The following is a 60,402-nucleotide window of genomic DNA, read 5'->3' on the forward strand; positions in this document are numbered from 1 at the left end:
AACTTTGCCATTTGCAACCACATGGATAGAAGTTGAGGGCATTATGCTAAATAAAATAAGGCAGACAGAAAAATACAAATACCGTATGATTTCACTTATAGGTAGAATTGAAGGAACCACCCCTCCCAAAAACAACAACAAAAATCAGTTAGTTCATGGATACAGAGAAGAGATTGATGGTTCTGTGAAAGGGGTTTGGAGATGCATGAAATAGGTGAAAGCAGTCTATAGGTATAAATTTCCAGTTACAAAATGAGCAAGTCAGGAAGATGTAATGCACAGCATAGTGACTTTAGTTAATACTGTATTGCATATTTGAAAGTAGATAGATTTGATCTTGAAAGTTCTCATCACAAGAAAAAAAGCTTTTAGAACTATGTATGGTGACAGATATTAGCTGAACTTAATTGTGATCATTTTGTAACATATACAGATATCAAATCATTACCTTGTACACCTGAAACTAATATACTGTAATGTCAGTTATATCTCAATTTAAAAAAAAAAGTGGAAGAGGAATACGGAAGAGAAAAAACAAGAGGATGTAGAATGAGGCCTCTACCTGACATTGCTGGATTTGAAGAAGCCCCAAGCCAAGGAATGAAGGAAGCCTCTAGGAGCTGGGAGAGGCAAGGATACTGATTCTCCTACTAGAGCCTCTGGATCAAGGGGACACCTTGATTTTATCCTAGCAAGATTCCTTTCAGATTTCTGACCTTGTCAACTGTAAGATCATAAATTTGTCTAAGACACAAAAACAAAACAAAACAAAACATAAAACACAACAAAGCACATCACCCGAAATTTCAGAAAGTATAAAAAACAGATCCTAAAAACTTCCTGAGAAGGCAAATAGTTTGTATTCAGGAATCAGAATGTTCTTTTGACTTCAGAGAAAAATAACTTTAGAAACTAGAAGACAATGGAGAAATACGGTTTTCAAAATTTTCGTGGAAAATTATTTCTAAACTAGAATTTCTATACCCAGCTAAATTGTCAGACAACTGTGGGTGGAAAAAAGACAAGGTGATATCTACAACATTAATCCCTCCTACAGCTGGAAGATAGGCTTCACTAGAATTGATAAACAAAAAGGAATAAATGGGACCCCAAAGAGGGGAATCCAACACAGAAAAGTGAAGGGAATTGTCAAGAGAACAGTGAAGGGAAATCCCAGGTTGACAGCTGTGCAGCAGGTCCAGAGACGGCTCTAGAAAAAAATGATGCTTGAATCTATTTTTTTAAAGCCTATTTATTATTATGAGAGAGTGCACATGTGCGTGCATGGTGGGGAAATGTGGAGAGAGAGAGACTCCCAAGTAGGTTCCATGCTGTAGGTGCAGAGCCTGAAGCAGAGCTCGATCCTACGGACTGTGAGATCACGACCTCAGCTGAAATCAAATCGATGCTCAACCGACTGAGCCACTTAGCTGCCTAGATGTTTGAAATTGTCGATGGGAGATTTGTGCTTCTGTCACAGTTGGTAATTTAGAAAGAAAGAAAGAAAAGAAAGAAAGAAAGAAAGAGAGAGAGAGAGAGAGAGAGAGAGAAAGAAAGAAAGAAAGAAAGAAAGAAAGAAACAAAGTCAAACAAGACATCAAAATCTACTTTCTACCCTACGTTGAATGTTCCCATTCTATTCATGGAAGAAGAGATGTAGGGAAAAGTTGTGATTTCCAGCACCGCTCAGCTGAACTTAGAATATGACAGGTGTCTGTGGATGAGGTACTGGGGCAGCGCACAGCATGATGCTGTTGGGCTGAGCAGCTGGGCTGAGGCACAAGCATCTGCAGCCACAGAAACCACCTGAAAGCATCCAATCTCATCTTCTTTGAGAAGCCAACTAGGGTTTGTCCCTGTCAGTAGTAGTAGAAGATAATAAGTAGATAGATAAGATAAAGATAAGTAGAAGTGTAATAAGATTACACTTATTGCCAAAGACTGTTTCAAATATGCTACCGGCATTTCTATTTCTTTTTTTAAAAAATTTTAAATTTACATCCAAGTTAGTTGGCATATAGTGCAATAATGATTTCAGGAGGAAGTTCCAGTGATTCATCCCCTACTTATAACACCCAGTGCTCATCCCAACAAGTGTCTTCCTTAGTGCCCCTTACCCATTTAGCCCATTTCCCCACCCACAACCCCTCCAGCAACCCTGTTTGTTCTCTATATCTAAGAGTCTCTTATGTTTTGTCTCCCTCCCTGTTTTTATATTATTTTTGCCTCCCTTTCCTTATGTTCATCCATTTTGTATCTAAATTCCACATAGGAGTGAAGTCATATGATATTTGTCTTTCTCTGACTTATTTCACTTAGCATAATACTCTCCAGTTCCATCCATGTAGTTGCAAATGGCAAGATTTCATTCTTTTTGGTTGCCGAGTAATACTCCATTGTATATATATATACCACATCTTCTTTATCTATTCACCAGTTAATGGACATTTGGGCTCTTTCCATACTTTGGCTATTGTCGATAGGGCTGCTATAAACATTGGGGTGCATGTGCCCCTATGAAACAGCACTCCTGTATCCTTTGGGTAAATTCTTAGCACTGCAATTGCTGGGTCACAGGGTAGTTCTGTTTTTTAATACTGTTTCCATACTGTTTTCCAGAGTGGCTGCACCGGTTTGCATTCCCACCAGCAGTGCAAAAGAGATCCTCTTTCTCTGCATCCTCGCCAACATCTGTTGTTGCCTGGGTTGTTAATGTTAGCATTCTGACGGGTGTGAGGTGGTATCTCATTGTGGTTTTGATTTGTATTTCCCGGATGATGAGTGATGTTGAGCATTTTTTCATGTGTCTGTTAGCCATCTGGATGTCTTCTTTGGAAAAGTGTCTATTCATGTCTTTTGTCCATTTCTTCACTGGATTGTTTTTTGGGGGTTGAGTTTGGTAAGTTCCTTAGAAATTTTAGAAATTTCTTTTTGCTTTTTGAAGTAAGCTCTGCACCCAGCATGGGGCTTGAGCTCATGACCCCGAGATCAAGAGTCCCATGCTCCACTGACTGAGCCCCCCAGCATTCCCGTTTCTCACAGCCCAAGAGGGATCATCATCCCTAGTTGATGGATAAGGAAGCTGAGGCTTTGAGTATAAGTAAATCCTACAAGAACACAGGGCTAGCAGATGGCAGCGTTGGATTTCAAACCCGGTTGGGTTCCAGACCCTGCATTCTCAGCTGCAACATTGTGTTGGGATAGCAGACGTGGAAAGCCACATGCTAAGGGCCTTTCTACCCACTTCAAAGCAGTGGCAGCTTCAGAATTTATAGATGGGATGGAGTGGAAGAGCGTAGGCACAGCAGTGTGCTCTGAAACCACGTGTGTGTAAAGGAGCACGCGTGGGGTAGGATAGCATGCTTTGAAAGTACGTTAGCATAGGGAGCACGCTATTCCCCAAAACTTTAGGTTTGCCTGGGTGATCCCAGGGGGTTTTAGGGGAGCAGAGCCTCTGCTGCAAAGCCTCATTTGGTTTTGGCCACCCCCGCCCCTCTTCCTGCCCCTCTCTTTATCTGCTTACTTGCTGGCTCGGATGTCAGAGCTGGCCAGGAGACAAGTCCGTAGCCACCTGTGCCCAGAACCCCAGGCTTTGCCCCCAGACCTGAAACGTGTTAAATGTAAACAAGTCGTCTTACTCAGCCTTCAACATTTATATGCATAGCACGACTGTCATGGAGAAAACCAAACCACCAAAATCGGCTGTATGGGGACTCTTTCGAAGGCACATCTACTCGGGAGGAATTGGCCGGGGTTCCAGGTTGCCAGCTGCTTTGAACTCTCTCTCCCTGGATGGTCAGCTTTGTGTCCCCGTCTAGCTGGCATGCCATGAAATCCTTTGCCAGGAACACTGTTTAATTGACTTCTTGTTGTCAACACACATAAATCTCTGGCTTTCCATACAAGCAGAGCCACACAGAGGGCCCCTCTGCCACCAACGTGTGGACCAGCACAGCAGCTCTCCACAATCTGCACGTGCAGCAGAAACCGCCTGGCCTCTGCAAAACAAATGCACATTCCAGGAATCTGGATACAGCAAGTCCTGGCACCACATGCCGAAACCTTCCAACATTTTCCATGGCACTTACGTTCCAGTTCAAATGTCTTACGAGAGTCCCTCAGTCCCCATGTGTTAACCCTGCTGCTGTGGACTGAATTGTGAGCCCTGAATTCTGATGCTGAAGCCCAAACTCTCCCAAACGTGACTGTGGAGAGGGAGCCTTTGGGAAGTCATTGGGGCTACACAGAATAACGAGGGCAGGACCACCGTGTGCGCTCATAGCAACATGGTGGCCTCCGACAAGCCCAGAAGAGAGGCCTTGGAATGAAACCTACCTTGTTGGCACCTTGGTCTTGGGACTTTCAGCCTCCAGAACTGTCAGAAAACGAATTTCTGCTGTTTAAACCACTCAATCTGGTATTTCGTTATGGCAGCCTAAGCAGACTAATACACCTGCCTTTCTTTTTAATTCCGCTGCCCACGACTGTGGTTTCAGCCACGTTGGCCTTTTGGGTTCTCCAGAACTAACCCCAGAACACTGTGATCACCCTTCTCTCAGCACACTCTGCTCCTCTGTCCCCGCTCTGTCCCCCCAATCCCACACTTGGAGGGCTGGCACTCATCTTAATTCTTAGCTTAAATGCCACTCCCAGTGGTGGCTGGCTGTCACAGTTTTTGGTGTCACCCATCTTATTTCGAACTCTTCTTCTCCTGGATTCTTAAGCCTATTTATGATCAATCACATAACGTCTCTTTGTTGCACATACTTTCTCCAATGCAGCTTTATTGCTTAAGGCCCCCGGGCAGCAAGCTTTCATGTAAGCTGGCTGATTTATCACACACCTCCGTCAAACTGGTACTTGTTTGACGCCACGTGAGGTGAAGGAAGCCACAGGAAATATAGGTGTGCCACTTCCGACAGCCACCGCCTTTCGTGCTGATGTCACACTGCAATTCAACAAGTCGGTGTAAATGTATAATACATGTAACAAGTTAGTGAAATAGGAGCTGGGCTTTGTTTTTCCAAACATGTTTCCAAAAGACTGTTTTATTTTAAAACACACACAGAGTTGGACACAGATGCCTTTTGAACCGTCACGGTGGAGAGAGTTACACTGATTGCTTACACCGGCTACCTCTTCCTCTCTGCCGAGCCCATGGCTCTCACGTCTCGTGAAGCACGAGCAGATGACTCTCTTCCTTCACATCACTGCTTGCTGGAATAAGAGTCCTCAGATGACAGCAATTATGTGACCACGTTTCGCATAACTGTTTGGCAATTATTAAAGTTTTGCAGTTGCCGGCTTTCCTAGGGGTATCTTACAACCTAAGGAAAAAAAACCAGCTCGTGAAATGACCTTGAGTTTGCCCATCCCCATACAGCTGTATAAGCCTGACACCTGTGTGGTTTCACAGGCTGACAAAGCCCCGACGGAGACACCTGCCTGTCCGCAGGGGAAGCAGCAGCCCCTCCCCTGCTCTACTCCCACCCCCGCCCCACTGGCCAGGCCCAGAGCCAGGATGAGAACCCAGTCTGCTTTCTGAACTTCCAGCCTCCTACGTTCTAGTACATCCACACCCACGTTACATTTGCCATCCGTGATTAAGAAATCCATTCTGTCATCCTCACTGAATGAGGGTTTTATTTAGGGTTTGTTTTGGTTATACGCACCTCTTACCAAACTCAAAAAGGTTGCATGTTCTGAGGTTGCAGACATAATATGATAGAAGACTGGGATTTCACCATTCATATTTTCTTCAGCAAGAAACTAGCATTCCCACCTTCGCTATTTATGTCAACCATTCCTTTGTCCGTCTACCCTTTCTCTTCAACCCTTCTCCGTCAGCCACACGCCCCGTCCTGGTTTTCCCTTCATCCTGGCAGACATCTGCCTAAAGCTCTTTCATGTAGGTTTGACAAATGTACTGAATTTCATGTAGGGGTACAAAACTGCTACTTGTGAGAATATCCACTCAACGATGTAGTGCTTATTCAATATAATCACCAGACAAGTATTTTTTTTTCAGATGCTAACACTCTCCCCTTCTAAAACTATCCCATCATTCCTATGAGAAACGTTTGCTATCTCCTCTGACCTTTAGATCTCTTTGCTTATATCCATACTCTCAACTCTCTTTGCATACCATAAACAAATGACCCTGCCTTTCTGGACTGGATTATTTGTTGATAAGCCAATGGCATCTGGAGAAGAGTAAGGCTGGATTATTCTCCCAAGGAGGTGCTATCGGCCCCAATTCTGAGTTCAGAAAGTCTATATGCTGTGAACACTGACCCCAACCCTTTACCGGGGAAAGAAGGGATCCAAGAGTAGACAGGGAGAAAATGAATCCAAGGACTCAGATGAGAGGTATTTTCTCCATGTCCGATAAGACTGGATGTGAAGGGTCCAGATCTCAGGCCCTGATTAATTATGCTAGAAGCTGATAATTTTTTTTTTAATGTGTATTTATTTTAGAGAGAGAGAGCATGAGCAGGGGAGGGACATAGAGAGGGAGACAGATGATCCAAAGTGGGCTCTATGTTCACAGCAGTGAGCCCAATGCGGGGCTTGAACTCACGAACCAGGAGATAATGACCTGAGCTGAAGTTGGACGCTCCACCGAGTCACCCAGGTGTCCCTGAGGCCGATAATTTTTTAACTTAATGAAAAAAATTTTAAGTAGGCTCCATGTGGGGCTTGAACTCATGAGCCCTGAGATTAAGATCTGAGCTGAGATCAAGAGTCGGACAATTAACCGAGCCACTCAGCTGCCCCATATAATTTCTTTTTAAGGTTTTGTTTTCAAGTAATCTCTATACCTAGTGTGGGGCTCAAACTCAAACTCTGAGATCAAGAGTTGCACGCTCCACCTACTGAGCCAGCCAGGCGTCCCTAGAAGCTGATAGTTGTTATGTTGTGAGGAGACTGCCCATTTTATGCTTGCTGTGTGTTCTCTGCACCTTGTCCTCACTTCCCTTTGGAAAAACCTAGGTAATATAGTTCTCTTTATATTAAAACTCTACTGTTGTTCATTTTGATGAAGTCTCTGGTGCCACAGTATACTTTCTTGTTTTACTGTATGGTGATAAATACAATGTGAAACCACATATGTCACTAAACTGTACTTACCAAGCACTTCTTCTAATTTTGTCGTGGCAGGTTCATTCACATTAAATACACTGTGACTATTTCTAGGGGAAGAAAATGCAAAAAACTCTTATCGCATAAACTTGGGTGGGGGGAAGTCAATGTTCATTATTTATACAGTAAGACTACTTTTCTTTTGTTTTCAAGTTTATTTTATTTTTTAGTAGTAATCTGTACACCCAGTGTGGGGCTCGAACCCACGACCCTGAGATCAAAAGTTGAATGTTCCACCGACTGAGCCAGCCAGCCGTCCGTAAGCTTGACCGCTCTTACCTCCATTCACTCAGAAGAGGAAACATCTAACGATCTGCACATACACGTATGTATTTAGGTGTTGCACGTGGGCATATACAAGTGTATACATGCACACACACTCTACTGTGCTCCCCCAAAATCTTTCTTATAATTAATCTATAAATTTCAATATTAGGTCAAAGCCAAACTGCTGGCCTAAAACACTTTTTTTGCTTTAGTATCATTTTTGTTCATATCCACATAAAATTTGCACAGTAACTCATACTGACGTGACCCATCAGCAGATGGGTGAGGGAGGTACGGTATAATGTTTACAGATCATCTATTTCTACGACTTTGTCTGGATTCGGGGCTCAACTGTCATTAGCCGTCGCCGCCCCTTCAGCACCCATGCGGTCCCAGGCAGTACTTACACTTTCTTCTTCTCTACCACACCTAGCCTCACAAAAGCTGCTAAGGCATTTTTCTGTACATCGGAAGACAATACGTCGTAACACTGCGAGGCACCTGGGACAGAGAAAGAAGTGAGTGGACCACTTCTTGTTTTCAACCACAGGAAATCACCACCCACAGGGGTGTGACTGACCTTGATCAAGAAGCTCACTGGTGAATTTTCTAACTCCATCCAAGTACTGTTTCTCAGTGAAGTAGTCTTCTTCTTCGTGCAAGAGGTATTTGCAAATTATCTGGTTTTAACAGAAAGAGAAAAACGCAGCCAAATACAATAGGACAGCCAGTAACGTGATAGTGCCCCTCATCACAGAAAGATACTTTCTGTAAGAGCAGAATAAATGCCCTCCAAGGTTTGGGCACAGAAAAGCCACAGAATTCTTGGGTCCCTCTTGAGCTCGTATCACTGCTTATAGTTAGAAAAAAGAGTTTGAAATAGTATTGACATTTATTAAAATACAATTTCTCACTTTGATGGGTTGCAAATTAAGTGAATCACCATCAGCTTAACAGACCTTACACTGCTTAGGAAGAGAGGACCAAAAGTTTTGCAACTGTTTTTTCTCTAAAAACACCTAATAGGCCCCAAATGCTGATGGCTTCTAGCACAGAAAGGTGCTTTGAGATAGAAGGAGCATTTATCATTTATCTACTAAGTGCCAGACTTTGTACAAGAACTATTTCGTAGGCCACAGAGCCACTCTGCCAGGAGGTCAGTCCCGGGCGCCTCTAACCGGTGCACAGAGCTCAGAAACAGAGCCCTCTTCTTGCAAATATGTACAGTCCCTTGAGAGCTTCCACTGCAAACTCCCCTTCTCCCTTTGAATCCTGGCACAGTTCCTGCTGGGCATATAGACCCTCCCCCCTCTCGAAGCACTCCTAGAGCTCTGACACACTCTTTCTGATACTTGCACCCCAACCTTTCCTTTCCCTTCCAACATCAGCCTTTAGTGATAGAAATAATTTCTGTATAGAAATTCTGATAGAAATGACTTTCTGTATCATTCAAATCTTGCATCTACTGCGCGCCTATGATGTATCAAACACCTTGCTACGTGCTACGAAAACAGCTGTTAAGATACAGCATGACAGTGCTTGGGTGTAAGTGTAGTTATGTGGCGTCATAAAGCTGCTACCCTCTGGGGTCTGAGACGGTGAATCACCTGAGAGGTGAATCTTTCACCCTATTGATCAATCTCCCTACTGTTCCACCATTCACCTGGGGGAGACACTTGCCCTTGGGGCCAGAAGGAAGTACAGGCTGGGGGGATCTTAGTTATACCGGATACAGGAGGATGAAGCAGAACTTCCTAAGAGTTACATACCTGATAAGATTCCACAAAAGGTTTAAAGAGGGCTATTAAAAATTCTAAGACAGGATTTCCTTTCGGGGTAACTAGGATGTCCCTTGTTGTCACTTGTATTGTCTCACTTTTACAGAGCAGGTAACAGCCTTCTTCAAAGTCCTGGGAAGGAAGAGGAGAAGACAGAGTGCATCCACTAATTTAGGTTAACGGGGACACTGAGAGAACACCAGTTAATTCCACAACCCTTCCAGAAGGTTCTGGTTGTTAGCAGCCAGAGAAGCGTGTGTGCTAACACACAAAATGCGGAACCTCAAACAGCAAACACACAGAAGATTCATAAGCCTTAGAAATCACGACCCGGGGCATGGATTTTCTCACTCTGCATGGCCACACTCCTTACATTTCAACAGGAAGGACATACAGCAGGTCCTCAAAATACGTGGGGTTATGCTTATGCTCAAAATCTGCTGCCCTCATTTTCAACTGAGGAAAACCTGTGCTCCCTGGCACAGCGTACAGAAACCTAACTACTTGCCATCCTGTTACACCGCCCGCCACGGCAAACCAGCGGGCCAGCAAACTACCGGGAATCTGGGAGCCCGATTCCTCATGAGCTGTCTATACCACTGGGTAACACTACTGCTCGCCAATCTCAAAGCAAGAGGCCCGACACATTCCAACAAGTTGTTAATGGGAAAATGTGTGGCAGTCGGTAAATTTTGTTTTAAGTTTATTTATTTATTTTGAGAGAGAGAGAGCCAGAGAGCCAGACAGAGTGAGTGGGGGAGGGGCAGAGAGAAAGGAGACGTAGAATTCCAAGCAGGCTCCATGCTTGCCAGCACGGAGCCCAACACAGGGTTCAAACTCACGAAACCGCAAGATCATCACCTGAGCCTAAACCAAGAGTTGGACGCTTAATGAACCAAACCACCCAGGTGCCCCTGCTGGTTGGTAAATTTTTAACAAAACGGTGTTGATTTATTTACAGTGGCTGCACTGAAGGTTGAAAGAAAGACTCCCTTCTCACCGAATAAGCCCTACATTACTGACTAAACTTGACCAAGAACCAAAACAGAGCTTGCTGAGCTGTGAGTGTCCAAGTGTCTCTTTAATTCTGCCAAATGAAGCCTTGGAGAAAGGGAGGTCACACTCGTGGATGCAAGCCTACCATTTCCAGAACTCACACTGCAAACACAGTTGGGCTCTTCGGCTGTAAGGATTTACCTTGACTGTGTTTCCTGGAAGGAAGATGAACTCATCTGAAAAAACACTGACCAGGAAGCGAAAGCAACTGTAGACATCCTCTGGAAATAAATTAATTACATCAAATTACAACACTGCTTTTGAAGGGAGTACCAAGAAGTCCTTGACTTTCCAAAATGCACTGCTTCAAAGGCATGTTATTCAAAGGCAGGGACAAGAATTAGGGCCCCCAAAGGAAGCTATAACCAATCCAAATTTTACGTACAGAACAAACTATAGTTTAGCAGTTTCAATATTGAATCTTAATCACAACTAGGCCTCAAACCAGTCAGTTTGGTGACGAACAAGATGCCACATTTCTTGGACGCTAGGGTCTTTCACTTTCCCCTGCCCATGGTTCCTTAGTAGAGAAGGAAAGCAATGACTTACTTCAGTCCCTTCTCTATTCATATTTCCTGCTGTCTTTACTGTATCTTTAGCACTAGAAGACATCAGCACACAGCAGAAAACACGGATTCTTCAGACACGTAGGTCTACCTCGCCCATCAACCACAGAGCCTTCTTCATTTTTCTGACACATGCTATGAACTTCTCATTAGAAGAATATACAGACGCATGGACAGGAAATGTTGCCTCCAATTTCAGGGTGTCCCCAACACTCTAGAAGACCATGCATGTGATCCTTGGTTGTGAATGAATTTCAATGTAAGAAACCTCAGATCAAGATTTGAGTTTCCTGGGTCTTGAACTAAATTGTCTGACTTCTCTCCAGGGCCATTTCCCCATCCACAAAATGAGGGCATGGACACAGGACCTGTGAGGTTCATTCCAATGTTAAAGGTCTGTGGTTGGCACCGATAATTCTATCTTTGGAGCTTTGAAAAACAAAAACAAGCACAGCAATGTGTGGGCCACACTCCAGACCCACTGAATCAGAACGGGGCTCGCCCTTAGTAATTCCAGCATAGCCTGGGTAGAAAACCCCTGACCTCAACTACAGGTTCCGGTGGACAAAAACGGTTTTATTCATTGTTTACACTCCTCATCGCCACTGGGACGCTACTGGGTATCTAGTAAGCACTCCTGCACTGCTGGATTGTTGTGCCCATGCTGACCGGGACAAGGACAGCCGTGCTCTAGTCCCAGAACCTTCCTTAGGTGATTAGGTACCTTTCTAGGCCTCACTTCCCTTACTTATAAATGGAGAGGTTCAGGTTAGATGATTTCTTAGGCCCCTTTCAACTCCCAAATGTTAAGTGGATGGCCATGTATTTAGGGAACAAGCCTAGCTTCTTCCGAGTACACAGGGCCCCTTCTTTGATGGTGTCTGGGACGCACACATGTGGCTGAGCGTGATAAGGCTTCAAATGCTGCTCCCTATATACGGAGCTGAACGGCCAGGTCTCTTCTAAAGTTCAAGACCACATTCCCGAAAGTTACCTTTCCGCAACCCGGGTGTCATGTGCAGTGCCATGGCTACTAAGGAAGGGCGGACAAAAATGTTGAGCAACTGGTTCCTGTAAGCTGAGCACATGAGGAGAGTGATATGCTGGAAGAGAAGCCCATGGACCACTTCTGAGTCTCCGGAGTCCACGTTCAGAACCACCTGGTCTTTGACAAGGCTGGCGATGTTGGAATGCAGAAGAAGGTTGGACTGGATAACTTCTTCAGCAGCTTCATTATCTACACACAAAGACAATGCGTTCAGGCAGCAAAGAAATGGGATGGGTTCCCTGATGGGAGTCTTAGGCTAGTGTATGCATCAACGCTAGGGACCTGACAGATTTACTTTCAAGCGCCAGGTTCTGGTTTTAGGCTCTACCAACTGAAGTAATGATACCCTACGTGAAAGATACCTATTTCTTTCTTTCTTTTTTAAGTAATCTCTATGCCCAACGTGGGGCTCAAACTCACAATCCTGAGATCAAGTGTCACATGCTGTTCCCACTGAGCCAGCCGGGTGCCCCTGTGAAGGGTATTTTCTTTTAAAAAAAAATTTTTTTTTTTTTTAACATTTACTTATTTTTGAGACAGAGAGAGACAGAGCATGAACGGGGGAGGGTCAGAGAGAGGGAGACACAGAATCCGAAACAGGATCCAGGCTCTGAGCCGTCAGCACAGAGCCCGACGTGGGGCCCGAACCCACAGACAGTGAGATCGTGACCTGAGCCGAAGTCGGACGCTTAACCGACTGGGCCACCCAGGCGCCCCAAGGGTATTTTCTAAAAGCAGTATAAACTCTGAGGACATTTAATGCACTTTCTTATCTACCCCTAAATTGTCAGCCACTCTGAAATGCATACCAATTCCCAGTCTAAAAACCAACACTTCCTCAGGAACCAAGGGTATCCAGAGTTTTGTAATAGCAAGTTACAGGATAAGAAAATCACATGCATGTGAATTCACAAAATACTAAGATAAGAAGGCTCATGATGAAAACATACTTCACACACACACACAAACACACACACACACACACACACACACACACCCCTTGCTTAGACCAATTAATTCCAAGACGGCAAGAATATTGCTTTGCAACTTTGCTGGTGAACAAAGGGTAATCCCAGAGGCACTCCCCTAGCACCAGGCTTCCCTGGGCACAGGCGGACACTGAGGAGGCTTTCTGGTTTTTTCACATCGGAGAAAAGTAAAGAACTGAGCCCCTAACAGATGCTGGTAACTTACCACCTGACACTATGCTGGCCTAGAGAAGGCCAAGAAGTTAGTATTACAGAAGCGTAAGGAAGAGATGGTGATACTTAACCAACATTCTTGGCAAGGGAAATCATTTTACTGTTTCCCTGAGCCAAAGAGCTGGTTGCCGGGTATGTAGCCAGGCACACTGGTCAAGCTGGGCAAGGTCTGCTAATGCTTTGCAGAAGAGACAACTGAGGGGTGTGGGGTTTCCTTCTGGACTCGATCACATTGCTCTAGATGCACATGTCTTGTCTCCGCTTGCTCAAGGTAATGACATATGGTAATGTTATATACACGATATAATATGACATGGCATAATGATACATGTATCATGAAGACCTCTTGATAGGAGAATGCTTAGGAATATGTGGTAAGTGGAGTAAGGAAGAAAAAAGGAACTGAACGGATATACCACATTCTGAATCAGAAATCATATTTAATCACTCTATTACTGTTACTTAGATACCAACAGACTCTCACTCTATAATAACTTAAATTATTTCAGTTGCTGAATAGATACTCTTAGCTACAGACTGGCCTACTTCTTCCATCTTGAGAAAACAAAAATGCTTGGAAAGACAGGTGCCTAGGTTTTCACATGCTCCTGGGCCAAGTAGGAGTCAGCACTTTACCTACGCTTTTCTCATGATTTTCTACCTGAATCACACTCAACGTGTCCTTTGCCGCCCATGGGAACATGTGTCTGACTCATCTTTGTTTCTCCGCTGGTGACCACTATTCAAGGCGATGGCCACTTCTGCTGGCAGTTCTGCCTAAACACCTCATAGCCCCACCTCAGCTCTGCCAGTGCCTTGTTCAGGCTCCTTCCCTTCCCATTCGTGTGGCCCAGCTTGAAAACGGACACTGGTTGTTTTCTACAGTTGTTTGCAGTCATGTTTCCCTGCTTAAAATCCTCGACTGTGGGGTGCCTGGGTGGCTCAGTTGGTTAAGTGCCCAGCTCTTGATTTCAGCTCAGGTCGTGATCTCACGGTTCGTGGGTTCAAGCCCTACATCGCGCTCTGTGCTGACAGCATGGAGTCTGCTTGGGATTCTCTCTCTCTCTCTCTCTCTCTCTCAAAAATAAATTAAGGGGCGACCAGGTAGCTTAGTCAGTTAAGTGTCCGATTTTGGCTCAGGTGATATCTCACGGTTCGTGAGCTTGAGCCCCGCATTCGGCTCTCTGCTGTCAGCACAGAGCTTGCTTCCGATCCTCTGTCTCCCTCTCTCTCTGCCCCTTTCCCACGCTCTCTCTCTCCAAAATAAATAAACATAAAAAAATAAATAAACTTAAAAAAAAATCTGCGACTGAGTCCCGTAAACTACAGCTTCCAGTCCAGATCCCCCAGGCAGCAGGCCCAGCTAATCCAGCCTGTGTCCACATCTTTACCTTCCATCATCCGTCTCCCAGAGCCAACACTGTAAGCTCACCCACCCACCTGCAGGCCAGCATCACCGTGATGCGGTGCTATTGCACCATTTCACGTTTCCCAATCCCTACGTTAGCAATCCCTTGCCCGCTTGTCTTCCAGAATGGCTCCTGCTTTTCCATCAAGATCGGTTCAAAAGTCATTTCTATGAAAACTTCCCCGAGCGTGGCCCTTCCCTACACAGGGGTCTCAGCAACGCTCTGCGGTCCATTCGAAGTTCTTTGTGTGTGTTTCGCTGGCCCCGCTTCACTAGATGCCCCGCCCCTGCCTTCCACACACCAGGAGGACGTCCCACACAGGGGTTGCGCCTTGTTCTCTCCGGCCTCTGGGTAGTTCCCAGCACCCACCAGGCACTCAAGAGGTTTAATGAGTGACCAGCGGGGAGCTATGAACGGATTACATTTCCAACTGTGGTCTCTGCAATTTTGACTCAAAGAGATTGGAAACAGCTAAAGCTAACACTTGGCACACACGTCCCAAACTCCCGGCGAAGTATTTATAACGCCAATGAGGGCTTTACAAAGTTGTCATTTTCCGAGAATCGTATAAAGGTCCACGAGACTGGCCCTTTGGTCCTTTTGATGGGGTGAAGCGAATGGGCTGCAAATCTAATGTGGTTTAAAACGAGGTGGGTGTATTACACCGACGATGGTGAGCAGTGAGTAATGCGTAGAACTGTCCAATCAAGGCTGCACACCTGAAACAAAACACGTGACGCTAACTGTATTTTAGTAAAAAAAAAAAAAAAAAAAAAAACTGTGAAAAAATAAAAATAACAAGAAGTGGGTACGGAGGGAGGAATATGCGGAGGAAAGGAGATTCATCCACTCTCCACCCTGCTAGGTGCCAAGGAGGCAGCATTTTAATTGACATACCCAGAGTCTCATAGGAAGAAGTGACACGTAAGCAATTGTTCTCAAATAATCAACATACTGTATTCAGTGTCCCCCAGTGATAAAAACAAATGACGTTTTCTTTCTGTCTGGGGCGCCTGGGTGGCTCAGTCAGTTAAGCATCGACTCTTGATTCGGCTCAGGTCATGATCTCACAGTTTGTGAGTTCAAGTCCCTCACAGGGCTCTGTGCTGAGCCTGTGGAGCCGGCTTGAGATTCTCTCTCTCTCCCCCTCTCTGCCCCTCCCCTGCTTGCTCTCTCTCGCTCTCAAAATAAATAAATAAACAAACTTCAAAAAAAAGTTTTCTTTCTCTCTGAGCAAAGCTTTGCTCGGTGTCCCGTGTAGGTGTTTCATGTCTAGGTGACAGCTTTTCCAAATTAAGAAACAAAAAGCAAGCACGCTCCTCACATACATCTCACATACGTACCGGGCCAGGTGAGAAACCCCCCGAAGGCCTGGGTTAAGCTTTTCAGCCATAAAGTCTTCTCCACCAGAGCGTCAAAGTCCAAGGAAGGCTTGTTCTGAAGCAGAACAGCAGCCATGAGGGCCCACGGGCTCAGAACCAGGTTTTGAATTTGCAGAAGCTGCATTTTATAGGCAACTTCAGTGACAAAGGCATGCATGTCCTCTGACTGTTTCTGAGGGATATACCTATAAGGAAGAACAGGATATACCTATAAGGAAGATATACCTATAAAGAAGATTACAGTTTTGCTACCCACACTGATGTGAATGGTGAGGGAGGGGAACGGGAGAAGGCAGACCCTTTAGAAGGCTTCTCATTCTTTCTGCCAACCGAATTCTCTCAGGTCACAGTGCAAGAATATACTTACTGTGGTGTCACCTGTCCCTCTGTCTCTACGGTATGCTCTTGAGAGGTGATAAAATACACTCAGGGGGACACAGTCCTATTCTTCCTGGTTCCAGGCAAAACAACTTCTGTTGCTTTATAACTAGGATGTATCACTTCCTCTGAAACCTGATGCCTCCCCCAGGGGCCTGAACTACTCTGCCCTCTCGGAATTCGCTCACTGCCCTTTGAACACCTCTCTCACAGAACACACCAGCTTACGTGGTAACTGCTCGTGCCTGCCCTGGATGGGCCACACAGCTTGCCTGACTGCTACGCTGCTCTGCTGAGCAGCTCACGATCCTCGCCTGACAGATTCTTCAGGCACGATCACCAAACCTGGCATCCGATATCAGGAACCGATACAGAACAGGCTGAAGCGGGGACAGGCACAGGACCTGAGAGTGTCCACACCGTAAGGTGGCTTAATGGGAAAGCTGGAGCCAGTGAGGGCACCCCGTCCTACGTATCCGAGATCTATAGCGTGGAGCCTGTGGCAGCATAAAGCTACCATCTGCTTGATCGCCAGCGAGGCCGCCAGTGAGGCACTCCAGCTGCCGCGGAACCACTGGCGCTACGGATGAACGATGAACGATGATGTGGTCGTGTGAAGCCTGTCTGAGCAGGTGGTTTCTGTCTCCTTACTTCCCCATGTGTATTTCTCTAAATTAAGAAAATCCAAAGGTGTATCTGCACCTGCATCCTGAAAGAACCTAATACATTTCTGTGCCCATAAAACAATAACCTGTTTTTAAAAAATTACTTGAGAGAGAGAGAGAGAGAGAGGGAGGGAGAGCATGCGAGAGTGAGGGAGAGGGGCAGAGGGGAAGGAGGAAGGACAGAGAGAGAATGCCAAGCAGGCTCCACGCTCAGCGCAGAGCCCGACGGTGGGGCTTGATCCCACGGCTCAGGGACCACGATCTGAGCCAAAATCCAGAGTAGCGTGCTCTACCAACTGAGCCACACGGGCGCCCCAAAACTATAACCTTCTTGAGGACTGGGACTCACCGCCATTCATTCTGACCACATAATCCTTTCTAGGATTAACCACACTTTGGCCGACCTACCAATAGTGCTCAACGATTCCCACACACGCAGTACGGGCAGCGCACTGCACGCTGTGGTGTAGCGTAGGCGGTAGGGCACTGGCTCCCCTGAGAATGAGCACTGACCTTGCCTATTTGACACACGTATCCTGCAAACATAATTCTTTAATTGAAGCTTTCTGCTCCTCTGATACGTCATCTCGGATAACTAAGTTGCAGTCCTAGAAGGGGTCAACTCAAGAATCACAACTACCCTTCCAGATTTTCATCCTAATCTCCATGTCGGTTATGAAAACACAGGTCTTGCACCTTGGAATCAAGTTATACGGGCTCCGACTCATCCTTCCAGCTGCCAGAGATCGAAGTGACACAGGGTCTCCGAAGTACACATGGATATTTCCAAAATTTTCAGAGAGAATCTTCCTGGCTTTCAACAATCCCTAGTGGCGTCACGACAGGGGAAATGGGGATAAACAGGAGTAAGTTCAGAAAGGAGTTGGTGTATAAATGAGCATTTTCTCTGAATTCAAGTAAAATCAAATTCAAATAAAAGTTTGGTTGTCCTAAATTTACGCACAGTTGTGGACTCCTTTGGCTTAGGCACCCCCAGGAGCTCATACGCATAAAGAGTTTCTTCCAATATCTTGTCGTAACTGATGCTAATTGGAACAAGGTACGTATCAAAAACTTCTCTTTTAAAAAATGGCTCCATCACAATATTCAGAAGACCTGTAAACAGGGAGAAAGGGTTTTCCAGATGTATTGAAAAGTGGAGTAAACAAGGGGACACAAACAGGAAGACCCTGAAGTGCACAATAGATACTAAGCCCATAAATAGAAACAGTTACAACTTAAACAGTTAGGGTTAAAAAAGAAAGAATATCTTGCCAAAAAAAAAAAAAAAAGTGCCAAGCTATATCCAGTAGCTGTGACCACACCACATCTTCTGGATTTGTATTCTTCCTTCAATCTCTAAAGGACCTACCAAATTTTGGAGTCAGTGTCTTGGCAGAGCGACTTCTTGTCCCTTCGAGGAAAAATTCAACAGGAGCATAACCATTCTTTAAAGAGAAAACAGAAACAAACAAAACAAAACACAAAACCCATTGCCTAGTCTCAGAGTGAGAAATGCTTTTTCCCCCATACCCAAACCATTTATTTATATATTATATATATGTAATACATATTATTAAATATAATTTTAAAATATAATTATTAAATATAATTATTAAATATAATTTATCGTCAGATTGCCTCCATACAACCACCCAAAGCTCATCCCAACAGGTGCCCTTCTTTTGATTCCTTCCCCCAGGCTCCCGACCCCCCACGTCCAGCCTTTGGAACCAACACTGTGCACGCGCAGGGCGCAGAGGCAAAGCATGGGCGAGAGGGCCGCAGGTCACACAGGCTGCGGAGGTCATGTGCGTTCCTGCAGCGGGACGAGTGGCTGAGCGTTCGTGAAGGAAGAATTTAAGCTCCTCCAGCAAGCTCGAGTGAAAAGGAAATACAGCTTGAAAGTACTCGGGAATTATCTGCATTTACCCGTAGCATGGTTTTCACGTATTCAGAGAACACGGCCCAGTAAAGTTTATTGCCACCAAAGGTGCGTCGCATGAAAAAGGCACCCGACATCCGCAGCAGCTCACTGACCATTTTCATTCCGAGGAAGTCTAGGAAATAAATACAGAAGGGGATCACCTTTTTTTGCAGGTCTTGGAACTTTCCATAAATACCTCAACTCACATTCTATGAAGAAAGATTTCGTGTGTGGAAAACACCCCTGTGATATTAATAATTACACTTCCCGGGGCACCTGGGTGGCTCAGTCGGTTAAGCAACTGACTTCGGCCCAGGTCATGATCTCGCGGTTCATGAGTTCGAGCCCCGCATCGGGCTCTGCTGACAGCTCAGAGCCTGGAGCCTGCTTTGGATTCTGTGTCTCCTTCTTTCTCTGGCCCTTCCCCTCTTGAGCTCTGTCTCTCTCTTTCTCTCTCTCTCTCGAAAAATAAACATTAAAAAAAAATTTAAAAAAAAATAATTACACTTCCCGACATGAACATCCGTTAAGGACCTCTAACAGTCTGATGGGAGAGGAGGGGCCGTGTGGGCAGGCCAGCTGGGAGGCTACCTCGAGGGCCACCGGGTGCCTTGGCGTTTACGGCCAGACCCACCAGAGACCGTGGCCTCAGTGGGCAAGTGGCCAGCTCAATGATGTCATCATGCCGAGGTCTTCAGTTAGCACTGCTGCCGACCTGGACGACAGACCAGCACATGTGGTCCATGCTGGACAGCCGTCCAGAGCGACTTTCTTTTTCTTTTTGTTATCCACCTTTCTTTTTTTACCCAGCCTTCTCTGAGTGGCACAGAATAAATCCACCAAGTCCCGGATGAGAGGAAGAGTTCTATCATCAGTTTAAAAACCCTCCTTCTTTCCATTTTCCTTACTTTTCAAATAACTCCCTCACATGTCTGTACAGATGAAAATGCTTTTAAAGTACTTAAGTCCCTGGCTGTTTTTACCTTACTGTTTACTGCATTTATTAACCAAGGTGTATTCTTGAATCCCAACTTTCCTGGCTACCTCAAAAGGGAGGTGATAAACAATTATTTGCTTTAGCAATCCTGCTTTTGGGAATCAGTCCTACAGAAGTAAAAACACTCATATAAAAATATGTAAAATTGAGGGGCGCCTGTGTGGCGCAGTCAGTTAAGCGTCCGACTTCAGCCAGGTCACGATCTCGCGGTCCGTGAGTTCGAGCCCCGCGTCAGGCTCTGGGCTGATGGCTCAGAGCCTGGAGCCTGTTTCCGATTCTGTGTCTCCCTCTCTCTCTGCCCCTCCCCCGTTCATGCTCTGTCTCTCTCTGTCCCAAAAATAAATAAACGTTGAAAAAAAATTAAAAAAAAAAATGTAAAATTGAAACGGAAGAAGGGACAGGGTATTTTCACCATCATCTTCAAACACCTCAGGAACTGTTAAAATCGCTTTGGTGAGTATTTTTTATTTTTGTAATTAAAATAAAAAACGGGGAAACAATACATACCCATTCCTGCCGCTATGACTGGTACAGGTAAATCATAGTTGTATAAGAGAAAAGACAACATCAGGAAGTCAATGTAACTTCGATGACTGGGCAGCAGAACAACCGGGTGCTCCTGGATAGCTCGCTGTAGCTTTAAAACAAATGTTCCCTTTTGAATCATTTCAGTTTTCATATTATTAAAATCACATGCCACATCAGAACAGGAAGAATGTGTATATGTACAGAGGGAACACTAAGGATAACAAGGTCTTTCTGGCTCCCCTGCTACATACAGAATCCCCTACTACATTTCAGAGTTTTACAGAAATAAGCACACATGATGCAAGAACATTAAAAATGTAAATTGCATAGAAAATAATAGTGATAAACACTAACATATCAGCGGGGCACCACATTAAGCATTTCACATATGAAGCATTTTACACGCATTGTTTAATTCCACATATTTGTAAAGAAGGCCTAAGCATTAGGTTCCTCATTTGCGACGTGGTGATGCATCTGATCGATGGCCGGGCTGGGGATACAACTGAAATCAGTCTGAATTAAAAAGTCAGCTAGCTGTCAGGGCACCTGGGAGGCTCGGCTGGTTAAGTGTCTGACGCTTGATTTCAGCTCAGGTCATGAGCTCTCCTTTGGGGAGAATGAGCCCTGCGTTGGGCTCCGTGCTGACAGTGTAGAGCCTGCTTGGGATTCTCCCTCCGCCCCCCACTCCGCTCCTACCCCACTCACACGGGTGCGCTCTCTCTCAAAAATAAACTTAAAAAAAAAAAAAAAAAGGTCAGCTGTTACCCACTGTGCTAGACTGATTGTGTGTATAAGAGGGAACAAAGCTTCTCTTGGGTAGACTAATGAAAACAAATCTGAATTAGCAGGATAAATGAGAGGTAGGGTATTTCTCTATACACTGGACTGGCTGCAGGAAGAATGGGAGCCCTGCAGTTAGAAGGAATTTGAGCCTCCAGATATATTTTGTAGGCTGTCAAGATACCTCAAATACATTCACTGTATCAGTGTGTTATCTGCTTTTCTTTTCTTTTTTAATCTAACTATAATTCGCCAAGGCAAGGTAATGTGTGATCAGTTAAGAAGACATGGCCAGGGGCGCCTGGGTGGCTCAGTCGGTTAAGCATCTGACTTTGGCTCAGGTCACGATCTCACGGTTTGTGAGTTCGAGCCCCACATCGGGCTCTATGCTGACAGCTCAGCCTCGAGGCTGCTTCGGATTCTGTGTCTCCCTCTCTCTCTCTGCCCCTCTCCTGCTCACGTTCTGTCTCTCTCTGTCTCTCGAAAATAAATACATGTTAAAAAATTAAAAAAAAAAAAAAAAAAAAAAGAAGACATGGCCAGTCAACACCAGTCAAGATTCTCTGGATGGCTTTTTTTTTTTTTTTTAAGGTTTATTTATTTTTGAGAGACAGAGAGAGACAGACCACGAGCAGGGGAGGGGCAAAAACTGAGGGAGACACAGAATCCGAAGCAGGCTCCAGGCTCCGAGCTGTCAGCAGAGAGACTGCCTGAGGCAGGGCTCGAACCCACAAACTGTGAAATCATGACCTGAACCGAAGTGGGTACTCAACCAACCGAGCCACCCAGGTGCCCGTCTCTGGATGGCTTTATCAAGCATTCTTTGACAGAGATCCAGAGAGTAAGTCAGCAATCTAGAAAATAGTCAGAGGAGGAAAAAAGAAGAAATACTTGAAAGTAAATGACTGAATAAAACAAAACCTTAAAAGACATGTACAGGCAGGTCAATGAAGGTGAGAGCTTCTTGGTAAGAGGAAAAACGATATTAAAAAACATAAATGAATAAAAATAGGAAAAGCTCTTCCTTTCAGAGGAAAGCAGGCTGTTAACAACAGTGATGGAATTAGAAAAATCACCATTTGGCAATCATTAGAGTAATAACTGGTTCAGGCAAAAATCATCAGTCAATGTAAAAACTAATGGAGGAAGTAAGGCGGACCCCTCTTGAAGCATCTCTCCACAAGATACTTACTCATTACAAAGGGAAATACCACCTTAACCAAATGCTGAAAGTGCACATCGCGGTGTTCCTGACCTGCTGCACTGAGAAGGACACAATGTTTTCCCACTGAGAAAACATCACTCGAATCCAAATCAAGGCAAGCTATAAAATAGGTCTGGTTTTGTTTTTTGGGTTTTGTTTCCAAAACTAATATGAAACACAAACAAAGGCCGAGTTATTGTTCTAACTTAAAAGGGTCTACAGAGATAAGGAAGCTGAACGTGACGCGTGATAGAGGATTTTCTTTTGCTGTACAGGACATAACCGGGACGACTGGTGGATTATGAATGAGGTCTGTACTCTAGCGTTAAATGTCAGTTTGCTTATTTTGATAATTGCGCCAGATGGGAGTATCCTAACCGCTTATGGGAAAAACACACTGGAGAACTGAGGAAAAGGATGAAGGAAATGTTGGAGGGGAATCCAGGTGAACCGCGTACAGAAATTCTCGGCATTACTTCTGTAACTTTGTGGACATCTGACATTAGGTTAGCCTGTAAGTATTACCTGACTAAGTAACTTAATCTCAAGTCTGAAGATCTGAAAGTGACAAACATCACCCTCCAGAGAGGCAGAGCCTCTTCCGGCCAGCCTGGATGCCCGATGCCAAGGGCCTGCTCATTTGGTGCAGAGTGAGATGTCTCTGCGTTGATTGTATCATGAGGGGTAGAAGAAGAGGTTGTTTTTTAACCAGCGATACTCACTTTCTGAATACCTTCTTCATTTACACACACTTTTGAGAAAATTTGTTTAAATATTTTGCTCAGCGCAAAGGCAAAAAAACGGATGGCTCCCAGACGCAGTTTGTGGCTCATTTCATCCAAGATCTCACAAACTTCCTCTCGGAGGACATCGACGGATTGAAGGGATTCCTTGGAAAGCTAGAGGGAAAAGGAAAAGCAAGGAGACGTTTCTGAAGGAAAGAAGCCAGAACTGTATTCCCTCAAGCCAGTATGACTAGTTCCAAATGGACCAATACTATATAGCTCAAAAATGCTATGCTCTCTTCTTCATTTAAATTGACATAATTTATTTTCCAATATAACCACAGTAGATAAATGATCCTATTTAGATAACCTCACAGACTAGAAATTCAAAGAGAATCGTCTTTCAAGGATAGTATTTTAGACTAAAGAAAACCTCTCACCTTTCATTTGATTTCTTAATAAGCTTACAACCAAATTCTCTAAAATAAGTTGTTGCCTGTGTATTAGTGTCCTAGAATACATATTTAGCAATTTCTTTCCCTAGAATGTTGCAGCACTCCATCTGCTTGCTCAGTGCTATTACAGGGTAATATACAAGGTAAAAATGCCAGATTACATCACAATAACCGTTTAAACTATTCAGATATAGAGGTCACTGGGACAAAACTCTCCCAAGTATCAAAGGGTAACTAGTGAAATCAATGACCTCACAATGGAACTCTCTTTATTCATATGGCACACCACATCTTCTTGTAAAGAGAACAAATATGGGCGTGTGCTAGGCCTGGAGATGAACAAGTCCGTTTCTGTCCTTAAGGAATCCTAATCTCTTTTTACTTCCCCCTAAACAAGCATGTTGGAAACAAGTGTGGAGTCTATGTGATAAATAATAATTATCCTTTGCAGAGGAGAATGTTCTGCTTTAGGATGAGGTCCAGAATATCAGAGGGTAGAATGCTGGAGTCCCAGCTTCTTAATTTACATGTTTTTTTAAAAAAAACAATGAGGTGAAATTAATATAGCCTAAAATTAGCCATTTCAAAATCAACAGTTCAGTGGCATTTCGTACCTTCACAAATGGATAATTATCCTCTACCTAGCTCCGTATTTTATCTTTTTCAGGGAAACAGAGGAATCAGTGGATTAGTGGTAAGGATGGATTTCAGGAAACAAGCCTAGGAAAGGGAGTCCATTTGAAGAACTATCAAAATAGTTGAGGCCAGAGACAGAAAAGGCCCAAACAAAGGTAATAAAAGGTGCTGAAGAGAAGGCGAAGGGCAGAGAGATGCTCAGTTCTTCTGGGCAACAGAACGGATGGTGGGGCGGTCCTGAGATGGGGGAGACAGACCAAGGGTAGAAGGCAGTGTGGTGCAGGGGTTGAGAAGGCGGGGATACTGATTCTGAGGGGTTTGTGAGACATACAAATTAGATGACCTTCAGGGAACAGGACAGTCAGAGATAAAAGTCTGAACCCTGATAATCTAGCCAAGGCTAGAGATCCTGTCTGGACATCACCAGACTACAGGTGAAAATGGAAATGAAGACAATGGACAAAATGGATCAGGGAGGCTGCAGGGATAAAGGAGGCTGAGGGTTTGACCTTGAGAAACACTTGCCTGGTGGATGGAAGAACCTGTAAAGAGATTGACAAGGGAGATATTCAGAGAACTACACCGGGTTGCACCATCAACGTCAAGAGAGGTCCTGCAGGAGACTGCCCAACAAAAACGGACACAGTTAAGATACAGCGAAGACTAAAACAGCCCCTGGGATCGGGTCCCTTGGAGATCCACAGTGACCTTTACCGGATGAGGTGCATGGCCTGCTAAAAGTGGGGCGTGAATGGGGAAGGACAGACTATACCTTTGAGGAGCTGAGCCGAGAAGGGAAAGAGAGACGTGGCCGAGAGGGCCCTCCCCCAGCCAGGAAGTGCTTATGCCAGCTGGGCCGGTAGAGAAGGCTGAAGAGTAGGAAGGACATGACCCCCGGGGTTCTGAAAGAATTACACACATGAGGCATTCAGGGGAGCAGGCTGGTCGATTCAGAAGGAATGCCTTCTCCAAAACTGGACAAAAGCACGGAAGCAGAGAATGACCTGATCCCTTATTCTGTGCACCTGGGCTTCTCATTTGCTCAACAGGTATGTCTGTCCTTCCAGCACCCTCTTCCTGGAAACCTCAGATGAGATTAAAAGATGAGCAATAGCTCTGTAAGTCCTTGTCCGGGTGCTGTCCCTCTTCAGTCTGCTCTCCACACCACAAACCTGAGTGGTCCCTTCGATGCAGCAGTAATCTCATCTTTCCTCGGCTAAAAGCACTTTGATGGCAGCTCTTGCATTCCTGTGAGCCAAAGACAGCCTGAGTTGGAGAAGCGGCAGCAGAGATGGAAAGAAACAGACAAGAGCTATCAAGGGGAGCACAGGAGCCGCTCCTAGTGACTGACTAGGATGAAGGGAAAGCAGGAAGCTGAAGACGGCATCCAGATTTGCGGTTTGAGCAGCAGGCACACGGCAGGGTTGTTCTTGGAGTACAGAAAACAGGGGGAGGGGGGTGTGCGTGGTACAGCAGTAGGGGTGGGAGGGTAAGAGAGTTTGATTCAGACATCCTGAATTTGAGAGGTTTTTGGATTTTCCAAGTAGGTATTCCAATAGACATCAAAATATGTGTCTCAAAAGAGATCTGGACTGAAGCAACAGATAGTAATTATTATTTATTACATACTGTTGTTTATAACATATTACTAACATAACAACATAAGTATAAGGAAGATACTTATAATTCTGGCAATAAATAAAACTGCTCAGAGAGTGAGTTAGAACAAGAAGTTGAGGAACAGCAGCATTTAAAGACACAAGCGAAGGAAAAGAAGCACATCAACGGAGGAAATCAAGAAGATTTGGTGGGAGGGGGGATGCCTGGCTGACTCAGCGGTGCATGTGTTTTTTTTTTTTTTTTTTTAGTTTGTTTATTTTTGAGAGAGTAAGTGAGCCAGTGTGAGTGGAGCAGCGAGAGAGGGGGGAAAGAATCCCAAGCAGGTTCTGCACTGTCAGCGCAGAGCCTGATGTGGGGCTCCATCTCACGAACCATGATCATGACCTGAGCCGAAATCAAGAGTTGAACGCCTAACTGACTGAGCCTCCCAGGCGCCCCGGATCACGGGATTCTTGATCTCGGGGCTGTGAGTTTGGGTCCCATGCTGGGTGTAGAGAGAACCTAAAAACTTCTAAAAAAAAAAGAGGGAGAGTGTGCCAAAGACTGCGAAGGATTTCAACAAGGTTGATTTTAGCCATAAGGAAGGAAGTCATTATTTGCAATCCTGGAGAGATTAATTACAGCAGGTTGGAAACCAGATTCCAGTGAGCTGGAGCTGCGTATACACAAAGGGTGAGAAAGTACAGAAAACAGCCAGCTGCTTCTAAGAGTAGAACACAACAGGGAAAGGAAGTGCTGAGTCATAAGGGGGAACAAATGTGCTCAAAGGCTGATTTAAGCTGGAAGACAATTAAGCATGTTCAGTGAGGATGTAAAGCAGTAAAGAACAGTAAAAAGTTAAAGACATTTGGGAGGACAATCGAGCAAACAAAGTCCCGGGGGAGGAGGGAGCAAGTCAAGTTCAGAGCAAAGGAGTAGGGGAGGGACTGAACTCCCAACAGGAGAAAGGGCTCCCTGTCCCCTCTGAACAGGAAGGAAGAGGAGAATTATGGGTATCAGATGCAGGTCAATTAGTAGCTTGATCACAGGAAGTTGAGAGTGGTCATATAATGGTTTACATTTTTTTGTGAAGCAAGAAGAAAGATCTCATGTTGAGGGTAAGGGGGGGGGAGATGGGAGGCTCAGAAAGAATGGGACGGACACTGACACTGTCATTTTGGAGAATGGAAGAGACTTCACTGGGGAAACAAAGAATTCCTGAGTAACAAGAATTACAGAGGGCCCAGTTGGGTTACATAATCTTGAGTTATAACAATTCCAATCTACCTACATTATGGGATTTTTTTCTCAGTAGCACAGCCAAGTTTGAGAAACACTGGCGTGGGTCAGTCATGCTTGATCTGGCTATGCACTAGAATTATTTGGGGAGCTTTTATTAACTTTTTAAATGTTTGTTTATTGACAAAGAGACTGACCATGAGCGGGGGAGGGGCAGAGAGATGTAGACACAGAATCTGAAGCAAGCTCCAGGCTCTGAGCTGTCAGCACAGAGCCTGACACGGGGCTGAAACTCATAAGCCGTGAGATTATGACCTGAGCTGAAGTCGGATGCTTAACCAATTGAGCCACCTAGGCACTCCTACTTGGGAAGCTTTTAAAAAGAAGATGAAAAAGAAGAAGAAGAAGAAAGAGATGCCTGGGTCCTATTCCAGAGTCATTAAATCAGAATCTCTGTGGACAGGACCAAAGCATATTTTTTTATTCATTCATTCAAGAAATATTTACTGAATGTGTACTATGTGCTAGGCACTAGGAATACAGCAAAAAAAAAAAAAAAAAAAAAAAAAAAAGTCATTAAGGGAGATAAAATTTTTGCCTTCATGGAGTGTATATACTGGTGGATAATAACAGTTAACTTTCTGTAAAAGTTCTATCAAAGAGCCGGTATTGAGAACCACTGTCTTTGGCTTCTAATTGACGAGGAAACTTCATGCCGCTGATGGAACAGGACCAATCAGAGAAGACTAATTGTTTCTTCAAGACAGATCATGACAGAGAGATGAAAACAAAAGGATTAGGAGCACAGGTCATACATCCAAATCAGAAGAAAACAGCAGAGATAAAGAGCTTTCCTGAGGCCATACAGCTGACTAAATTCCGCTTAAAAGTCAATGAAGCAAAGATCTCTCCAGGTTCACCTCAAGGCACAAAAGCACTTGGGCAACAGAACAGGGAGGGCCGGCCGCCAGGAAGCTGTAGTCCTGCCCACTGAATGCCTCTATCCTGCTGCCTTCAAATCACACGTCCACGACAGAACTTAGTGTTTCTCCCCAGTCCATTCCTTCTCCTGGGCTCCCTATCGCAATGAATGGTGCTCTCATTTCTAAGTCTTTCTTGCCCTTCCCTTCATTCAATAAGGTCTACTCCACCTCTTAAATTTCTTAAATCTGTCCAACTCGTTTCTACGACCACTTACCGGTCTAGGCAAGTGTGATCCCACAAAGGGAGTATTGCAAAAGCATCATAACCAGACTTCCCCTCTCCGTCTGGAGCAGAACGGTGCTTCTAAAACATAAACCGATCAGGCCACAGTCCAACCTGAAACCTTTCAATGACTTTGCATTGTATGTAGGATAAAATCGAATTCCTCTGGATGGTTTATAAAACCCTTCACCATGTGGCCGCTGCTTCCCTCTCCAGTTCCAATTCTTTTTTTTTCAACTTTTTTTATTTTTTTATTTTTGGGACAGAGAGAGACAGAGCATGAACGGGGGAGGGGCAGAGAGAGAGGAAGACACAGAATCGGAAACAGGCTCCTGGCTCTGAGCCATCGGCCCAGAGCCCGACGCGGGGCTCGAACTCACGGACCGCGAGATCGTGACCTGGCTGAAGTCGGACGCTTAACCGACTGCGCCACCCAGGCGCCCCTCTCCAGTTCCAATTCTTACCACTACTCCTTCTGTGCCCTCTTCGGTCTGGTCGGACCTGCTTCTAGTACTGTGAGTACACATGCTCTCTAGTCTTTAAAATAAGCCGGTGGTTCCCAAACTTTGCTATACTTTGGAGTTGACTGGGCTTCTCTAAAAACTACTACTAGAATGTCTGGTTCCCTCCCTCTGACGTTCTGATTCAATTCATATGGGGGTGAGATCTATGCACAGGGATTCCTGAAAGCTTCTCCAGCAACTTTAATGTGCAGTGAAATTTGAAAACCACGGGGAAAATGTTATCTACTCTGCTAGGAACATTTCTTCACCCACTTCACCTGGACAACCCCTAATCATCTTTTAGGTAGGCATCATTAAAAAAAAATCGATTTTCTTTTCTTTTTTTTTTTTTTTTTTAATTTAAATTCAAGTGAGTTAACATACAGTGTAGTCTTGCCTTCAGGAGTAGAACCCAGTGATTCATCTCTTACATAGGACACCCAGTGCTCATCCTGAAAAGTACCCTCCTTAATGCCCATCACCCATTTAACCCATCCCCCCACCCACCTCCCCTCCAGCAACGCTGTTTGTTCTCTGTATTTATGAGTCTCATACAGTTTGCCTCCCTGTTTTTATCTTACTTTTCCTTCTCTTCCCCTATGCTCATCTGTTGAGTTTCTCAAATTCCACAGATATGTGAAATCATGAGATATTTGTCTTTCTCTAAGTGACTTACTTCACTTAGCACAATACCCTCTAGTTCCATCCACGTTGTTGCAAATGGCAAGATTTCATTCTTTTTCATCACTGAGTAGTATTCCATTGTGTGTGTGTGTGTGTGTGTGTGTGTGTGTGTACACACACACACACACACACACCTCATCTTCTTTATCCATTCATCAATCAGTCTATGGACAAAAAAAAAAAATCGCTTTCCCAACTCTCTACACAAATTATTTGCCTTATGAGTAATTAGTGCCCCTGTATACTGGGCTCCTGTCAGCATATCAGATTTCATTGTCAATTCAATGGATTATACAACTGTTGTCATTCCCAATCAGACTACAGTTGACCCTTGGACAACGTGGGGGCTGGGTGCCAACCCCCCATGCGGTTGAAAATCCATGTGTAACTTTTGACTCCTCAAAATCTTAACTAATAGCCTACTATTGACTGGAAGCTTTACCGATAACATGAACAGTTGATTTACACGTATTTTCCATGTTATATGTATTACATACTATATTCTCACAATAAGCTAGAGAATATATTTTTAAGAAAATCATAAGAAAAAAATCATAAGGAAAATACATTTACAGTACTGTACTGTATTTATTAAAAAAAAAAATCCACCCTAAATGGACCCGCACAGTTCAAACCTATGTTGTTCCTTGTTGGCTGTGGTTGAAGAGGGAATCACCTACCTGTTTAATGACATAATGAACCTCTTCAGAATTGAGAACACTGTATTTAATATCACTTGGCTTGCAAGGAGTAATCCCCTTATAGACAAGAGGTGTGTAGCATTTCATTGCAAACTTCAAGTCACTGACATGCCTCCTCTCCTCTAAAATATCTTCAAATTCATCCCATTTTTTGAGCTCCTTCTGTGGGTAAGGAAAATGAAAGAAAGTAACGCACATACTGTAAAATAAATTAGGGCAGATTAGGGACTACACTGGTAAGGTCTCATCTTTGCCAACATTTTTATTCAAGGACACACGAACAAGAGCAGAGTGCACTGATAAAAGGTTCTCCTATACTAAAAAAAAGGAAATATAATGACAGTTAGGGGTCAATAAATTGATATTGAATTATCACAATATTTTATTATGTCTGTTTGCTATCTTTGTAAAGCCAGTACCCTTTTGGAAAAGTCAACAAAGATAGTAAAGATGAGAGATTAAGCTCTAGAATAATCTGACCAATTTTATAATCAATTTTATCTGGTCAATTTTATCAATCACATTGATAAATATGGTTTGCCTGCCTCTTCTCCTTAGGATTCACAATTAAATCCAAGCATACAATAGAAATTCAAAATTATGTCAAATTAAACTACATGGGTGCCAATCCACTTAAGGCACCCCATATGTCCTCCAACTTCTTCAAATACTTTTTTCCTCTGGTGACTGAAGGGCTGAAGTTTGAACTTTACCCTCTTGGAGAAGTGCTGTTGGGGCGGCAGGGATGCCCAGGTCATGGCTCCTGCCACTTCCATCTACAGGCTGTGATGAGACGCAAAGAGCCACCTGCCTTCTCCCTGGCTACCATGCGTGTTGCTGACACAAAGGGTGTCCTCTATCCGGGGTTGGGCAGATCCTAGGAACTTCTATTTATCTTTCCTGCATTAACCTGTGTGAGCAGCGGTCAACTTACTGGGGAGAAAAAAATGCTTAGAGATTCTGGGGCACTTAAATAGCAATTCAGATTCTAGTAAAATGTATTATTATTATTATTTTTTTTAAGAATTGTTTTGATCAGGGAATTAAAAAATTTTTAAATTAGTTTTGAGAGAGCATGTGTATGTGAGCACGTGTACCAGTGGGGGAGGGGCAGAAGGGGAAGAGGGGGAGGGGGAGAGGGAGAGTGAGAGCGAGCGAGCGAGAGAGTGAGCGAGCATGTATCCCAAGCAGGCTCCATGCTCAGCAAAGAGCCTGATGCAGTGCTTGATCCCATGACCCTGGGATCATGACCTGAGCCAAAATCAAGAGACACTCAACTGAATGAGCCACGCAGGTGCCCTTAATAAAATGTTTTAAAGCCAAAAATAAATAAATAAATAAATCTGGAAGTTACAGTAAAGCTCAAAGAAGAAAATTTAAATCACCTGCTGTCCAATGACCCAGGGACCATTCTAGTGAATGCTTTTTTTCTGGGCATATACACACATTCCCACCTGACACACATACATTTTGATTTGTCACTTGAGTTTTTCACTTCCTGTATAAACTTCCTTGTCCTTTCAGTTTCTTCCACCATATTATTACTAATGGAACTTTTAATTATTTTCTATTCGTTGCTATTAAAAAATACAACACACATTATTATTTCTTTCTAATTTAATCATTAAACCCTGACCTCCTTCTAGTCTTCATCTTCCTAGACCTCCCTATGGCCTGACACCATTCTTAAGGGCTCCCTCCTTTCCCCACCTCCAACCATCCTGAAATTTTCCTATTTTTTTTTTTAACATTTATTCATTTTTGAGAGGGAGAGAGAGAGAGAGAGAGACAGAGCATGAATGGGGGAGGGGCAGAGAGAGAGGGAGACACAGGATCTGAGGCAGGCTCCAGGCTCCGAGCTGTCAGCACAGAGCCCGACGCGGGGCTTGAGCTCACAAACCTTGAGATCATGACCTGAGCCAAAGTCGGTCGCTCAACCGAGCCACCCAGGCGCCCCTTTACTTTGGTTTTTAATTCATGACTCTTGTCACAGCAGAAGATCCATCTCATTTCTCTAATCCAGTGATTTCTCAACCTTGGGGGAAAATTTCAACCAAAATGAAAATGTTTCTTCTTTCCTCCCATTTCCCTTAATGTTAACATATCCAACTGTCCTGTCTCAACCCACTGTACTGCTCATCTGGCTTTAGATACTAATTGTACATGTGGTCGAACCTCCTGCTTGGTTCTCTTCTCCCATGGGAGCTCCTGATGTACACATTTAGTTGCAAACACTTCACATTTGGCCCTCCTAAGGTTTATTTATTTTTAAGAGACAGAGAGAGAGACAGATCATGAGCAGGGGAGGGGCAGAGAGAGAGGGAGACTTAGAATCCAAAGCAGGCTCCAGGCTCTGAGCCGTCAGCACAGAGTCTGACACGGGGTTCGAACCCCTGAACTGTAAGATCATGACCTGAGCCCCAGTCGGATGCTTAACTGATTGAGCCACCGAGGCACCCCGACATTTGGCCTTTCTAAAACTGAACTCATTTCTCCTCTGCACAATCCTACAACCTGCTTATTTTCTGGAGTTTTACACCAGAAATCTCAACAACCACCATGCCATCTACATCCCTTTGCATTATTCTAGACCTCTCCTCCCTCACCCTTGTGTGCAATCCATCTGATCCTGTTAAGGTGGCCTTTAAGAACATAGCACATCTACTCCTCAACCACAGGTCCAGCCTGTGCGCTTTATCACAGCAGCCTCCTCACTGGTCTCCTTGACCCTTTGACTCTACCCTCCATGTTGCCATGTGCTCTTTTCAAAACACAATTCTGACCCAGTTGTTCCCTGCTTAAAATACTTAAATGACTCGCCACCTCCATTAGAGTAAGACCTAAACCATTTCTGATGTCATACAAGCACCCCTATGAGCTGGTCTGTCCCTCCCTCTCCAGACTCATTGGCCACCATGCTAAGGTCTACTCGATAGCAAATGATTTGCATTTCCCCAACACAGTTCATTGTTGACATGCTTCTGGGTCTTTGCACATGCTCATCTCTGTGTCTGGAAGGCCTTTTTGTTCCTCTGTCATCCTTGCTCAGGCATCACTCTTGTGAGAAAACCCTCCTTGAGTTGCTCAGAGGGACTTACTCTGCCTTCCCCACCAGAACGTCTTTACCCAGTACCTCCACCTATGATGGAATGTACCCATAATACTGCAATCGTTTGCATGTCGTCACCCCAAAATGCAAGTATCCTGAAGACAAAACACATGTCCTCTTTGTATTTCCCAACATCCAGGTGTGTTTGGAATAGAGCACAACTGAATGACTACATGTTGAAGTAACAGAAAAAAATATAGAATGTTAAACTGAGAACATGACTAGGCATAATGAGAATACAAACAAAAGAGCACTTAAGAGGAGTTTCAACATCAAAAGGGTAGCATGTAAAACGTGAAATACGCAAACACGAACATTGTTATGCCCACATATATAAAGTATAAAGAATAGATGAGGGAAAAATCTTCTAATGCTGGGATTCTACTGTAAAACTCTGTCCTTGTAACATATCATACTCTTGCTTGTAAGGTTCAAGAACCTTCTCAAATCTCCCATTTCTCATCAGTAAAAGAATATACAGTTTATGTATAGACTCAGACTTGGTACAATGTAACAAACTGTCATTATAGATTATATAATTTTAGGGATGAAAGGGGATTTAGAGACTTCCCACTTAGTGGTCCTGGCAGTGGGAAGAGAAAAGGATTGGAATCAGCTAGGGAGACAAAGATCTTCTCTCTCTCTCTCTCTCTGTACACACACACACACACACACACACACACACACACACACACACACACGTAAGGCATTTATGTTTATAAACATTTTTATATTACATATGAATATACAAAATAATTATAAATAAGTGTACATATATAGAGACAGGGAGAGAGATGGAGGAGGGAGACCCTTCTGCGCTGTTCACCTGAAAACACTTAGCCATCAACCTCAGCCTCTGTTTACCTCTGTGTACCATTTCCTGACTCTCCCCCCTCAACCTAGACTGAACTGACCATCTTCTCCTTTGACTCTTAACTGAGCCTTTCATGACAGCATCTAAAATACTTCATTAAACCCAGATTGGTATCTCCCCTGCAAGACTGTAAACTTCTTGTCTGCGTAGGTAGTGCGTCTTATATGTTTTTGTATTCCCAGTTCCTAGTAGGAACTCATTGTAGAATGAAAAAATAAATTACTGAATGAAGACACTTCCTGAGCCCTGCTGCTGCTGGCTCCCCAATATTCACAGGCTAAAGCTCAAAGTGCTCCCAATCTGGTCCTGACCCAATGGCTAATCCAGTGATTTTTTAACCCAGGCTGCACATGAAAATAACCTGGGCACTTAAAAAATATACTGATGCCCAGGACCCCTTAGAGATTCTTGATTAATTTAGTCTGTGAATGGTACCTGGGCATCAGAATTATTTTTAAAAGTACTCCAAGTGATTCCTACTCGCAGCTAGGGTTGAGTGTTAACTACTCATTTGTTGGCCTTCCCTTTACATGATGGAGAAGTATTTATTACCATAAGATAAATGTATTTGCACAGCTACCCATCTAGGGGCACGATACAAAGAGGAGCCCAAGTAAGATTTCAGTTAGTTCCCCCCATTGTTTTTCTATCTTAATTTTTACAGCAGCCCCTTCTTATTTGTAGCTAAACAAGCTTCTCCTTGTACCTCCCTTTCAACTGCTCTGGAGGATCCATTCATTCAACAGATAGTTAGGGAGAGCCCACAACATACCAGGCACTGTTCTACAGGCTGAGAATAAAATATGAACAAGGCAGACAAAGAACATGTAGGAAAGGAGCTTACGCTGCCTTACGGAAAGACAGACAACAAATAAGTTCACTTAGGCATACTCCCAGTGGCACGCTGGTGAATGTTTAACCATGGGAGAGCCCTGGCAGATTTCAAGCTACCAACATGACCTCCGTAGGCGGAGAGCTGGGGAGGGATGTGCAGTAGCCAGTCTTACATAGCATCTCTACCTTACAGTCTGACGGACATAAATAACCTCAAAAGCGTGGGTAACAGTAAAATTTAGTAAAATAATTAGGGAGTGCTGAGCTTGGGGTATTTATTACTTTCATTTTTAACAGAATTTATTTAACTGTAAATTTACAAAAGTCAATCTTTAATTTTTCATAACGGTTGTATGTCAACAATGGGCTCTACAAACGTCATGAGACATTAACACACAGCTTTGAGAGTCAGTACAAGACTGATGTTAACACGACATTGGAAAAGGGAATATAAAGAAAATAAAATATAGTAACTAACCAGGAAGGACTGGAGAGCTACTTTAGATTGAATGCCTGGGTTGAGGCCTCTCTGGGAGGTGGTATTTGAACTGGCACCTCAAATGGGACAGGGGAAGCGATGCAAATTTCTGGGAAAAACAGCATGCCACACAGAGGGAATTGTAAGCACGCTTAAGGGGAGAGCCTGCTTACTGTCAGAGAAACAAAGGCCAGTGTAGCTAAAGCCCAGTGAGCAACATTAGTAGAATCAGAGAGGTAGCAATGGTGTAGTCTTGCAGGACATTGTAAGGAGTCCAGATTTTTCCTTCAGGCTTTATTTAGCAGGAAGCCATAGTTGGGGTTCTGGGTACACCAGGAAGTATCTATCCCCAGTCTTCTTTTCATTCCGTGCTCTCACGAAAAGGTTTCAAGCAGACCTACGGCTTCAGCTACAATTTGCTTGCTGATGTCTGACAAATCCGTATCTTTAGGCTAGACCTGCCTCCTTTCCTCTGGTACCATGTTTCTAACTCTGTCTGGATGTCTCCCAAACACCTGTGAGGTATGGGGTCCATAACGTAGTAATCCACGACTTCAAAATCATTCATTCTACCACTCGCATCTGGAACTGAACACATCTGAAACTGACACAACCTGTTCCTCTCCCCAGATTCCCTATCGGCAGCGTCCGCCCAGTTGCCGAATCACAGAAACCTCCTTTTCTTCAGCCACCGCATTCAACTATCCTAACCAACTCAAACTAACCAATTTACCCTTCTCCCTAGGCTCACTGCCATTGCCTCAGGCTTTTAGGACTTCTCTGGATGACGGCAATCGTGTTCGGTTGCTCCCCAGGCTTAGGGCGTCAGATTCCTTCTCCTATCAGATTCTCCTTCTACCGTCTCTACTTAAGTGAAGGTTATCCACACAAATAACCACTCCAGAAACCCAGCCTCCTTAGACTTCCAAAAATACAAATCCGATCATCCTTAAAGGTTCCCTTAGAAAGCTTTTATTCTTTTTTTTTTTTTTTTTTTAATTTTTTTTTTCAACGTTTATTTATTTTTGGGACAGAGAGAGACAGAGCATGAACGGGGGAGGGGCAGAGAGAGAGGGAGACACAGAATCGGAAACTGGCTCCAGGCTCTGAGCCATCAGCCCAGAGCCTGACGCGGGGCTCGAACTCACGGACCGCGAGATCGTGACCTGGCTGAAGTCGGACGCTTAACCGACTGCGCCACCCAGGCGCCCCGAAAGCTTTTATTCTTAAGGGTGCGTAAATATGATATATAAAATCCCTCTAGGAACTATCTTCTGCCCACTTCCTTAGTTTTGTTTCCCACGTCTCCTTTATTCTACCCTTACCTAACTACTAGGTTCTCCCAAACATGCAAGGGAGTGGCTTTCTTACATGGGTGCCTACCATGGGTGTCTTCCTCTCCTTCATCTCCCATTCACACCTCAAAAACTCAGCTCACATGTCGCCTTCTCTTAAAAGTCTCCTCTGAGTCCCCAAACAGGTCAGGTGCTCCTTCTCATTCCTGCCACAACGTGCTGTGGATGATTTGACCTTTGCCCTTACCTCACTTAATTGTAATTGCAATTGTTTATTTTCATAACTTCAAGTCCATGGAGGCAAAGGCTGGGTCTTTAATGTCCATATTCTGGGTGTTGAAAATAATGACTAGGACGCTGTAAGTAACCAGTGCTGTAATGTTTGTTGCAATCAGGAGTATCTTACATATCTCTAAGTACTACTCTCACATTAGATTATTGCACAAGAACAGTGTGGCTGAGGAAATAAGGACAGCCTGAAATAGTAAGAATAAGTTCAGGTTATCCTAAGAGTAAAGCCTATGCAGTTACAAGAATAGTGAGGGCTTCTGTCCAGCTTCAGAGGTAGAAAAAGCTCACGTACAATCGCCTTAATTTTTCATGTGAAAAAGCCGACCAAAGTGTTATCATTAAAGAACCAGCAGTAAATGGGGAAGTAAAAAAAAAAAAACAAACCCAACTCTTTCCTTTATATGCATGTGCAAAATTGCAGTCAATTCACAAGCCAGTTTAGGGCTGAAAAAGCTACCTATGGTGAGTCAGGATCTACACAGCAACCCGGTTCCCTGTATGCCTGGTCTGGAACAGCAGAGGCAGAAAATGAGGTCAAAATAGTTCCCCCACAGAGCTGTGGGGTGAGGTCAACAACTAGAGAGGTTAAAGTAATAACTCTCACAGAAGTGGGCAGTTGACAGCAATTATAAGCCCAGAGCTCTCCACATGGAGGGAGAAGTTTCCCCATGTTCCAAAGAATGCTGGTGTCCCAATTTGAAGGTAGCCCTGTATCTACCTTCTCTTTTGAAACTGAGTTTTTGGTTTATCTCATTGTTTTGTCTTTTCCCTGTTACGACCTTCCTACACACAATAACATTATATTTAAGACAGAAATTGGCACTAACCTCCGTGACATAGTAACATGCTTTTTAAAATGCATTCTTTCATTGCCTTGTAAAGTACGTAAAAATTAATTTCGTGGTTAAAAAAAAAAAATCAGCTGCCCCAGAATTGTGCAATCCTGAGAACTACAAAGCGTTCACCTCATAATTTCTTCATACAAATGGTGAGCGACCGACATTCTGTTGGCAAAAAAGATCAGTTACAATCGGGAGAGGGAGAGAGGGTTGGGGGTTAGAAGGCAAGTTGGGAGAGACCGGGCGGCATTAGCTTCCTTCCGCAAAACGTACGGATGGAAGACAAAAAACGCAGTAAAATTTTCCAGAAGCTCCCAATCTTTCTATTTGAAAAACTTTTAAGTCTTATCACAAACTCTGTGTCCCCATACGAGCCAAATACTTTTCTCCCAGGAACATCACGGCAGCAAAAGGGCGGGGTGGGGAGCCACACGCTGACATATCAGGCCAGGTCAGAATCGCAGGTTTCTCCGGTTCCACCTACAGGCAGCCCCTCGTTGGAGGCAGAGAGATCACTTTCTCACGCCTCATTCCTGCGTCAGGGGCTCTCTGAAGGCCCCCCGCCTGGTGGAGGCAAAGAGAAGGAACGAGTGGAAAGGAACCAGAGGAACCGTCGCCCATAGAAACTTCTAAAAGCTTACACACATTCACACACACAGCGATACACCGTTGCCTTGGAAACCAAGTCAACCACCTCACCCCTCCTCGGCGACCCCGGCACCCACTCTTTTGGGCCAGGGGTCCTGGCCCGTAGGAGGCCGGGACCGGGAGGGTGGGGTCCTCTCTTGCGGCCCCGCCCCGGGCCTCGTTCCCCGGGGCGCCTACCGAGTAGAGGAGCACGACAGCGCCGGGACTGGCGGAGCCGACGGAGAAGCTAGAGTTAGATGAGCTGGAAGAATCCATGATGCGGCTGCCGTCCGGGCGGGGCCTGAAATTCTTTGCTAAGCGGTCGTAGTGATGCTGCTGGGGGCGGTTCTTCCGCGCAGGGCGGCCCGACCTCGCCTAGGGCGGCGGCACCCTCTGCGGCCGCTCTTCAGGACCCCGGGCGCCGCCATCTTAACCAGGACGGAAGCCGCGCCGGGACCCGCGACGCACGCGCGCGCGCGCGCAGCGCGTCAGAACTCGGAAGTGTGGGCGTCCGGGCGGGCTCTGGGCGGCACGGCCGTGGCAGACCCCGCGATGGCCCAGGAGCGGGGATCGGAGGCCCCCGCGCCTCCGGGTTCTCAGACACTTCTGGATGCCCTGCTCCGGAACCTCTACGACTTCGGTGAGTGAGGGGCCTCGGAGCCCACGTGGAGAGCGGACTTGCAGCCGAGGTGTCTGCTGTGCCTTCCGAACTGGGTAGCCTTTGGCGTTCAAGGCTAAAGGTTCTTGCACGTGGAGCACCCCTCCCTTTGCCGACCTGGTTCCCTGGATGGGTTCAGCACACACCTGCGTCCGAGTTCCCCCATTCTCTCCCCCCCCCCCGCCCCCACCTTCAGCGTCTGTTGTTACTCTTTACGAATACAGCCTCCCACGTCGCCCCTGAGTGTGGGCACTACTTAGTTACTCGTCATGAGCACCAAGGCTGTCAGGTTTAAAGGGTTCTCGGAATAGCCCACCCTTTCACATTTCTCGGCCCTCTGGGAAGCCCACTGCCCACCCCACATTCTCCCCCAAACTCGGTGATCCTGGTGCCCTGGTACCACCTTGTGACGTTGGTGCCCCATCCTTCAGTGTGTTCCTCCCCCACGGACTTCAGAGAACGTTTTCACGGGAAGCTTTTTTGCTGCAGGCTTTTCTTCGTTAAGTTGGCCAGCCTGTGGTCTCCTTTTATCTTGACTGGGGAAAAGGAAATACAAAAAGGTCATTGGGATTGGCAACCGCCAGGCACTTTAGTAGGAAGACAGTTCCACACACTGAAGAACTTTCTCCAGGGAAGGCGACATCCCTTGTTCATGCAACAGAGATGATTGTTAGGCATTAACGCCCTTAAGGAGCAAGCATTTCTTAAATTTGTAAGGTGATGTTTCAAAAGCTATTTTAGTTTGGAGCCATTACTCAAAATGATCAGTTTATTTAAACAGTAAACACAATAGCTAAAAGTATGGAGAATTTCCCATGCACTCCATATTTTTCACGTATTTACTCATTTAATTTTCACAACCCAGTGAATTTGATCCTGTCCTTAATCCCATTATTACAAATGGAGAAACCAGCACTAGAGGTTAAAATGCTTCCCAAAGCTCACCTAGCTAGTAATTTGCAGAGCCTGGGTTCCAATCCTCAGACTCCCTCGTATGTACAGTCCCTGTATTTGTATGGACTTCGACTCTGGACGATAGGAAGACTGTGATACTTACCTATACCCCTAGAAAGTGTTAAAAAACCAAATAAAACAAAACACCAGCTGCAGTGGCAGACATTTTCAGCACAAAACGTGAGCCAATTGGGATTACCAGTTCCTGGGATTATTGCCTTGATGTCACTTTTATTACGGAACAAGGTGAGAACTTTTTATGCTGCAAGGGTCAAAGGCATGGATACAGTCAGTTACCTAGGAAAAGATGTTGCATTTTGGATTCTTTTCTTTTCTTTTTTAATGTTTATTGATTTTTGAGACAGAGAAAGAGAGAGGCAGGGGGTCTGAAGCAGGCTCTGGATGTGGGGCCCACACTCACCACGAACTGCGAGATCACGACCTGCGCCAAAGGCAGATGCCTAACCAACTGAACCACCCAGGCGCCCCACGCATTTTGGGATTCTATGAATTGTGCAAATACATCCCTATCTGAAGGAAAAGAAATCGTTTTTTTTTTTTTTTTTTCTTTGTATTTCTGGGTGTTGATAGCTGTGGTGTATGTACAAGTGCCTTCATCTCATTCGATAGAACCAAAAATATTTATCTTTCCACTCTGTGTTTGAACAAACAGGGGAGACAGAAAATGAGGCAGAACAGAAAAGGATCAGAAAGAAGGAAGAAAACAAGAGGAGAGATGTAGGGACTCCAGTGACCTTGGCAGCAGACCCAGCTCCTGTACCTGGTTCTCCCGTGAGAGGCCGAAGGAAGAGAGTCTCCAGCTTCTTCAAGGAACTCAGGGAAGAGCTGCAGGGTGTTTCTGCTGTGACCCCCACCAGCTCTCCTTCAGGACCAGACGCCCCTAGTGCTACGGCATCTCCCTCAACACTGAGGAACGGCAGGGAGCGAGTACAAGTGATAGAATTTCACAGCAGAAATAAAAAAAGGAAAGGGAAGCCGGATCAAGATGAGAACACACAGGTAATGAGTTGGTTAGTTTCAATGTATGTGTTGGAAACCCTGATATTGCAGTTGTAGAGAAGTATCTTTTTGTTTCTTTGTTAAAATTTTTTATTTATTTAAGTAATCTCTACCCTCCCCTCCCCTCCATGGAGCTCGAACTCCTGACCTCGAGATCAAGAGTCGCATGCTTTTCCGACTGAGCCAGCCAGGCGCACCTAGAGGAGTACTTTTACAGACCGTGTCAGAGGTCCCCAGAACAACCCTCAGGCTTGAGGATTGGCTAAAAGCATTCACAGGACTCAGGACTTGGCTATAGCCATCGTCACGGTCACGAATTATTACAGCAAAAGGATACAGAGGAAAACTAGCGAAGGGAAAAGGTGCATGTGGCCAAGTCTGAAGGAAACCAGGTGCAGGTGTCCAGAGGTCCCTACCCAGTGGAGTTGTGTGGGATGCGTTTAATTTCCACCCGCAGTGATTCGTGACAGCAGGTCGGAAGTGTTGCCAACCAGGGAAGTTCACTCCAGCCTGGGTGTCCAGGGTTTTTATTGGGGGTCGGTTGTGTAGACATCCAGACTGACCTTAGTTATTGAAGCTCTTAGACCCCCAGGAAAAAGGACGTGTTCACCATAAATCCCACGGCTAGTGTAAACTATCCGGGCAGCCTTGACTCAGGGGCTCGGGGATGTAAAAACACTCTTATCAGACAATATTCCAACGCAAGCCTGCCGAGTTGACTCTTTCATGCGCCTGGGGCTTCTGCTTAACTGTGCTCTGAGAAAACGGAGTCATTCGGCCACTATTTCTGGCTGCTATTGTAGGCACTGGGTTCTAGCATTGAACAAAATAGACGAAACTGCTCCCTCTCAAGGAACTCCCCTTCTCACGGAAAGCAGTTTGATTTCACTGAGTGGTAATCTCAGACTGAGTTTGGAAGTCTCACTCAAAATTCAGTCCAGGAGAGAGGTATGGTTGCTTATCCAGCTTTGCCCACAAGGATATCATTATGGTTTGGTCAAATTCATTGCAGAACTCCAGGGACTCTATTTCTGTTGCATTCTTCATGTCCTATAAACTTCTGTCTGTCGTAAACAGAAAAGGGGATTGTATTAGTTTCTAGGGCTGCTGGGCAGAAATTCATTCTCTCACAGTTCTAGAGACCAGGAGGCCAGAATCAAGGTGTTGGCTGGCTAGGCACCTTCCGCTCTGAAAGAGAATCCTTCCTTGCTTCTTTCAGCTGCTGGCGGCTCTAAGTGTTCGTTGGCCTGTGGCTGCGTCACCCTAACCTCTGCCTGTGTCTACACATGGCCTTCTTCTCTATATGTCTGAGTCTTAAATCTCCCTCTGTCTCTTCAAAGGACAGCTGTCATTGGATTTAGGGCCTACCCGAAATCTAGAATGGGTCTTGTCATGAGATCCTTAATTACACTACAAAGACCCTTTTCCCCCAATAAGATCCATTCATTGATTCTGGGGGTTTAGAACATGTCTCTTTGACATGACACAACTCAACCCGCTGCAAAGACAGTCAGGCTTGCATGGTTCTCAGTGAATACGTGTGTGCATGTGCTGGTCGGTGTCCAGTGCTTACCACATCTTTTTTACGATTTAAAAACCATCTGTATAATCTTCCCTAGAATTCAGGTAGCACTTCATGTTAAGTGAAGTGATCCTCATCAGGATCTCTTCCTCAAAGATTAATAGTGCTTTTTGTAATAATCTACCTTTATTTTAGGATTCCCGGTCAGTTCCCAGCTCATACTCCAAATGCTGGGGCACTGGGCACTGTTAGAGGTGGACTAGGAAACGGATTCCGTTGGTCCTTCAGCCAGCAGGAACTCCCAAGCTGATCAGCCAGGGAAACTCACAAGAGATCAATATTAGCATAGTGTCCCCCAGTGTGCCATACAAATGTTAGTATTTTCTGTGTGTGCCGTGCAGTGAGAAAGGTTGGGAAACAGTGCTTTGCATTATATATAATTCTGCATTTGGGGAGTTTAGCAAAGCATCTGAGTACCCTCCCGCATTTCCTCAGGTCCTCGGTCTTTTGTTTCCTCCTACACCTGCTTGTGTTCTCTCTAGAATGGAAAGTTTTCTAGTGGAAAGGACAAAAAGGTTAGCGTTGAATGAATGCATTTCTCTGTCTCTTAATAATAGATCATCTGCAGCAGGCTGTTAGATTCATTTTCTTCCAATTCCAATTGATCCCTTTTTCATTGTAGTTGGTTTTTCTCAGGAACCTCAGCTCATTGGACATTTTGGACTTCCTGACCCTAATGAAACTTCTCAGTTGCCCTTGGCCGTTCTGCCCTTTCCTCCTTTTTAAAATTGATCCTTAGAATTTTTTTTACGTTTAATTTTGAGAGAGAGAAAGAGAGAGCGTGTGAGCGTGCAAGTGGGGGAGGGGCAGAGAGAGAGAGGGAGACACAAAATCTGCACAAGCTCCTGGCTCTGAGCGATGCGGGGCTCAAACTCAAGAACCGCGAGATCATGACCTGAGCTGAAGTCGGACGCTTAACCAGCTGAGCCACCCAAGAGCCCCTAAAATTGATTCTTTTGAAAATGTGAATGTGTCTGGCTAAGGAGACGGGATATGAACACAATAAAAACACATATGCCTGTAAAAAGACTTCAGCCTGTTGGCATTGCAACATGTAAATAAATACAAACGAATACAACACTGCTTATTAATGGCATATCCTGGATCTAGGGAATGCCAGGTAAGGAACAGTCAGTCGGCTGGGAGTAATTGGGATATGTGATGCCATGCTAAGAGTTTGTACAACATAGTAAAAGATAGTTGTGGCCCCTGCTCTCTGCAAGCTTACAGATCATTGTAGGACAGTTCAAACAGACATGGAATCAGCAAAGAAGTGTAATAATGATAGCCTGCATGGAGTCAGCTGGTCGTCTTTGGAGAATATTTGAGAGGTACTAACCAGTTAGATAACCCGGCTGGCCCTGCCTGAACCCAGGAAGTGACCGTCTTTCCCTAGAACTTAGGCTTGTGCCATAAATACTGTGATTAAACTGCATTGTGTATTGAAACAGTTTTTCAATGGTGTGGTATGGTGATTTATAATAAGAAAAAATATATATACATATACTTGGTGTGTGTGTGTGTGTGTGTATGTATATATCTATATCTGTATCTGTATATATCTATTTATGTTTTCTTTGTCCCCTGTTTCAGGCACAAAACCCTTATAACCCTTGGACTTTCCTAGGTGATAAGAGCAGTAAAGGTATCTTTTGTAATGAGTGAGTTGGAAAGGCTGTAAAGATGGGACAGACTGCCGGGTGAACCCACCCCGTGACAAGAGGTTTGGAACTTTCAATCCTGTCTCTCTGACCTCTGAGGAGAGGTAAAGGGCTGGAGGTTGAAGTTATTGCCAATGGCCAGCGATTTAGTCCATCATACTTAGGTAGCGAAGCCTCTATAAACGCAAAAGGGTTTGGAAAGCTTGTGGGTTGGTGAACACTTGTAGGTGCTTAGCGAGTGACACGCTCAGAGAGGACATGGGAGTGCCTTGTCCTGTCCCACCCACTGTACCCTGTGCGTCTCCCCCATCTGGCTGTTCCTGACTTGTATCCTTCTGTAATAAATCAACAATCTAGTCAGTTAGGTTTCCTGAGTTCTGTGAGCTGCTCTAGCAAATTCATCCAACCCAAGGAAGGAGTCGTGGGGACTTGTAACCTGTGGGTAGCCAGTCCTAAGTACAGGTAACAACCTGGGCTTGCAGCATATGAAGCGAGGGACAGTCTTGTAGGACTGAGCCCTTAGTCTGTGCAGTGTGGTGCTGTCTCCAGATAGAGTTGGATTATAGCTGGTGTGGGAGGATTGCTTGTCGGCTGTGGGGGGAAACCCTCCCCGCTGACATCACCCCCTTGAATGGGTTCATCTGGGAACTTGGCCACCATTTATGTAACATTTTACCCATCCCAGGTGTCTAACCTACAGATGAACTTCCTAATCCTATCCTTTTTACAGTGGAGTGACTATAGAAGTAGTCTCTCAGGAAACAGTAGGTAAAAGATCACCTGTGTACTTACTTATTCCACAAATAATTTGGGTGCCAACTATTTGTCAGACCCAGAAGATCCAATGGTGAATGAGAGAGAGTCCTCTGCCCTCATGGAGTATACTCTCTACTGGTGGGGTCAACCAAACTCCAGGTAAATTAATAATATAATTAAAAAGTTATAAACCTTCTGAAGGAAAAGAAATAGGGCCTTGAGAGTAGCAGGCAGAACCTCCTTTCGGTAGAGTCGGTGGAAGTCTCAGGAGAAGATGACAAAGCTCTGCTGAGGTTTGTCAGAGAAAGGAGCCGGGAGACTAACGCGGGTGGAGAGTACACAGCATTGCCAGCGTCCGGATGCGTGAGAAGGCCTAATGTGTTCTGGAAGCTGGAAGCCTAGTGGAGGAGGACAGAGAGGAGAATGGTATGAGCTGCGGTGGAGGAACAGGCCAAGGCCAGCCCCTGCTGGGTCTCGTAAGCAATGGTAAGACCTTTGGAGTTCAGTTTAAAGTATGTGGAAAGCCAGCAGAGAGTTTTAAGGGCATGAGGTGATCTGACTTAACCTTTTAAACATCACTCAGGCCTCTGTGTGGTAACTAGATTACAGGGAAGCGGTAGCAGAGGCCTGCAGGAGCTGAATCAGGAGTTGACCGCAGCGGTGCTGGGTCAGGATGGGTGGCCTGACGGAATATGAGGAATGAGTGCGTGAACCATTCTTTTTTTTTTTTTAATTTTTTTCAACGTTTATTTATTTTTGGGACAGAGAGAGACAGGGCATGAACGGGGGAGGGGCAGAGAGAGAGGGAGACACAGAATTGGAAATAGGCTCCAGGCTCTGAGCCATCAGCCCAGAGCCTGACGCGGGGCTCGAACTCACGGACCGCAAGATCATGACCTGGCTGAAGTCGGAGGCTCAACCGACTGTGCCACCCAGGCGCCCCGCGTGAACCATTCTTGAACGGGTGCAAGGCTGCCTACGAGGAAGGGTCTTGAGAAATGAAAGTGTCGGGTGTGGCTGGAAATGACGCAAGTGTTGTTTGGCTCACAGGGATGTCTCACCAGTGTTTTTTCCACCCTTAACGTCGGCCCCTGCCCTGAACCTTAGCCTCCTTTGTGGCCTCCATAGAAAAGAAGGGGTAAGAAAGACAATAGAAATAATAGGACGGTGGACTCTAGATCAGAAGGGGCTCTTGGCTCCTGGGGCCTGGACCCAGGTGCATGTAGACTGTTCCTGAGCAGGTAGCCAATCACTCCTAATTACCAAGATGCGCTGGTGCTTACTGCGTTCCACGAGTGATGATTTCTGTTCCCTAATTCGTTATCTCGTGGAATCCTCACAATTCACGCGCCCTGTCTTCATGTTACAGAGGAAATTGATGCCTGGAGAGGTGAGGGTGCATGCCTGCGTTTAAACAGTCAGCCGCCCCATACCTGCAATCCCAGAACCCCGGAGCTTTGGAAGTCACAGCTAATGTTTCGTTTCGAAGTTTGATGCAGATAGATTTATTTGGCAGCAAAACCTGAACTGAACTCAGATGAGGCTTAGGAATTATTTCTGTTTGTTGCATTTGGCATGAATATTCATAGATCCTGCTGCAGAAATGTGAACGTGCTTAATGGATTATGGGTTGCTGTCTCGGCCCCCACTGGAAATGACGTATGATATTCAGTATAGTCACGGTATTACCTTTCTAAAATGTGAAAACTTCTTAATTTTCTAAGGATTCCACACAAAGGATTATGGATGTGAAGTAAATACCAGAGCTCAGGTTCGGACCCTGGGGTTTCTGGCTGTGTGAGAGCTGTGTGCCTCACCACTACGCCAGAAAGAGAGAATACAGGTCAGGTTAGGCTCTTTGTCCTTTGAGTAACACAAGTGCACTGCTTCCCAGCATCTTCACTAGATAGAAAGACCTGTCCCCAAGTTATTTCCCCAGGTTCTTACTTTGTTCCACACCCCTGTTCTTTGCGAGATCCAGTGTCAGATAGGTGTAAGAGTAATGTAGTTGAAGAAACGTCTCCTCAAGAAGATCAGAGTACATTTCCTGATGCTCTTGGAACTGCTTGCATTTAAATTACATATATGTTATTATATTTTTATAAATACAGTTATGTAGATACATACTTTGTATTTATATTTTTTATTTGTATTTTTAAGGAGGCTCCATGCCCAGCACGGTGCCCAGTGCAGGGCTTGAACTCACGACCATGAGATCAAGACCTGAGCCGAGACGGAGAGTAGGACGCCTAACTGACTAAGCCATCCAGGTGCCCCAGAACTGCTTGCTTTTTAAAACGAGACTGTTTATTTCCCCAGCTACTTTCTAATTGGACAAAGGTTGGACAGTGTAGCTGATAGAATAGAAGAATCTAACCAGTGCAGGAGAAAGTACTTGCGGTCAGCAAGTCAACCTGTGGATGAGTTCACTGAGCCTAGGGGGCTGCGGGCCTTTATCCATCGTCCCCGTGCATTTCTCCCAAACGGTTTCTTCTTTCCACAGCTTTCTTTCTTCATAGCCTAACACGCAAGTTCTCAAAATCTGCAGACATTTCTCTTTCCTGTGTGTGGGACAGTAAGGCTTTGCCGGTCAAGTTAGATTAGGCTGTGGTTTAATAACATAGTCCCTCCGTCTTAGTGGTTCGAAGGCAAAAATTAATTATTTTGATATCTCCTAAGGACAGACTGCTCTGCCCTACACCGTCCTCAGCTAGGGGCCGGGGCTAATAGGGGCTCCACCATCTGGAAGGTTCTTAGTTGCTTTGGTGAAGAAGGGGAGTCAACAGATGACTGGTAGAGAGAGGCTCCATGTGCAAGGGGCACACTTCCTTTCTGCTCACACTTCTTTGGCCACAGAAGGTCACGTGGCCCCGTCTAGCTTCAGGTAGGCAGCAAAGCCTAGAAGCAGAAGAGGACCCGGTATTGTCTGCAGGTGCTGTGCCTCCTACTGCAGTGGGTCCGAGGGGCAAGAAAACAGGGAAAACCACCGATTGTTTCTCTACCAGGCAATACGTTATGAATAACGTACTGAAGTGGCTTTAAAGCTGTGAATAAAAGTTAGGTAATGGTTGGGGGGGGGGGGTCATGCCTATGGATTCAACATCACAAAATAATTAGCTAAGAATTATTTTCCAAATGTTTATTTTTATTGTAAACAAGGATCTAGAGGGGCGCCTGGATGACTCAGTCAATTAAGTGTCCGACTTCTGCTCGGGTCGTGATCTCACGGTTTGTGGGTTCAAGCCCCGTATCAGGCTCTGTGCTGTTGACACGGAGCCCGCTTTGGATTCTCGGTCTCCCTCTCTCTCTGTGCCCGTCCCCAGCTCGTGCTCTTTCTCTCTCAAAAATAAACATTAAAGGGGCGCCTGGGTGGCGCAGTCGGCTAAGCGTCCGACTTCAGCCAGGTCACGATCTCGCGGTCCGTGAGTTCGAGCCCCGCGTCGGGCTCTGGGCTGATGGCTCAGAGCCTGGAGCCTGTTTCCGATTCTGTGTCTTCCTCTCTCTCTGACTCTCCCCCATTCATGCTCTGTCTCTCTCTGTCCCCCCAAAAAATAAATAAACGTTGGAAAAAAAAAATTAAAAAAAAAAAAATAATAAATAAACATTAAAAAAAATTTTTTTGAATAAAAATGAAAAGATAAATAAACAAGGATCTAGAATCCAGACCTTTTCTCAAATACATCGACGGCTACAAAGCTGAGGAGTTTCTACAGCAAGATGATCTGTGTGAGGCCAGGCCTGCCACTCAGGTCTCCACAGCCCCTCGGCCCAGGTGTCCCCACGGCCAAGATAAACAGACGCCTGCATGCAAGGACTGGGTAATCTGTGGGCTGGCGTTGGGTGAAGCAGGGACATCAGAAGCCATGCCCCTGTCCTTTGGGGGCCAGTTTCTCCCCCAGACCCAGGGGTTTCAGCCCTGCGGTGACTGTAGCACAGGTGGCTAGGAATTTTATTACAGTGCTTCCTTCCTCTTGCTGATCGTCTAATAATAGTCAGTCAGGGGCATCTGTGACATCTCCAGTATTGCGGGAAACCTGATGTTCCTGAAAGAAATTTTCAACTTGAAAGAGTTTAGCCATTACTTGATTGGATGGTTGGGACAGAAGAAGAAAGATAAACAACTACTTCAATACTTAGAAATGGAGTTAAATGTTTCATGGGATTTTGGAGGCTGTGACCAGCATACAGGTTTCCTTTTCTCTTCCTAAATTTTATCTTCGAGCACACGTGGGTTAGAGGGGCAGCACGACGGGGGTGGGGTGCGGGGAGGGACAGACGAAGGCAAAATCCCAAGCCGGCTGCATGCTCAGCGCAGAGCCCAACGTGGGGCTTGATCCCACAACCCTGGGATCATGACCCGAGACAGCAGTTGGACACTCAACTGACCGAGCCACCAGGGCACTCCTACCGTGTTTCTTTTTAACATATAATTTATATTTGAGGATCTGGATGATCCTGAAGTCATTAAGACTTAAGCCATTTGTTTTCCAAAAGTGGTATTAGTGTTCATCATATCGAGTAGATTAGACGCGCGTACCAGTGGAGAAGAGTTTTTACCTTCAAGGTAGACGTAGACTTTTTCCAGTCATGGAACAGGAAGTAAGACTTTCTGGGATAAATGAATGGAGGTGCCTGGCGTCCTCCACGTGCCCGTGGTCTTAATTAAGGCATTTGAGTCTGTGCAATACACGATCCAAGAAAATCGTAAGCGTAGTAAAAGTCAGGAATCTTGATAAACTAACGCGGAAGGTGCATTTATTGGGACTGAGAGCACAGAACGAGGCCGCATGCTTAGAGCATCCTTGGTGGTGCCCTGTTCTGTCTGTCACCGTCAGCACATGGGCCTGCAAGAGTCCGTGTGCGGCGTGACAGCGGGTGAGCAGTGTTGTGGTGTCCCCCAGGAGTCTTGTGACTTCGCAGCATTGGCCACGTCTTCCTGTTTATTGGACGTCGCTAACATCTCCCATTGCACACTTCATCCACTTTCATCGTAAGAACCCCTCTGTGAGGTCAGTACATGGCCTTGTGGAGACAGAGGCTGTCCCCTGTGGAAACAGTCACTGACTGACCCACACAGCCCAAACACAGCAGGGGTTGGGGGGACAGGCTGAGCTGAAATACAGCTCCCCTTTGCAGAAGGAGAGTCCAGGAGACCTGTAGATTGCAGTGTTTCTGGCACTTCCCAGCGTGGTGTGGGGTAGGGCACCGAGCCAACCCAGCCCCGACCCTCCCCCCACCCCCACCTGCTGAGCAGGAGCAGCGGGAGGTCCCATCGTGGGAGCAGAGCAGCCGGCCATCCATCCCTCTTCACCACTGTCCTGTGAGGGAGAAGGGTGCCTTTTCTTTTTTAGAGCCTGCTTCCCGTTGGTCCAGATCTGGTGGCTGGAGTTGAGTAGCGACTGCTCTTGTTAACCAGATGGGACAGTGTATTTCCTTCAAATCTCAAGCTTCTGGTCAGTTCTGTGGGTCAGTAACCGTAGCTAGTAGATGCATCGATGTAAAGAGTCACATGCTTTGCAGGCTTTTGCAGTATCATCATTTTCTGTTGGGAAGTATAAGCCATTCTAGAAATCTGATGTTCCTGAAAGAAATACTCAAGTCAAGAGAGTTTTGTTAGCCATCATTCTAATGGCTGGATGGGAAGAAGAAAGAAGAGAAAGAATTATTCAAATATAATATTACCCTCCAGAATCCCTCAAACACCCACCCTTTTTTAAACCCCGCACCAAACAGAATCTTGTACATGTGGTTTATGAGAGACAGACATTAGTCTCTCTCATCATTTTTTTTTATTTTTGTATTTAAAAAAAATTTCTCATCCTGGAGTACCTGGTTGGCTCAGTTGGTTAAGCATCCGACTTTGGCTCAGGTCATGGCCTCATGGTTTGTGAGTTCGAGCCCTACGTCGGGCTCTGTGTTGACAGCTCAGAGCCTTGAGCCTGCTTTGGATTCTGTGTCTCCCTCTCTCTCTGCTTCTCCCTCTCTTGTGCTCTGTCTCGCTCACTCTCAAGAATAAATGTTAAAAAAAATTTAAAAGAAATTTCTCATCCTTTCTTAAGCTTTGAGACTTCAAAAGGTTTTTTTTCTTCCATTAACTGGTAATTAGGCTTTTGTGCAACATGCTTGTGTTATTGTTCGGTATGTAGACATCTGGGCCAGTTTCTGGGCTTTTTAAAACATGGCTACCCTGGGGGTGCCTGGGTGGCTCAGTAGGTTCAGCGTCTGGCTGTTGATCTCTGCTCACATCATGATCTACTGGTTCGAGCGTTCAGGCTCTGCATCGGAGCCTGCTTGGGATTCTCTCTCTCCCTCTCTCTCTCTGCCTCTCCCCCGCTCATGCACACACATATGTGCACTCTCTCTCAAAATAAATAAGCTGAAAAACAAAAAAACATGACTACTCTGTTGGTGACAAATACTCTAATGATACAGTAACAGATGATCTTAATAAGAATTCTCTTTCTTTTCAGACCAAAACTAATATCCTTGGGAACGATGTGGATAGACAAGAATTTAACTTAGAGAAGGTATGTGTTTTGAAATTGTTAATCTTTTCAGCTTTATAACACACACACACACACACACACACACACACACACAAGAATATGCTTACATGTCCAGTGGTTGAGTAAATGGCTAAGCAAATCACACTACCTTCTCTTGGTGATTATTAGGCTGTCAGTTAAAACCCGAGGGCTTGTGACCACAATGCCAGTAATGCAGTGGTAAGTATGAAAAGCCAGGCGTGTGTATTTTGTAGTCAAAACTCGGTTTTTAAAAATGCATGAAAAAGAAGAGAGGAGGAAGGGATTGAGCTGCTAAGAGTGGGCACTGGTGACTTTTTCTCTTCCTCTGCAGTGTCTTTAAACAAATGAGCAAACCCAGATCTGCATTTGAAACCTCCGTGAGGAATGGTTTCTCCTTGTGAGTGTGTTTGGAGGGGTACCTTTAAGTGGAAACACAGAGAGCATCTCTGCGTTTAATCCGAATTCTGTTGCTAATTTGTGTGGAGACAAGTCTTTGCTTCACCTGTCCAAAATTAAACGTGGGAGAACGGAGACCTCCACAAGGCTGCGCAAACCACCCTCCACAGAGTTCTTGCGACAGCACGTTGTGTCTGACGTGTGTTACTCCCCGGGATGTATCTCCTGTCTGGAGTCTTTGGAACGCACCTGGGTCTGATTCTGCTTTGTGCCCACAGGCTCGCTTGGAAGTGCACCGGTTCGGGATCACGGGTTACGGAAAAGGAAAGGAAAGAGTCCTGGAACGGGAACGTGCCATAATGCTGGGTGCTCAGGTGGGGGGCTGCTTCCGTCTTCCAGCATCAGACAGGATACAAAAGCGGGGGAAGAGCCCGGGGCAAGTCAGGGCATGGGTCACTGGGAGGTCTTTGCAAAATAAAAAATGATATCTTTTTTTTTTTTTTTCCTTTCATTTCAGCCTCCCAAAAATAGTTATGTGAATTACAAGGTCTTGCAGGAGCAAATCAAAGAAAAAAAGGCAGCAAAAGAAGAAGAAAAGAGAATGGTAGGAGTAATAGCCTTTTCGTTCCTAAGCTAGAACAGAAAGGTGGCTGCATTTGGCCACAGTGGAATGCTGGACCGGCTGCTTGGAAAGCAGTGTAGACAACAGTAAAATCTGGAGTTAGAGGATCATTTTCTCCACTTGTTCAGGTCCGCCTTATTCCGTAATACCAGCCAGGTAACCTGGCATATTTACATGAAAGGTTTGCTCTGAAATAGCAAACTCCCACTCGGATAACATAAGCTGCCTTGCTCTTTCTCCTGTATTGCATTTTACATTGTGTAGAACACGAGGACCCATGAAAAACCTCAGAGGAACAGAGGTTACACTCGCTCCCTTTCATCTAAAACGGAAGATTTGATGTTTCTACTGTCAGTCTTTTCTGGAATGACCTTTCACACTCTGAAAGAGTTTTAGGAAGAAACTAAGTTTGTGTTCATACACCTACTTGAAAAAAAATATTAAATGATAGCTTACTGGCTTTTGACCACAAACCTCGTCTTTTTTTTGAATCTCCATTATCCGTTATTGACACATATGTTATCTTAAATTCTGAAATCAGGCCCAGGACACAGACATTTTCAAGAAAAAGAAGAGGAAAGGGCAGGAAGACAGGTGAGTGACACATCATCAGCTACTGGGGTGGAATGATCTGGATAAGCATACTGGATCAGTTGTGAAGATAGCACCTGGAGTTTACGCGGTGTTTCTAGCCCGTTAGAGTGCTTCACTGTCCCTCGTGGATTCTCAGCAAGTCCCGTGAAGGGAAGACCAGGTGTAGGACATGGCCCAAGATCGAATAGCTACCTCAGAACCAAACTAGGAATTTTCTCCGGTCTCCCATTTCCAAAGACCAGACACCTCAAGTGACTGGTGGAGAAGCTGAGATTGACGTTTCCAACAAAAGACTTGTGTCCCCCCCCTCAAGAGCCTGCTGATAAGACAGCACGGCCTGGGTCTCTACTGCCAGTTCCTTGACCTACCACGTAGGCAGGGCGCCACGGTCTGAGTACGGGACATTGATGTTGTTGCTCTACTTTTGTTTCTTAGCTTTTGTTCAAAAATGCCTTTTCTCCCTCCTTGAATTACTGGTTCAAAATCGACTTCTTTTGTCTTGGCCTTTTCCTTGGACTCCTAGTGAGCTTGCATGTGCCGTCAAGCGGTCGTTTGTTCTGACCATACATGTCTGTCCGTTGAGGGTCCCCTGCGTGCCAGGCATATGGGTGTCTTGGGTGTCGGGAATATAGGCATCGTCACACTGGCAGTTTCCTTGTCTTTGAGGAGCTTACACTGTAGTGAGGGAAACACACCAAAACATATGAACAGGTTAGCGAGGGGATGTCAGGCCCCGGCAGGTTCTATGAAGAGGTGGCGCTAAAGCATCGGGGGAGAAAATCACCGGGGATGGGCCGGGATGTCATTCTAGGGGGGTGACATCTGAGTTGAGAGCTGAGTGAAGAGGAGGGGGCAGCCTGGAAAGATCTGTAGAGAACATTCCACATAGAAGAAACCAATGCAAAGGCCCTGAGGCAGGAAGGAGGCGGCGTGTTTCTGGGGCCACGTGAAGGCCCGCAGTTGGGGCGGGGCAGTGGGGAGGACGCACAGGGGGACACCCGGAGTTTGTAGGGGCGGGGCCCCGGCCACCTGGCTGGCGGTGCGATAGCCCTTCCTCGTAAGCTTAACTTCAGTACCCTTCCCTGATTTTTAACTGCAGGAGAGCCAAAAAGAAGAAATCAGCTCCCAGCATTTTGTCAAGTGGACGGATTGGACAGGTTGGAAAATTCAAAAATGGGACACTGATTCTGAGCCAGGTTGACATCAAGAAAATAAATTCCTCCCGAGTGGCTAAGTGAAGTGCTTCGTGACATAGAGGAACTCTGTACTGGAATTGGACCCCTATGAGACTTCTAGATTATTCTTAATTTATTTCATATTTTAGAGACTGCTTTTCTGTTTTAGGGGAAAACGTCAAGTAGAAATAATAAAATTTGTACCGGTGAGGTGTGTGTGTTTTATGGTGATAAGCATACGGTGGGAAGGGCCAATCGCACTGTGAGTATAATTATAGCCAGCCTGTTGAAAAGGACGTTTAATCGTGTCCAGCGAGATTTATGCTAGATTGGCTCTGACTGGTGTTTTGTACCTCTGCATGTAATGGTTTTTCATAAACTTCATGATTTACTGATTTGTAAATGCTGATAATTAGCTTTAAGTTGCCTTTTTTAATTTTCTAAAAATGGTGTCATGGGGCGCCTGGGTGGCGCAGTCGGTTAAGCGTCCGACTTCAGCCAGGTCACGATCTCGCGGTCCGTGAGTTCGAGCCCCGCGTCGGGCTCTGGGCTGATGGCTCGGAGCCTGGAGCCTGTTTCCGATTCTGTGTCTCCCTCTCTCTCTGCCCCCCCCCCCCCCCCCCCCCGTTCATGCTCTGTCTCTCTCCCAAAAATAAATAAAACGTTGAAAAAAAAAATTTTTTTTAAATGGTGTCATGTTACTTTGTCATGAAAGAACCATGTGTGATAATTTGTCAGTTGTTTTTGTGGGAAAAGCAGTTTTGATTTTTAGCCTACCACGTGCGTGAAATCTCTGTAAGAAGTTATGTAAATAGAACACAGCTTTTGTGGTATAGGTGACTGTGACAGCTAACACAGCAGAGGATTTTAACCACACCTACATGTAAGCTAATGTCCTCTCCAGAATAATCACCGTGGATGGCTAAACATATTTTTTAAATTATGTTGCACTTACTGAAAGCGTCTGGAACTTCTCAAAGCTTGTGACCCATTAAAAACAAAAAGTCTTCAATGATAGTAATCACTTTGGCATTGTTTTTCTTTATGACAAAAAATCTTATCGCACGGTAACATTTTGGTCAAAACAAAGGGGTAGAAATGGCTGACGTTTTTATGTGGCTCCAAGGTGGACTCCAAGGCCATTGCCAAGTGAGGAGCTCCACAAAAGCCCTGAGTTGAAGCAAGAGTGGAATCAGCATTCTGTTTTCCAAGTTTATTTTGAGAGGCAGTACTTGGCAGAATACCTACTTTGGCAGTTTTTAAAAAAAATTTTTTTTTAATGTTTGTTTTTGGGAGAGCTGTCAGCACAAAGCCTGATGTGGGGCTCGAATTCGTGAACCGTGAACCTGAGCCAAAGTCAGACGCCCAACCAACTGGGCCACCCAGGCCCCCAGAGAGTGATTTTTTCTTAAAGGTGTAGAGGATCCCAAGCCTGACAAAGCACCAGGAAGTATCTGAAGACCTAGAGGTGACCTATCAGAGCAGCGACGGGGACAGTTTGGTTCCCCTTCTCTACAGGCAGCCCAGGGTCCGAGGCCGCCCCATCCACCCCCGCCTCCACCGGCCTCGCAGCTCAGACAGCTGAACGCTTAGCCAGACTCTGGACCAGAACTGCAGACTAGTCCACTCGGGAGAAGCATGCAAGTTCTGAGTTTAGATTCCTCACCTCGCTTTGCTTTCACCTTTTAATTTACTGAATAAATACTTAAAGAGTGGTCTTGTTACCACTGGGCGCTCCAGGAATCCTCAGATATTTAGGGACTAAGAAAAACCTGTACTTCAAGGGCTGGAGAGCAGGCTTAAGATCACACTTTTTATTTCCCCATCGATGGAAGTTTCCTCTAGCAAGATAGCAGCAGAGAGAAGCCGCCATGAAAACCAGTCATCCAAAGAAAGACGGTTATGACTAAGATTCTGCCAACAGCCACAGAGGGAACAGACGGCTTCCGTGCTGTGGGTACGTGTTTCCTTACTGTCGTCACACTGCCATTTCCCCTTTGCAGGGGTGTCTTTCAGTCCCCGACACGTCTGGTGGCTCAGCCATTGTTCCACACGACGCCCTGCCTACCGTTACTCCCAGTGACCCACTTAGGGACCTGGAGGTTCCCGTCCCTACAACTCTCGGCCCCGGACACCTGGAGACCCTGCTTCCCAAAGGAAGAAACAACACAGCACATGTCCCACTGAACCAAAGTTGTCCAGGCAAGAAGAGCCACCACCTCGCAGGGGTGACCTACCTTTGACCATCGAGAGGAGACGAGGCTTCCATCACCCGGTGGGGCAGGGAAAATTCTGCACCCAGGTGGGACTCGGGCATCTCTTCATAGTCCTTTGACCTGATTTTGATGGTAAGTAGACAAATGCAGCAACCCTGGGTGCGAAGGGCCTGGTGACCTGAGGCTCAGACCCCCAGGGATGAGGGTCCCAACCACGATTAGCAGAGGCACTAGGTGAGAGTGAAGGGAGCCTAGAATGAATAGGAGAGGAGGCTGACCACGAGTGTCCCTTGCAGCTCCAAGACCAGCTCCAGCGTCCCTGGCCTTCCTCGGCTAAGCTTCCCTCACTGGAATTCTGAAGGAGCCGTATAGACCTGTGGCGCGGGGGGGTCGATGCCCAGATGTCTCCCTCAGATCCTCTTTCAGGTAGAAGAACTTATTGTTCTGAGCACTGAAGGCACAACCTTCAGCCGTTGGCCCTCTTCAGGGATCACCTCACCTCCTTCTCGGGGTGGCCCACGTCCGTGCTGGATCGAGACGGGAGTATTGAACCCAGTGCCCCTCTCCCAACCCAGAGCGGCAGAGGCCTTTGCTGGGTCTGCGTCCCAACCCGATGTCTCCCTTGGCCGGCCCTGCTTCCTTCGCTCCCAAGGGGGTTGATCCACAGAGCCCTTGCTTATAAATGCCCTGCTGCCTCATCTTGGAGTCTGCAACCGCCCCTCCCCAGGTAAGCCATTCAGGGATCCAGCAGCCAACCGGGCAGTGAGGCCGGGCCGAAGGGGCTGCTGGGGGAGGCGTGTGAGATGGGTGTTTGTGAGGACCACAGTTTGAGGAAGGCTAAGAGGTTTCAGGTCGGACACACCTGGGCTCAGACGGTGTGGTTGAAGGGGCCGGTCGGTCTCCCTGAGGCTCATAGGTTATTAGGAGGTCTCCCCCAAATCTCAGTTTCTTGTAACCCCTGACCAATGTTTTATTCACGAATGTACCTTAACCATGTGCTAACTGTTACCAATGTCTAGCCCTGTCCCCTCTTGCGAGAATGAATTCATAAAGCCCCCCTTGTCTGAGATGCACCTTACTCAGAGCCATGGAACCGCTTCAAGATCTCGTGGGCACACGCAGCACAGCCCTATGGCGTCTCACAGGCGCAGGCCCTGTGGGGGAGAGACGGGGTGGCCTCCCTTCCGCCTCCCCTGTCCCAGCCGCCCGCCGCCACCCAGGGCCCACGTGGCAAGAGGCGCGCTGTGCTTCTGGGCAGTAATCCAGACCGGGCCCTGCCTTTCGGTTGTTGGCAGTGTCCAAAGAATTTATTTCAAATCTGCTCAAGACTGTGCTAAAACTCAGGTTTTCCAGAAGGCAATACACAAAATTAACCAACCCCCCAAAGACCAGAAAACACAGTGTTTGCAATTCAAAAAATACAAACGCTCGTGGATACCGATACAAAAATTAGAAAAAAGTTGCTTTCCCCCCCTCTCCCCCCCCCCCCCCCCCGTGTTTCCAGTGGAACACGAACACCAACGGGACCGAGAGCTGCCACCGTATACGGACAACTGTGACAGAAAGTGGATGCGATGGTGGGGGGGGGGGCGGGGGTAAAGGAAGGCAGGGAAATGCAAGAACTGTGGACAGCCAAAACAAGGACACAGAGCTTGTTACTTTTTAAATTCCTTTGCCAACGTTAAACAAATCACTCATGCTGAATACGACAAAGTTAGTGGGAAAGCAGCACGTCTACATCATGCATTTAACGTCTTCTGCTTGGCTCACTCCGCGCTTCCTCTTGGTGCCGAGGAAGTCAGGCTGGGGACGCCCAGCCACCGGGCGCGGGACGAGCTGGAAAGGTCTGCAGGCCCTCGCCGTGTTCCTGCTTCCACAGCCACTGGAGGCCGCTTTTCCAGATCTGAAGTCTGTGTTTGGAGTCTCCTCAGAGGCTGCCTGAGGGCCTGGCCTGGTGAGTGGTGCCCACCTTGTGGGGGGTCTTCCCCAGGACTAGGTTGGGCAGCCCGCGCCCTCCAGACAAGACTCCCCTGTGGGGTCTCGACTCCCAACTCCTGCCTGAAGCCAACATCGTTCACAAGGAAAGCCGGGAACCACCCCCCACCCCCCTCCCCAACAGGTAGTGCGAGTGGAGTCCCAGGGCCGTGCAGACTCCCAGCCGTGGGGTCAGGTGCCTCCCGCCTTACTCTTAGACATTGGTTCTCAAAGCCGCTCCCCTGCCGAGATCTTCGGAAACAATGGAGACACAGGATGGGTTGGGGGACGCCTCAGATGTTAGAACTTAAGGTGACCGAGGAGACAGAGAGGCAGGTCAACCTCTTTCTACGTTTTATGGGGGCTTCTGCACACAGCTGCCTTTGGGACTAACAATGACAATGCTGACATGTGGCCCGCTTACAGCACGTTGCACCAAAGTACCGTTAAAACAGGCCTTGCTGGGAATGGGAACGTCTGGGGTGTTGCTTTGCATGGTCATGTGAAGCCTATTTCAAATGTCAATTTTCCCTCCTCAAGGCCAGGCAGCAGTGTTAATACATACATGCTCCTGGTCACAAGAGGCTGGGATGGAAGACACTGTCTTGTGGTCGGAGAACATTCTGGAAGGTCACCACACAGGCTTGATTCTTTGAAGGGGACCATTAGCCTAGACTCAATAGATGAGAGACTATATTCTTTCAAAAGCATTCCCTTGGTGGGGATACCGAGGCACAGAAAGATTTAAGACGTGTGAACCATTATCAAAGCCAGGTTCAAAGACACGAGTGTCTGACGGCTGAATGCGGTGCCTGAGCCACACATCCTACCCCACACCTACTCTTACCTATCGTACAGTCCATTTAAAGCGAAAGCCACCAGGACCCCTTTCTCTTTAAGGAGGAACCTGCCAAGGAAAGTGATCCTTGAAAACAGCTTACTGGCTTACTTGCAAAACAAAAGTAGAGATTTCCCAGAATCAGCAGAGACCCTAAATATCTTCTAATGAGATCTGATTAGATTTTTAAAACCAGATAATAGGCCACAAATCCATTAAGTTCCTGTTGCCTCCAGGCAAAAGCGGCCAAGGAAACATTTGGTAACAAGTTTTGCCTTCTAGGAATGGGGGGTGTCTTCTGGGGGGGGGCGGGGGGGGGCATCTTCAGTAAATACAAAGTGAGACCTGACAGCTTGGCCTCTGTTGGTGGCTCACCTCCATTTCCCCCTACCTGCCCCGGCTGGCAGAGCACTGCAGGCCTATGGAAGGACAATCCTGGTCTTGGGTAGGAAGGTCCATACATTGTGATACAGGCTTTCCAGGTAACGCTGAAGTGGATATCCCAGCATCACCCTGCATATTGACGCATGGACACATGACAAACCGCTAGTGGTTCTCAACCCAGGGTGTCCCCTAGGGGACATCTGGCAATGTCTGTAGACGCTTTGGGTCGTCACCCCTCACTTGGGGGGGGGTGCTACTGGCATCTAGTGTGGGGAGGCCATGGCCAGCCCACAACAGTAAGAGAACCCCACCCCCTCCCCACCCCGGGGGGTGCTGAGGTTGAGGAACCCTGGCATCAGCCATGGGCCTTGTGAGAGTGTTTTCTGGCACTCCCGTGCTGAGTACCCCCCCCCCCCCCCGGAGTGTTACCTACCCTCCCTATCCTCCCCATCTCACCGCGTGTGGGTGGCCACAGGACAACTGTCTGCTCGTCTGTGCTGAAACATGCCTTCACAGGGGACCGAGCCTTTCACTTGCAACCAGAATTAAGGCTAAAATGCAAATGTCCCCGGAAGAAGGACATGTAGAACCTGCGTTGTGATCCTTTCCTGAGAATC

The 60,402-nt window shown here is 45.9% G+C and overlaps 2 protein-coding genes across 4 annotated transcripts; one reads left to right on the forward strand and one right to left on the reverse strand.

Moving 5' to 3' along the window:
• Nucleotides 1-5,014: 5,014 nt before the first annotated feature.
• On the reverse strand, nucleotides 5,015-39,525 carry GNPAT (glyceronephosphate O-acyltransferase). Of its 3 annotated transcripts, none has more exons than XM_086679686.1 (16): nucleotides 39,490-39,525; nucleotides 30,061-30,243; nucleotides 23,056-23,232; nucleotides 20,326-20,455; nucleotides 18,827-18,954; nucleotides 18,267-18,342; nucleotides 17,859-18,010; nucleotides 17,591-17,721; nucleotides 15,813-16,036; nucleotides 11,805-12,047; nucleotides 10,386-10,465; nucleotides 9,180-9,320; nucleotides 7,991-8,090; nucleotides 7,818-7,911; nucleotides 7,132-7,193; nucleotides 5,015-5,327 (listed from the first exon to the last, which is right to left on the reverse strand). In XM_086679686.1, the coding sequence occupies exons 1-16, from the start codon at nucleotides 39,508-39,510 to the stop codon at nucleotides 5,284-5,286; spliced, it is 1,986 nt and encodes a 661-aa protein (XP_086535812.1). In that variant the 5' UTR covers nucleotides 39,511-39,525; the 3' UTR covers nucleotides 5,015-5,283. The 3 variants fall into 3 exon arrangements, with proteins under 3 accessions (XP_086535812.1, XP_025770852.2, XP_086535813.1); XM_025915067.2 differs by lacking the exon at nucleotides 39,490-39,525 and adding an exon at nucleotides 38,627-38,760; XM_086679687.1 differs by lacking the exon at nucleotides 39,490-39,525 and adding an exon at nucleotides 37,790-38,152.
• On the forward strand, nucleotides 38,759-54,583 carry FSAF1 (40S small subunit processome assembly factor 1). The gene is made up of 7 exons (XM_025915075.2): nucleotides 38,759-39,068; nucleotides 40,714-41,060; nucleotides 51,530-51,586; nucleotides 52,261-52,356; nucleotides 52,500-52,586; nucleotides 53,146-53,198; nucleotides 54,298-54,583. Exons 1-7 carry the CDS (start codon nucleotides 38,759-38,761, stop codon nucleotides 54,434-54,436), a joined length of 1,089 nt encoding a protein of 362 aa, XP_025770860.2. The 3' UTR covers nucleotides 54,437-54,583.
• The last annotated feature ends 5,819 nt before the right edge of the window (nucleotides 54,584-60,402 follow it).

Source organism: Puma concolor, chromosome D2 (assembly GCF_028749965.1).
Source record: "Puma concolor isolate L17-30 chromosome D2, mPumCon1.1.hap2, whole genome shotgun sequence".
Taxonomy (NCBI): Eukaryota; Metazoa; Chordata; class Mammalia; order Carnivora; family Felidae; genus Puma; species Puma concolor.

What these genes read in the sequence shown, in the direction of transcription:
- FSAF1 (XM_025915075.2), top strand. Translation starts at nt 38,759, where the DNA reads ATGCTGCTGGGGGCGGTTCTTCCGCGCAGGGCGGCCCGACCTCGCCTA. An exon ending in ATCAAGATGAGAACACACAG is followed by an intron (nt 41,061 to 51,529) that starts GTAATGAGTTGG and finishes CTTTCTTTTCAG; the next exon opens with ACCAAAACTAATATCCTTGG. An exon ending in AAGAATTTAACTTAGAGAAG is followed by an intron (nt 51,587 to 52,260) that starts GTATGTGTTTTG and finishes TTGTGCCCACAG; the next exon opens with GCTCGCTTGGAAGTGCACCG.
- GNPAT (XM_025915067.2), bottom strand. Translation starts at nt 38,704, where the DNA reads ATGGATTCTTCCAGCTCATCTAACTCTAGCTTCTCCGTCGGCTCCGCC. An exon ending in GACACCCGGGTTGCGGAAAG is followed by an intron (nt 10,466 to 11,804) that starts GTAACTTTCGGG and finishes ATTTATTTCCAG; the next exon opens with AGGATGTCTACAGTTGCTTT. An exon ending in CTTTTGTGGAATCTTATCAG is followed by an intron (nt 8,091 to 9,179) that starts GTATGTAACTCT and finishes TGTTAAAACCAG; the next exon opens with ATAATTTGCAAATACCTCTT.